We start from the raw sequence: 72,089 nt of genomic DNA, 5'->3' as shown, positions 1-72,089 counted from the left end.
AGTGTTTTAAATTTGCTGTGAGGTATGTCTGAGTTAGTTTTTGTATTCTTTGCCTTCTAATATTAATACATGTTAAATGATGTTGTGTAGCATAATCATATGTCATTTAATGCAGCTATGAATAAAACAGGTTGTCAAGTGTTTTATATTATTTATTTAACAGTCCATTACGGCTCCAGACCTTATTTTAATATAAAAATAACATGCACACACCTAAAAGCTACTGACTGAATAGCGATCAGGGCAGATCTTGATCAAACTACACTGGTCGTAAAGGCAGAATCAGTCGTGTTTGGCATGATAAGGGTTAATCTTTGGAAATTAACTAAACATTATGTTTCAACAGAAATATGAAATCAGCTCTAAAGTGTAAACACTTTGCAAAAGTATTTGAATTTTATGAATAGGTACCTTTTTAATAAAACAATATTTTATGATGAACAATTCTGAAAGGTCAACATGCCAGTGTAATGTCAAAGAAGTATGAATCGAAGTAAGCGGAACTGTTAATTCCTTCCTAATGGAATAACAAGAGGGCCAAGATGGCCCTAGGTCGCTCACCTGAGAAACACACAATAACAGTGTAAGCTTGTTTGACCTAGTGATTTTATGGAAACAAATATTTTTGCCAATTTTCATTAAGAATGGACCAAAAATGTGGTCTCTTGAATTTAAATCAGTATTTGCTTAAATATATCCTGGTGACCTACTTTTTGACTCCAGATGACCTAAATTCAAACTCGACCTAGATTTCATCAAGGCAATCATTCTCACAAAATTTCACGAACATCAATTGAAAAATACCGTCTCCTATTGCATACACACGATTTTTCTATAAGCTGACCTAGTGACATAGTTTTTGACCCTAGATGACCCATATTCAAAGTTGACTTAGACTTCATCAAGGCAATCATTCTGACTAAATTTCATGAAAATCAATTGAAATATACAGTCTCTATCGCATACACAAGATTTTTCTATAATTTGACCTATTGACCTAGATTTTGATCTCAGATGGCCCATATTCAAACTCAATCTAGATTTTATCAAGGCAATCCTTCTGACAAAATTTCATGAAGATCAGTTGAAAAATACAGCCTCTATCGCATACACAATGTTTTTCTACAATTTGACCTAGTGACCTAGTTTTTAACTCCAGATGATCCATTTTCAAACTTGGCCTAGATTTCATCAAGATTATCATTCTGACCAAAATTCATGAAGATCAGTTGAAAAATACAGCCTCTATCGCATACACAAGCCAAATGTTGACAGACAGACAGACAGACAGACATACAGACGACAGACAGACAGACAGACGCCGGACATCGAGCGATCACAAAATCACTAAAAACAACATTGTTTTAATATCTGGCTTTTTTTTTCAAATTTTCGAAACTTATTATTTGTAAGAAAACTTTGGATAGTTCATGTCCAGGAGCATTATTACATAATGCCCTGTATTAAGTAACGTCGTGTTCCGAAGAGACAGGGCGTCTTAGAGCAACAAAAATAGCATATCACTGGCGTTGTCGGGGACTAATAAAGCAAAAGAATTTAAAGATAATTCAGTCTAGTACAAGATTTGCATTTTATTCTAGCAGTTTTTCCATACATTTGATGGTTTTAGAATGTTTTATAGATTACATTGTTACCGTTTTAAATTGTTTGAATTGTACTGTTTTAAAAAAAAATGATTTCATTGGATTCATGCACAATGGTATGTCACCCGAATGCATCTAATCATATTAAACAATTAATATTTTAAACATATAGAAAATTCTTTTACAATGCTTGATATGAGAATTTAGAAACTCTGAATATATGTCTTAAGAAGTCTCATTTAAAGACCTGTTGTGCGTTTATGGTTTCTATTAAATATAGTTTAAAGATTTTGAAAATACTAAAATATTTCACGTGCTATCCGTGACTTCTCATTTATTTTGCAAATAGAAAAGAAAATGAGATACACCACTATATATATAGACAATTAGGTTACTTCCTTATAAATTTGGAGTTTTCAAAGGGTCGAAGAAAACATATAGAGATCGAGTCTTAGTAGTAGTAACTTAATGTTCTATTCATGTTACATTCAGATTTAAAATCCGACCTTTTCACATCTTTAGAGGGATGCAAATTTCTCAGTTTATTGGATTGCTTGAGTCATGAGGACTTACTGAACGTAACCAATTTATTTCTAATAAACCCATTTTATCATAGCTATTCAAACTGATTATACATTTGTATTATATATATGTGTGTGTTTTAGCAAGGAGATACTCCTGAATTATGAACACATGAATTTAAAAGGTGCATAAATTATGCTAATTTTTATCGTTGTTCTATTTGTAAGGATTTCGAAGACAAAAATTCAAATAATTTGGAAGATACATAGAAAAGGCACATACATTTTATAATTATTGCTCGTCGCTTCATTTGTGTCAGATTGTTTCTACCCTTTTGCTGAAAACTTTGTGCAGCCGCATCGTTTTATCTAACTGAATTTAGCGGGTTTTTTTGGCAGTCAGCTCTTAATTTTCAGTCTGCTGTTCAAGCTTGAATCTTGTTTCATTCAGGCCTGCTGTTTTTTTTTCTTTGCCTTCCTTTTTTAAAATAGATTGTTTTTGTTTTCCCTATTTTTCTATTTAATATTTTATTTTTACTTCAGTTATTGTACTGAAAAAGAAAAATACTTTTGTAGTTTGTTTAGTTAGCTTTACATTCATTTCCAAAGAAAAAAATTTAAAACAGACCTAACATTAAAAATTGTTTTAAAAAAAAACTGTACCATAAACTTTAAAATCTTTAAAATTGTTTTTTCCAAATGGGGCAAATAATTTACGTTTAGGGTATTAAAGATTTTTTTGCTGGCTTAATTTTGTTTTTCGTACAAATGTGCGGGGATGGGGTAATTTAAATTTTTGGCTTTTTTTCCCCAAAATTATAAAAAATTCGCAATTACAAAAATTGCCCTTTTAAACGATAAAAAAATTTTTAAAACCAAAAAATTTTCCCTTGACACACCCTTTGAATTTTAATCAATATAAAAACCGCAAGTCCCCAAATACTGTAATGAATATATGAAAAAAAAAAATTGTTTTCGAAAAAATTTTTCTTTGATTTTCTTCAACTTGGGTGACCTTACAAACTAAAAAAAATAAAAACGGGTAAAAACAATATAAATGTCTTTTTTTTTAAAAATTTATTTGTCCTTTCCCCGTTTCTAGGAAAAGGTAAAAGTCGAAATTTAAAACTGTTTGCTATTTTTCTTTGTTTTAAATTTTCGGTTTAACCCCGGGTTTTTCAACAATTTAAATTTTAAGTAAGACAGCAAAATATTGTAAATGGTCAGTGTCATCAGAGACGGTGCACTGGGGACACTTTTCGGCGGGAAGCAAACGGTTTAACCCCCTTGATCAATTACTGCCCTAAAAAATCCAAAACCTGCTTAGGGAGCGGCAAAATTATGAAGGGGGGGGCGGGCTAATTTTACGAGAAACAAATAACACTTTAGTCATGGGTTTGAAATTTATACAGAATTCCGGGGGGTCATGGGCCTTTTAAATTGTTTTTAAATTTGAAACGCGATACCCGTTTAGACATGATGAAAACGCGAAATAACGAAACTACGAAAAACGAAAACGCGACAAAAACGATTTTTAAATACGCGATACAACGGTACAAAAACTTTGAAAATTTACGATAAAAAGATGATGAAATGTGAAATAATGTCAGCGCTTTTTTAAAACCTTTGCACATCCGTTTTTGTTAAATTTTTTCGTTTTTTTTCGCTTTATATCACGTACAACGCGTTATCATCATCGAACTGTCGCGTTTTTACCTTCGTACTGTTGGTTAACACCTTTCGTACTGTCGCTTTAATCTTTTGGGCATCATGCCTTCCGGGCGCATGTGCATGCTAAAAATTTTAAAAATTTAGAATTATGCTTTTAGAACTCCACTCTCGCCCTAAAAGATATGCAGTTTCAAAACCGGGGTCCTCAGTATGAAAAAAAAGATTTTTTTTTGAGATCTCCACTAGCTCAGGTCCCATTTAGCCAAAAGCAACATAATACTATTCTTTTTTGTTTTGGGCCCAACTAAATAGACATTTACAGAGAATGAATTTAAGGAGGCGAACCCCCTTAAAAAGGCTTTAAAAATATAATTCGACGAAATTTCTCTTTCCCTTAAAATAAATGAATAAAATTTCGTTTTAAAGGATATTAACTTGCCCACTTTTGTTTTTTAAAACCGTTTACTTCTTATTTTGACAGGGGAAAAACAAAAATAAAATGCTAGGGTTTTTTTTTTTGAAAAAAACCCCCAACGTTGATGCTTTAAAATGAAAATATGGGCCATGCAAACTGCAAAAAAAAAAAATTCTTCGAATTTTTGGCGATGTTCCGATTTCGGGGGGGGTTATCGTTTTTATGGAATTCAACATCGAAAACTTGAGTTTTACAAAAAAAGCATCCGCTTGAATTTTATTTCAGTGTAAAAATAAAAGCCACCCTTTTTGGGCCGAAAACATTATCGACAAAATTTGGGAAAAATTTTTCGGGTTAACCCCCCAAAAAAAACTGTCTTTTAATTTACAATTTTGACATTCTCTTTTTTTTGTTATTAATCTTTTTAAAAATAGAAAAACTATAGCGATTGACCTGCAGTGTTTTTTCAAAATAACATTTTTGGGTTTTTAAACCTAAAAAACGTTTTTACAACCGTGAAAAAAAAGCAACAAAATCTTTTTAAATTTTTAAAGTACTAAAATTTGCATGACAAATAAAAACCCAAATTCTGCTGGGGAATTCCCCCTATGACATAGGCCCAGGGAGGGGCGATATGATGAAGATAAACGTGAATTTCGAGGGTAATAAGCGACGTACGATGATGATGATGGACTTTCGATGTGATAACGCGACAAGTGGGGTTTGGGTGTAGCGCGAAGTATGTGGGAAAACGCGTTAGTACGATGATGATAACGCAACGTACGATAGTGACGATTGTGATAAGGGAAACAGTACGATGATGATGACGCGAAATACGAGGATGTTTAACGAAACATTGCGAGGGGTGATAGCGTAAACAGTACGATGGTGAAAATTCAAAAAGTACGATGAGAAAAAACGCGGGAATATGATAGTTTTAACGCGACGTACGAGGGGTGAAAAACGGGATAGTACGGTAATAAATTGCGAAACCCACGATACTACGGTAACAAAAACCGATGTTTACATTTTTCGGGGTGAAAACGCAAATGTACGATCGGGGCTACTATGCATGATCCGTTTTCGTATCGTGTTGTGGGGTTTTTTCTTTATCTTTTAGTTTGGTGTTTTCCGCTTTTTCCGTTTTCGTACCACGGGTATCTTTTTTCAGTTTGGAAAAAAATTAAAAGGGTGGCCATAAGGGAAATTTCCCGTACATTTAACGTTTAAACGGCTAACCCAATTTGTGTTCGAAATTTTTTTCATTTATTTATTTTTTTTTTTTTTCAAAAAAAAAAAAACCCCAATGGTTTTGTGGGGCTCATTGTTTGTGTCCTTTTTTTTTAAAAAATTATGAAAAAAAAAAAAAAAAAAAAGATTTTGAAAAATATTGAAATGATTCAGATAAACCCTTTATTGTACTATTTTTGGATTAATCCCCCCAAAAAATGCTGTGGGAATTTTAATGTTTATATTTTATTTTTTATTTTTGATATTTATTTTGGGAAGTGAATAATGTTATTTTAAGCGAGAGAAAGAAAAAATCCTTTAGTTTTTTTGGAGGAAGTTTGAAATATACCCTAGCTCCATGTTCTATGTTACTGCCTTTCGTTTCCCATCAAAACAGAATATTTGTGCAGAAACAAAAAACGGGGACAAGTCAACCCGCAAAAACAGTTTATTTACATTTTAAAAAATGGGACCGGGTATAAGAAGAGCAAAAATTATTTACTATTAAATTTAATATAATCTTTTTTCTTTTAAACCCTAATTTATTTCCTTTTCAATCACGCGTAATTAGTTTTTTGAAAAAATATAGCCGAAATTTTTAAATACGTAAAAAATCTTTTTTTTCCCTTTTTTAAAATTAGAAAACCTATCTTTCACTTGCGCAATGCCCTGGGGGATATTACGTAATGAGCTTTTCCTTCCTAGTGATCATACGCCCTCAGGCCGACTTTTAAGCCCCGGACCAATATACGCCCTAAAAAAATTATAACATCAGGGGCAAATGGGAATATTTCGCTTTCAAATTTAATGTCTTTTTTACAAAAACCCTTTCGTTTTTTTTTTCCAACGTTTTCAGAATTTTTTTAAAAACAAAACCAATAAACTAAATTTAATTTTCCTTTACCCCGATAACAAGAAAAACTACATATCATATATTTTAACCTATAAAAAGCGGGACACGGCGATTCTGTTTTTTTTGTGCCCAATTTGGGGACACGACCCACCCCTGAACACCAGTGCAGTTTGATCTTTTTTCTGCACGTTCCCCAAATTCAGTCAGGTTCCCTTTTTTACAGTGAATATACCGCCCAAAAATTAAAATTGGGACAATTTTTTATTTGGGCATTTTTAGAAAAAGTAAGGGAAAAAACGTAACTTCCCCTTTTTGAAAAAACTTAAAATTGAGTTGACCTTTTTTTAATATTGTTACCCTTTTTTGATAAAAAATTAAGTTCACGGAGAATTTAGGGAGGGAAAAGGCAGGGGGTCGGGGGTAGGTAGAGAAGAAAAAATCAGTTACATCGAGTTCCCTGAAAAAAATGCCTGCAGAATGTTTGTTTGCTTTTCTTGCATTCACATTTACAAAAAAGAAACTGACTTTTTGGGGTCAGCATGTTTTATATATTTTGGGGAATATGTGTTTCATTCTGCAAACGTTTCCTTGAATTTGGGAAAAATTATTTTTAAAAATTTCAGGATACACAGTGAGTAAATAAATCATAAAAACGGAAACCCTTCCTTTTTATATTTACTAAAGAAATTATCCCCAAAGCTTTTGGGACGCCGTAAAAAATTCCAGTGTTTTAAAACCCGGGGGTTATTTTGCGAATCCCTTAAAATGTAATTTTTACAGCTGTTCATCAAAAATTTGGGAAGTAAAAAACCCAAAATTTTAAACCCATATTGTTCCCAACGCCAATAAAAACAAGCTTGCCCCGTTATTTTAATACCACCCCCCATTAAATTTGCCAAAGGTAAAAGGGTCCTCTATTTCAGCCAATCGGGATACAAGGTGAAAGTTTAAGGGTCACACCTACGGGCATGAGGGAATATGAAAAATGGGACCCTCTTAAAAAATTTTTTTTTGGGGTGCATTTTTTTCAACAATAATAGAATATTTTTTTTGGGGGAAACAAAATTTTTTGGGAAATAAAACCTTTTTTTATTGTCTAGGTTATGTTGTCGGTAAGAAAATTTTTTAATATAAAATTTAATGCGGAAAATTTATAAATTTATGAATAAACATTAACGCTGATAGAGAATTATTAAAATATTTGAGGAAATTTTTGGTATACCAACGAAATTGTCATATTGTGCAAAATTTGGGAAAAAATTAAAAAAATTTAAATTTTTTATTCCCCAAAAAACCCGGGGTTAAAATTTTGTTGCTCCCTGTTATGTTGGTATTATTTTTAAACCAGCTTTCCTTTAAAGGAAAAAAAAAGGGAAAAAAAAGAAACAGTTATTTCTTTTTTAAAAAACAAATACTGCGGTCAGATTATTTAAAGATATATAAAGTGTGTCAGAAGTTTTTGCTTTTTAAAATTTTTTGGGTTTTCCTTTTCTTAATTTTTTTAAAGTCCGTCTGGTTTTAGAAGTCCTTTTTTGCGAACATACTTAAAAAAAAAAAAAAGGGGAGCGTCGTTTTTTAATTTCCGCAAAAAAGGTTTTTTAAAATTGTGTTTGGTGTCTTTTCATTTCGTTCCTTGAATTTTTTAAAAAGAAACATAAAATTTAAAGGGAGTTATAACCCAAAATTTCAAGATGTAAAAAAATGATTCGTTTTAAAATTTTTAAAAAAATTTCCCCTTTTTTTTTTTTTTCAAAGACCACCAGATTATACATTGCTAAAAATTTTTTCCGGGGAAACTTTGCTAAGAGGGGCGTTAATATAAGCTCTAAAAGTGCGTTGGGGGTGCATTTATTATTATTATTATTATTATTTTTTATTATCAATTTTTATTTTCTCAGTTTAATTTTTTCAAGACCCAAAGTACAAAAATCGGGGATTTTTCTAGGGAAGTTATATTTACTCTTTTGAAGCTTATCTCATTTTTCATTCCTATGAGAAAACTTTTTGAAACTTTCTCAATATCTATCCCTTCTTCAAAATAAATGCTATAATATGAGCAAAAAAAAATTAAAAGACATAAATACAATTTAAAAAACAAGAGGGGGTAAGAGAGTTCTATCGGGGTTTGATAAGTGAAATTTAAAATTTTTTAACATAACATTATTGTATTTAATTTATTTTTATTTTTGTAATTTACTTTATATACAACGGTGACTTTTTAAAATCAGGCATATAACGTTTACTGTTTTAAAAAGAAAAGATTTTCGTCTTACCCGCCACAGGGCCCCAAAATTGAATTCGAAAAGGAAAAGAATTAAAAAAAAAAAATGGAAATTTTCCCTAAAAGTATTAATCATAAAGGGCTGCAAAAGCAAAAAAGAATTTGAATTTTTCTCCATGGTTTCAAAAATAAAGAAAATATTAAAAAAAAAATATAATCCCAAAGGGACTGCCTCAACGGGGTTTAAAAGGGAGATTTTTAAAAAAAAACTGCCCTGCAGTACTGGGTTTTGCAAAACAGGCGGGTTTGGGCAAGTTTTGTGGGCTTATTACGCACAAGGAAAAAGCGAATTCTTTTAAAAAATCCCAACAGACGCCTTTGTACGTGTCCCGGGAAAAACACATTTTTTTAAATTTTTTCGATAGATAACTCATTCGGTAATATCGTTAATTTTCGAGAGGGTTCGATCCCGGCCACGTCAAACCCAAGTTGGGTTTTAAAACCAGTATTTCCCCTTGCTTTTCGCCCCAGCATTTGGGAAAAAATGGGCCCCCAAACTAAAATACCCTCTTTGCGGTGGATTCAATCAGGAAAGAGGTGTCAAGAGTGATTAAAATAAGTTGTTTGTTTTTTTTGTTTGGGGTTTTAAACCCCTTTTTTAACAGTATTTCAGTCCCTATAAAGGCGGGGAGTTTAAACCCAACAAGTAATTTCCCGGTTCGTACCCTACAAACCCGTTCCCGCAAAAAAACTGCCAACTTCCCCACATTAACAGAGGTGGAGGGGCAATTATTTCAGACACAATGTCGTTAATCAAATAGGGTGGGGGGGAAAATTTTCGCCCCCCCGAGGGTCGAAAACCCCACCCCGCGGTCCCCTAGACCGACGCTCTTACCCCACTGAAACTAAGCGGGGGGTAATGGAATTGTAGAAAATTCTTTACAATCGACCAAAAATAAATGTATAAACTAAATGCGTATCACGCTGTGTAATCAAAAAAAAAAAAAAAAAAAAAAAAAAAAAAATTTAAAAAAACATGAAAAGAAATTTAAATGCGATCGAATTTTCTTCTTTTCAAATTTTTCAAGCTTTTGCGAAAAAATTGCATCTGATTTCAACCCCCTATGAGAAATGTCCCTAAACTGATTTAAAAAACAAACAAACATTCCCCTTTTTCCGTAACACTTAATTTGAAAGAGTCTAAAAAGACTTTAAAAAAACCCAATTTTATCATGTACATAACAAAGTAATAAAAAAATTTATATTATAGGCTTTATCTAACACCATCCCGAAATTTCCCAAAGGATCCGTCCCCAAATTTGGGGAATTCCCCCTCATAAACCCCCCCTTTCCCCGAGTAGGACCCTTTAAATTTGGGTTGGGCGAGAGAACAACAGGCTTGATTAAGGACTCTATTCAGGGTTTTTATTTTTAACCGTTTTTTGATATTTTTTAAAACTTTTAAAACTTTAAAAAAGGGGGCAGAACGGAGAAAAAAGGGGTTTTAAAAAATACGGGAAAAGACATTGATTATATTTAACTTTACCCTTTAAAAGTTTATCGTCTTTGTATTTTTTTAACCCGTTTAAATGTGATTGCGTTCGTTTCTTAATATTCGGGCCCCAAATTCGGTTTTTCCAATTTACGGAATAAATTTTAGTTAAATGTTAAAATCATAATAAGTATTTCAAGTGAAACCGGGTACCTCGTTCGTATTTTGGCTCAGTGGGTTTAAAAGGGGGGAAATTGCTGCTTCGGCCTATTCGAGAACTTTTTTTAAATTTTAATTTTTTTTTTTTTTATTTATTTTTGTTTTTAAAAATTTCAAAGGGGCACAGGGAAAAATTTAAACCACGGGCTTCCAAAGGGAAAATGTGTTTGTACTACTTTATAACGATCGAAATAAATCAATGAATATAGCTTTTTTTTGGGAATAAAATTTTTGTTTAAAAAAAGTAAAGTCAAAACTATTTTCCCCAGCACCTTTTTATCAGAAGAAAAAATTCAAATTTTTTAAAGTTGAACTATAGACGGTCAAAAAACACAAACTATCAACCGGGCGTTTTTTGCAAAAAATTTATGTTGTAAACTATTTGGTGGGAAGTGTAATACAAAAAAAAGGGCTTTAGCAAAAAATACTACCCCCACATATTTAAAGTGAAAATAATTTTTCTCAAAAAACAGTAAAAAGTGGGGCCTTTTGAAAATGCATATTACAAATAACCCAAAAAAATTTTTGTGGGGAAAAGGGAGGTTTTCCGGTTTCAGCTCTTAAATAATGCAAAATTTTTCAAATAAATTCTATTATTTTCACAAACATGTTTGAATGAAAAATTTTTGAAAAACATTCACCCAAATGGTTTTGGGGGGTTTTAATACTTTTTAAACTTTTATTTTTTTTGCCGGGGCCCCCATGTTTAGTTTATTCGTTATTGGGTTTAAATTTGTTTTTTTGTTTTGGGTTTAAAAGGGCCCTTTTTCCCAAACAGTATTTCAGTCATTAAAAGGCGGGCAGTTTTAAAATAACCAGTGTTCCTGGATTCTGTACCAGTACCCAAAATGTTCTCCCAAGTAAATGCCCCAAATTTTCCCCCCCCATGAATTATCCCGAGGTGGAGGAAAAAAAATGGGGGGGGTTTTTAGACAACAAACCCCCCTTTTTTCAAATAGTCACGGAGAAAAATACGCCCCCCCCCGAGGGTCGAACTCGCGACCCAGCGGTTTCCCTGACCAACGCTCTTACCCCACTGAGCTAAGCGGGGGGCTATTTTCTTTAAAAAAATAAATTTTTAAATAACACTGAAAAATTTCATAATTTTTTACATGGATATGTATTTTTTAAAAAAATAAATGTATTTTTTCAAAATGGTAATTCATAATAATGAATTTATAGCAATTTTTTGTTCTTCGTGTTTTAAATGTTTTAAACTGTTTTAAAATTTCAGTTTTTTTTCTTTTTTTTTTCCTCTTCAAGTTTAAAAACTTTTTCCAGGTTGAAATAAAAAACCCCCTAAAGGGTTTTTTTAATGAAAGAAGAAAAAAAAGAAAAAAAAATTTTAAAAAAAATTTTCCCCCAAATACCTGGGGTAACCCCTTTTATCTGTCTTATGTTTGACACTCCGAAGTCTGCGAATTTGATAAATTCTATTACCTGAAGGCCCTGGTTGGGGTTTCCCATTGTAACCCCATTTTCTTTCATTTTAAACACTACATTTTTATATAAAATTTGGTAACGGGTTTTCGACGGCTTTTTGTCCTTTTCTTTATAAGTTTAAAAAGAAGTATTTTTCCGTTTAAAATGTTAAAATTGCTTATGAAATTTTAAAAAAAGTCAATGCCAAACCCCATGGGTTTTAAGATGAAATTTATAAATTCTGCTTAAAATTTTTTTTGGTTATAAAAATAATAACGTGGGTGCGTCGTGGCCCGGGATTGTAACCCCAACAATGTCTTTTTGGCTTTTTCCCCGGGGGCATTTATTCATTATTTCGGGGGTATCAAACAAGAGAATCCACAAAAAAAAAAAAAACAAAAACCCTTTTGGTTTTCGGAAATTTTTAATTTGTTCTGGTTTTGGGCATGCGCACATTAACTTACGACTTACTACTACAGGTTTTTTCGGGGTTTTTCAGTCAGATGACTGTGTGTGTGTATTTGTTTAATTTCTTTTTATTTTTTTTTTTTATTTATTTTTTTGTCTTTCTTTTTGACAAAATTTATCAATTTATTGCATTCCAACAGTGAGTAAATGATTTTAAGTTCATGATAAAATGTGATAATTTCAGGTATGTCGGTTCATAAAGACGCCTGATGTCGGGACGGTGAAGGCACGTCTACAAGATAATGTGGTGTAAACAGATGGTAAACGTAATTTCCGGACACAGATGCGACTTGCAAGGGTCAAAATCTTTAAATTATGGTAAGTACCATAAACGTGTGGTACGATGGTCTAGAGTGAATAATATGAAATAAGACAAAAGTCTCAAAGCGAGCTCAAAGAAATCAGATTTAGCTAAAAAAATAATAAACATGTCATTTATATGTAACACAGAAACTATTCACTACTCAAAAGAATTCGCGAGAAGGTTACCGTATTCACATATTTTCTTCCATTTTATCTATTTTATCAACAACTTCTTGTTGTATATATTTTTCTCCGACTTGAATGACATCTACATACATAGCGGTTGCGGCTTCATGTCACTAAAGTTACTGTTTTAAGTAATATACCGGAAATCATTAAGTAACAGTTATGCAATTGACATGATAAAGCATAGGTCACTTCGGTAATCAAGACCCTAACTTTATTTCGAGAATGTCCCCTAATTAGAGCGGATCATAAAATTTACTGAAGCATATAAGATTACTTTGATGTGACAATGTCATAAAAACGCACTGGGACTAATAATATTGAGTCGCGCCATGGGAAAACCAACATCCAGACCAGCCTGCGCATCTGCGTGGTCTGGAGCCATGCTGGTCGGAAAGCCACTATGTTGTTTTTTCATTGTACGGCTTACATATCACGTGGCGGAGCTGTAATAAACATTTCACGCGATATCTAGTATTCAAAAATCTATCAGAATTTATATACATGTACTTTGGAACTTTGTGGATATTTACATTTATCATATCCGTGCAGTCTGATCATGATCAGCACTATTCGCCATTCGGTCAGTACCTTTTTGGTAAGCACCACTTTTAATAGTTAATGGTACTGTCCAAATTGAAAGATGGAAAAGATCATTATAGAAATTTAGCAGGGCAAGGGTTAACAACAGATAAAGAATGTAAGTGTAGAACACCCCTCACCGCTACCCGCCCCCTCTCTATTAAATCTAACCGCTGCATTCACCGCCCGAACTACTTTGATATTGTCAAATAAAACTTTCGAATTCAAAGAATCAATAGAAATAAAAAAAAATAACAATTATAAGATGATTAAAATTTTTTGAATACGGAATTAAGTGATCCCGATTTGAGTATAATTGGATACAAAATCAAAGACTGGACTTTGTTAATTGAACATTTCGTTTTTAGCTTCATCTTTAAATTATATTGCAAGTATCATGTAAGCTTATTACCATAGGTGGTAAGTTCTGTGAGATCATGTTAGGAAATGAAATAAAAACTTCAGAATTACTTTATAAATTCATGGAAAATATCATTTTTTTTTTCTTCACCTAAATTTGTCTAGATCAAAATTACTGCAAAAAATAGTTTATTAATCCAAAATCATCAATGGTAATACGCATTAAAGTATACCAGGTGTGGTTTTGTAAAGATATTTTTCTTTATCTTGTGGTGGATATTTACTATAAAATAAATTCATTACTGATCGAATAGATTGAAATATAATATAACTCTAACGCAATTTATATTGTGCGGTCAAGTCTTTTTGCCCTACATAGATTGCGCATGCGCGAAAATTGTCTCCCGTTGCTAGGGCAATAGCTCTCTGTACAAAGATTTATACTTGCGTTTCCGTAAAGCTCGATTCTTTGAGCTCGCTATAAGTAAAACTTCTGAAAAAAATTCAAATGACATTATGTAGCGGCTCAAAATTTGAGTCAAATTCAAAACAGAAACTATCGGCTGCTAGCTCTACTTGAATAGTCAGTAAGATTGACTGAAGTATCTAATACATGGTACATATTTATATAAAATGGAACAGAACAGCCATATTTAGCAAATTAACAAAACGATACATTTTTTATTTATCCTTCATTTACTTTCAGATCTCTGTGTGCATGCGAATATCTTCAGCCGACTTGTGAAATGTCCAAACAGCTCCAACTGCTACCTAAGATAACACGGACGATAAAGGAATGAAGGGTTAGTTGACTTTTAAATTAAATTTTGTTTTGTGGTTTGACACTTTTATTGATTAGGTGTGAAATGCTACAGAACACCTATATTAAGCATAACCGATAGACTATATTTTTTTTGAGTTAGAACTTATGTATAGTTGCCTTTTAAAAAAAATGTAATCAGATGCAGACACCTTACCGACAATTATCATCGTGTACATAAATGCACGTTTTCTTAAAATGTCGTCAGATGACGTACTAATTATATTCATTACTTCCGCTCTAGACTTCCCTAGTATTCTCAAAATTGTATTTTAATGACGTTTTTCGCACTTGTATCAATGCAGACTTGTGGCATTTGCGTGTTTTCAGCCAAATGTCCCCATAATTTGTAAATTTTCCAAAGAACCGATGTCATGGTGAAGTTATTTCTTTTTCCTATTCGCCACGTTATACTGACTTTTGGAATATTAATGCCAGTATTTCCAGTATCTTTCTAAAGTTTATCTATCGGAAGAATATGATCATTTAGAAACTTGAGTGATAATTTAGAGCAATAGAATGACGTCCTCTCTTCCGACTGTGCAGAGAAAAAAGTTCTCGCCGATAGGTTTGCCTTGTTAGCTTCCGGTGGATATTTTCAAATCCATCACCATGTGCGTTACCGCAAAGCTCGGTACTCGAAAAGGCCTGCTCTTAAAGTTCTGTACAACGCATGCATTTATACTTCATCTTTGTTACATTAGTTAACACATTCTCTTTCTGATGTTGCCACGTTTTCAGTTTCTGTAATTATCTTGCTGATAATGTTTCGGAAGTGTAGATTTTGAAATGATAAACGATTAGACAGTCTGTTTGTGCGACAATTTCATACATCTGTTAAGATCAGTTTTTGCTTAAATTTTATAAAGAAATTACCGATTTAATGGGTCGAAACTATAAGCGATTAGTATTGATAAATAATGAATTGTGATTGTTTCAGGTATGTCTGCTTCACTACGATTGACAAAACTTGCACATCTACTTTCAAGCTGGTGAAAGCACGACTTCAAGATGTAAGCTAAAAAAGAAGATGGTAATTTCCGGCCACAAGTGTCAAAATCTTAAAATTAGGGTAAGTCTTAATTTTTATCGGTAGGCTTAATTTTTTTCGCGTGTAGGACATGGAGCAAGTCACGTGACAGGTTTTCGATACTGTACAGATTTTTTTTATTCGCAGATGTGTGATAAACTAATACTTTATTTGAATGATAAAATATTATATTTTTGTATATATATTTTATCTTCTTTTTTAAAAAAAAATAAGAAAAAAATTTGGGTCACGTGACACGTTTAGTCCATCTTCGTAACACACAGTAAGTTTCGACCATCTTCAACTTTCGCTTTCGGATGGATGTGACCTAGTTTACACGAATTTTTTGTCCACGATTGGAGACGCGCAAACTTCATACTGATTTTAAAACATTTTTCGGAATGACATAACGTGTAAGAAAAATAGAAACGTTGCTCTTATAATAAATTTACTCATCGATTACGTTTAATTCATAAGGTTGTTTTCATCCAGGCTTTACACTAGCGGATCCAGAGGGGGGCGCACCCGGCGCGCACCCCTTCTAAAATCGCCGGAGCATACGTAATTTGTAATTTGTTTGGGTACAATTACTGCAAAAAATATACACGTTTCTCGCTCGCTACGCTCACGTACATTATTTATCTTTTGTTCTGACTGAAAATGAAAAAAAATGTTGTTTTTTTTCACGCTCGCTTTGCTCGCATGGGTGAAAAATATTGGTCCGAGAGCTCACGGACTTTTATTGCAACAATTGAGGCCAAAAGAAGTTTATACATTTTTGGAAACAATATTTCATATCCTCCATGAAAACTCATTTCTTAAGTGTCAAAGCCGTGCCTATCTATATTTTGTTCACTTATTTTTGTGATAGGGGAGTTAAAATTCACTTGTATAATATTAGGGGGTAGGGTAAAGTTTACGTCTGCCAGTTTTTTTCACTGTTTAATTACAGTAACTATTAGAGTGTCAGTAAATGATTGTATGTCAAACAATGACAGCAATAAGAAATTTATCAAAATGGAATGAAGGGCAAACTTGATATTCAAGGTAAAAGGTCAAATTCGTGCAAAGATCACAAAATTTGGCATATTTGAAATTTATTTTTATTCTTAGAAAATAGTTTGTTATCTTAAGACACTCATCTTCATCTATGTAATGTGTATATATTAGCAAAAAACAGAAATACAAATATTATTGCAAAAAGTCAAGGTCAGCCCTTATAATATAAGGTCAAAGTTTATTTCCATGCACAAATGTGAAAACTGTTGCCTGTACTTTTTCTAATCTGTGCAATATGTCTTCACATAATTAGTCGCTGAAGTTAATTCATTTTCATGTTTGTATGTCAGACAAAGTCAGCAGTGAAAATGTAACCCAAAAACCGTAAAGGGTAAAGCTGATATCAGAGGTCAAAGGTCAAATTTGGGGGAAAAGCATAAATAGCCTCCTTTTTGAAAAATAACAGATACCTTTCTAATTATTAGTAATTACTCGTTAGTTAGTTTAATGTATATATGTCCCACAATGTCAGTGATAAAATATAGTCTGGAATGGGTCAAGTTCAGATATGATATTAAGGGTCAAAGTTCATTTTAAATAAAGGGATGAAAAATTAGCTCTTTACCATTTCTCTTTGTTGATAATATCTGTTCATTTTTATGTTGAAATGTTAGGAAATGTCTGCCATGCACATACAATTTCAAAACATTTAAGATTAACCATAATATCAAAGGTCAAAGGTCAAAAGAGTGAGAAAAATGTTGCAATAATATCACCTGCTTTTAATAATCATTATTGTTTAAGGTATCTGTTTTGTCATGTTAGCAATAGATCTATGATCATTTTACTGTATATTTGTCAGACGATAACATGAAAGAGAAAATAAGTCAAGGTCAAACCTGACTTAAAGGTCAGAGGTCATTTTTGCATAAAAGAGCAAAGTAGTTGTAATCTAACTCATTACTATGTTTAAAATCAGCTTATTGTCACAATTCACTGTTAGAAATTTATTTTAATATATACATGTCAAGCAAGGGCAGCAATGTAGGTCTTAAGTCAAAGCCAAACCTATCTTCAAAGGTCAAGGGTCAAATTTGTGTGAAAATAAGCAAACACAGCATTTGTACAATGATTTTTCTTAATTTTTAGGGTATTTTTTGTCAAAACTAGTGACGAATCATTATTCGTTTAAAGGTATATATAACAGATGATATCATTCTTTCTTAATTACGAAAAATTAGTCAAGGTCTAAACTAGTGAGGGTCTTCAAGGAACTCACAGTATAAAGAACTGACTGAAACAAGTTGGGGAGCCAACGGAAAGATCCTACGGGAAGCGTACACAGACACCGTTCGGCCAACTACAGAGTACGCGTCCACCTCATGGGTAACAGCTTCCTAAACCAGTAAAGATAAACAGGACAAGGTTCGAAATTCAGGCCTGAGGATAATTCTCTTACAAATGAGAACAACTCTATTAAAGAAATGGAAAAGACCTTGAGCCATTAGAGACAAGACGAGAGTACAAAAGCCCTTCTCAATCATATCGTCAAATAACTACAAAAAGGGAAATCAACAGCAATGGACGCAGAAGCAGAGTCGCTTGTACCCGATCAATGGGTTCCTAGACATTGTGCTTCGAAGACCAGATTGGAGTTGGGAAAACAGCATCAGGCATACAGCACACTCTTTGATCCAAGCATATACCTGTGGATCGGTGGAAAAAGCATTTCAGAATGCTGGGAATGGTGCCTACATCACATAACCAGACAGCTCCACTCGCACTCTCTCTTATTCAGTCGGCAAGAGATGCTCCAACTTCTGAGCCGATAAGCAAGCCCTCACATTGGCCATACTCCAGTTGTATAAGCGAAGAGAAAAGGGACAGAATATTGTTTTCTTAACAGACTCCGAGTCAACTCTTCAGGCTCTCGCAGCAGGTCAATCAGACATCTTAACGAGACAGCTGCTAAAACATACATCTCCTGTCTGAGAGCATAAATGTAGCATTTCAATGGATTCCTGCACATGTGAGCAAAGCCGGGTATGACAAGCTGCAGACAAACTTGCAAAGGAAGCATCCATGCAAATACAGCCCCAACCTCCATACAGAGATGCTCAGACTCTACTGAAGAACAGCTTTGCGTCAGACCGGAAGAACATAAATGGAGGCTACCTACCCCATCATGACAGTCCACACAAGCTAATCAGGCACATCCAAACAACTATCCTCCTGCTGTGCACTGGACACTGTGGCCTGAGAAAACACATGAAGAAGATGGGTGCTGCAGAGACAGCTAAATAACAGTGTGGATTAGAGGAACAAACAAACACCATTCCTCATTCTTCAGACCTATTCCTATTTGGAAGAAGCACGCCAGAATGTTTGGCCCACAGACATCTCATTTGAGGCCAAGCTGTGGGGAGATGCCAGCGACCTGCAGAATACGGTACAATTCATTGCCACATCTGACCTTAAAATATAAAACGGCCATAAGAAGCTGAAACACAGTAAGTAAGGAAGCAAGTAAAGGCCAACATTAAAATGAATTAACATCAAGTTATAACGACAAGATATCTTATTAACAAAGAAATAAAATTACAGTGCTAACTTTTGAATTTTTACCCGAAAATGTTATTTAGCCATTAACATCAGTGTTGATCTATGGACTCATGTCTGATGATATCATCATGACAAAACGTTTATATAGCCCGCCCGCTTAGCTCAGTAGGTAAGAGCGTTGGTCTACGGATCGCGGGGTCGCGAGTTCGATCCTCGGGCGGGGGTATGTTCTCCGTGACTATTTGATAAACGACATTGTGTCTGAAATCATTAGTCCACCACCTGTGTTTCATGTGGGGAAGTTGGCAGTTACTTGCGGAGAACAGGTTTGTACTGGTACAGAAACCAGGAACACCGGTTAGGTTAACTGCCCGCTGTTACATGACTGAAATACTGTTGGAAAACGGCGTTAAACCCAAAACAAACAAACAAACAAAACGTTTATAAACAATGTAAAGTATTGCAAATATGCTATTTTTGCGATCTTTTACACAAAGTTGACCTTTAACCTTTGATCTAAGCTTTACAAGTCACTGTTTTTTGGAATTAGATCTGCATTGCTGATATTGCCATACAGTTATATATAAGAAAAACCATTTTCAATGAAAGAAATGACAAGTGAAATTTTAACGAAGAAAAAATAAATAAATATGCTGTATTTTGAATTTTTACATGAAAATGACCTTTGACCTTTAATGTCGGGTTTCACCCGGAACAATTTTTTTGTTATCATCTCAACAGTGATATTGTCTGTTTTAGATATTTTAAGATGAATAATGATTAGTTTTACTAGTGACAAAAATACCCTAAACCAATAAAGAAAAATCATAACAAAAATAGTGCTTTTTGCGAAATTGTTAAACAAATTTAACCTTTGACCTTAAATAATAGGCTTGATTCTGACTTATTCGGATAAGAACTGAATTGCTGACCTTGCTATACATCAAAGTAAATTGGTAACAATGAATAATAACAAGCTATTTTTGAACAATAAAATGAGTAAGTATGTTGCATTTTGTGCTTTTTATACAAAAATGACTCCTAACCTTCAATACCACGGTTGACCTTGACCTTCGATAACATCGCCTGACAAATATACAATAAAATGAACAAAGATCAGTTACAAAAATTACAAAACAAATACTGTTACACAATAATAATTATTACAAAAAGGTGATAATATTGCAACATTTTACACACTTTTTTGACCTTTGATATTATGGTTGATCTTAAATGTTTTGAAATTGTATGTGCATACCAGACATTGCCTAACATTTATACATTAAACTGAACTGATATCATTGACTTATATCGACGAGATTTTATCAACAAAGAGAAAAGGTAAAGAGCTATCTTTTTTTTTTTTTACTTGAAAATGACCTTTGACCGACCCTTAATATCACATTTGAATTTGACTCATTCAATACTTAAGACCTAAACTGCTGCCCTTGCTTGACATGTATACATTAAAATAAACTGCTAACAGTGAATTGTAAGAACAAGCTATTTTTGAATGAGTAAGATTACTACTACTTTGATCTTTTATGTAAAAATGACCCCTGACCTTTAAACCCGGTTTGACCTTGACTTATTTTCTCTTTCATGACATCGTCTGACAAATATACAGTAACGTAACATAGATCTGTTGCTAACATGACAAAACTAATACTTTTAGACATTATTATTATTTAAAACAGGTGATATTACTGTATAATTTTACCCACTCTTTTAACCTTTGACCTTTGATATTATGGTTAACCTTGAATGTTTCGAAAGTGTATGTGCATACCAGACATTGCCAAACAGTTATACAATAAAATGAACAGATATCATTGACTAATATCAACAAGGTCATATCAACAAAGAGAAAAGTTAAAGAGCTATTTTTTCATCCCTTTACTTGAAAATGACCTTTGACCCTTAATATCACATTGAACTTGACTCATTGCAGACTATATTTCATTGCTGATATTGTGGGACATATATACATCAAACTAAATCACGAGCAATTGCTAATGATGTAAATAGGTAGCTGTTATTTTTCAAAAAGGAGGCTATTAATGCTTTTTTCACACAAATTTCACCTTTGACCTTTAATATTAGCTTTACCCTTGGTAGTTTTGGGGTTACGTTTGCACTGCTGACTTTGCCTGGCATACAAACATTAAAATGAATTAAATTCAGTGACTAATAATGTGAAGACGTATTAAACAGATTACAAAAGTTAATGGTAACAGTTGTAACATTTGTGCATGAAAATGACTTTTGACCTTCAATCATCAGGGCCGACCTTGACCTTTTGCAATGATATTTGCATTTCTGAGTTTTACTGATATATGCACATTATATAGATAAAAATGAGTGGTTTATGATAACAAACTATTTTCTGACAATAAAATTAAGTTTCAAATATGCCAAATTTTGTGATTTTCACATAAATTTGACCTTTGACCTTGAATATCATGTTTGCCCTTCATTCCATTTTGATAAATTTCTTATTGCTGTAATTTTTTGACATGTATACATTTACTGACAATCCAATTGTTACTGTAATTAAACTGTGGAAAAACTGGCAGACGTTAACTTTACCCTACCCCCTAATATTTTTATAAGTGAATTTTAACTCCCCTATCACAAACATAAGTGAACAAAATATAGATAGGCACGTCTTTGACACTTAAGAAATGGGTTTTCATGGAGGATATGAAGTATTGTTTCCAAAAATGTATAAACTTCTTTTGGCCTCAATTGTTGCAATAAAAGTCCGTGAGCTCTCGGACCATATGCATTTTTCTTGCTCGCTAGACTCGAATACGTAATTTGTCTTCTGTTCTGGGTTAGAAATATAAAATATGAGCCGTGAGAAAATCAACATAGTGCGTTTCCGACCATCATTGATCCAGACCAGCCTGTGCATTTGCAGTCTGGTCAGGATCCATGATGTTCGCTAACAGTTTCTGTTATTCTAATAGGCTTTGAAAGCGAACAGCTTGGATCCTTACCAGACTGTAGGGTTGCGCAGGCTGGTCTTGATTCATGCAGGTCGCAAACGCACTAGGTTGGTTTTCTCATGGTGCGGCTCATATTTTTTTTCTCTGTCGCATAGGTAATTTTTTTGTTCTGGGTGAAAAAAATGCATTGTTTTCGCTCGCTTTGCTTGCACATTTAAAACAGAATTAGTCCTAGGTAAACCCTCCCCACAAAAATCCTCAGCTAAGAAATCCCGAGATACGAAAGAATTAGTTTGAAAATTCATAAAACATTATTTTAATTAATATGTTACTTGTATTGATTTTGTCACAAAACCTGTGATTTGTGAATACCAGATAAAGTACCTAAGAACACACAGAATGCACCAAATGGAACAATTGTTTTCAAAATTTTCAGGGGCAGCATGACCCCAGACCCCCAAGTTGCTCTACACTACGACTTATTTACGTCCCCTCTAACACCAAATCCTATATCCGACACTGCTTTATTCCACGTTTTCCTGATTAATCACCTTTTAAACATTACTTCCGGTTTATCAAACGTGTAGAACTACCTGCTTGTAAAAGACCCACCCACCAGCTCAGTAGGTAGAGCGTCGGTCTACGGATCGCGGTGTCGCAAAGTTCGATCCTCGGGCGTGGCGTATGTTCCCCGTGACTATTTGATAAACGACATTGTGTCTGAAATCATTAGTCCTCCACCTCTGATTCATGTGGGGAAATTGGCAGTTACTTGCGGAGAACAGGTTTGTACTGGTACAAAATCCAGGAACACTGGTTAGGTTAACTGTCCGACGTTACATGACTGAAATACTGTTGAAAAATGGCGTAAAACCCAAAAACAAAACAAACAAAAACCTGCTTGTAGAATGAGAACTTCATGAGTCTTCATCATGTTTCAGATGTTTTTAAAGAATGCACTGTTACAAATAAACATTGTATTTGTTTGCATACAAATATCATATTTAATATTAATCCTACTTATTGATAAATACTATTGGAACACAAAAAGGTACATGTCTGTGTCATAACATCACCTGATGAATAATAATTGTATTCAACAAAATAATCATTTATATGTATGTGCTTTGCACGTGTGTGCGACAGTGCGTGTGCGCACAAAATGTGTGTTTTTGTGTGTTTTAATAGAGATGTTTTGCTAGATGATTTCATTAGTATTTGTATACGTGTTCGAATTAAATAATTTATAGTTCAGGTCGAAGAGAAATATACGTCTCCTTGCGGTAAACCAGAATACAGCACGGCATTTCGCTTCATATACGTGTTATTCAAAAGACAACAACAGTTTAAAGCCAAAGGAACTCAATCTAACAAATTGTGTCAGTCGTTAGACATTCAAAATCATGATCTAATATATCGTTTGGAAATTCTCCCCTTTGCTGATGAAATACCATCTATTATTTAATGGATATTTAACTAGAACAGAACGGAACAGAACAGAACAGAACAGAATGGACCAGAACAGAACTTTCACAATTTTACATCTCTGTAAACGGCATCGATATTGCCATTTAATTTATCATATATTTATCGATTTATAACTGGTATTCTGCAGACTCCGTAATTGATACATTGACAAAATATGGATAAATCAGTTGATAAACCGATATCGAAGTTGGATTTTGCTGTTATCCGAATTCAGAAAGCAGCATAATACAATAAGTACAATGATTGTCAGGATTTATAAAAAATGTTTCACCTAGAGTTATTTTGACATAGGAAATTCTACACGTCTGACAAACCGGAAGTAAAGGCATGACGTCATTTAACCGGAAATATAACACAAAACCTGGACTCGGCATATGGATTCTCCTTTTCATTTGCCTTATTTTCTTAAAATATCTATGGGTTTGAAAACTTAAGATTTTCTCAATTCGAGCAAACAACAACAACAACTACAAAACCACCAATATGTAAATTCTGTATGTTTTGTGCAAATTTGTCAAGAGGATACATGTATATAAATGTGTACATGATATTATAAATTCATTGTCAAGAATATTATTTACATTTATGGTATAATAGATGAATCTAATATAATGAAGTTATACATATCTGTGTTTTATTTGATAACTGCAACTTTTTGCTACCTCGGACAGTGTCTTGGATACCTTAACATCATTAAGCTCGTTTTGTGCAAGTACCTGACGTAACAGGAACATTTTTAGGATGAATTTTTTTCAGAATTTTCCTGGAGACATAATTTATGCTTCATTATGAATTAGAGTTTTGAAGTATTTTTTAAATACTTCATGACAGGTCCATTCCACCACATTTTAGACCCTCACCGTCCAGTTGCGTCAATTAAGTGTCGTGAACATTGCATGCCCCTTATTTGACAGCGATAGATCGGTGGCCATAAATCTATCTTATTATTGCCTTCCTGTCGGACATGCTTAAAAAAGGGAAGAAAAGAAGAAGAAAAAACCATATTGTATTAACTACGGAGGGTTATGGTATTTCCTTTGTTACGCAGAAAATACACAGGAAGCGTGAGAGCATTAGGTGCACGCAGCAGTTCGATGACTCGATAGTGATTTCGTGTACACCTGACTGGACTAAACTCGAAACCGTTTCTATAACATAAATATGAATTATTAAAAACACATGCACGTTTGTTAAATTATTATGAAATGACTGACAAGAAAGGCGCGTTCAGTTTTTTCCACAAAAAATGCTTGTATGAAATACAGTTTGTTTTCAGACCCTGTGTTTTGTTCACAGGAGATAACTCCTGAGTTTGCTCAGAATTTTTATAATTATGTCCCTTTTATTCTCAAAAACGCTAGATAATCAGAGACAAGACTGATGAAGTCAGAATATTCAACATAATCTTTTCTAAAAAGATGGTTATCTAGCCGGTAGCCAGACTAGCATGAAACTTAAATGCTCCCTATTTCCTGCAGGTTATAAAGAAGTAATTCAATCAAAATATACTTCTGTTGTGTAGTTCGAAAGTAGACCCTTATGATAAGATAGATCCTATTTGTTCCATTTTTAGCGCATTGGTGCGTAAACCGGGAGTCAAATGGGTATTATTTCACACGTGGAAATTCAATGTATTTTAAATAAAGTAAGACACTTTGCATGCGTTCCGGTTGTTTGTTTTGAAAACAAAAAGGTTTTTATTCTGCGGACAGCGGCAACATAAAGATATCTGACTTCTTCACTGCGTATTACTCACTACCCTTTTCTTGTAGCAAATGCTTTGATCGATATTTTGTTGAAAATAGGTCTTTCTAGAAACTGTATCAAATTGGATCTGAAGTCGCCATATGACCTATGATGTGTTGGTGCAACGTTAAATAAAAAAAAAAACTGGATCTGAAGTAGCAGAATTCTATATGAAACAAAGAGCAATTTCATTTATTGGTATTTTCTTGCAAAGAATCTAACTATTTATAAACATAACAATTTGATTTCATCCCATTTTGTTATATTTCAGTTTCAGCGGTTGCATATTTTTGATAAAATCAGATAACAGTTTTTAATAAGTTTGGTGTATAAAAGGCCACATTCAGTGTTTTGAGATTTTTAATTATTTGACTTTTGGAGGTTATTGTTGTAAACAAGTTTTAACAACAGTATAATGTTACAATACAACCTCCTCCAATATTCACGGCTTTTATCCCTAGGACGATCGACATAATTTTATTTTAAAACAATCTCGCCAGGTATACATGTATACGTCTTTGTCAACACAAGAAATGACGTCAGACGACCTTCAGCTTTTCGCGGAAGCAGTGAAAATGAAAGTACATAGGTAAAACTCGGAAAAGAAAGTCGCATTTGTCTTGCGCAGGGGCTACTACGCCGTCTAAATGTATCAGCGTGGACTTCTTTTTTATTTGCTAATATGGGGTCAATGTTCATTTTCTTCTAACGATTTGAAAACACCCGGGCTTTAGTAAGACTTGCCAGCTTTTCATCTACGAAAAAATGTTTGCACTCGGAAATAACACAAATTTCATCAAATCATTCAAAAGATCTTTTCTGATATTGTCTAAAAGTGTTAGCATATACACTTTATATTTTGAGCGCTGCATACCTACATATTTCAGAAATATCCTAAAATAAATGAGCCGTACCATGAGAAAACCAACACAGTGGCTTTTCGACCAGCATGGAGCATTCGCGCAGTCTGGTCAGGATCCGTGCTGTTCACTAATGGTTTCTCTCATTGCAATAGGCTTTAAAATCGAACAGCGTGGATCCTGACCAGACTGCCCGGATGTGCAGGCTGGTCCGGATCCATGCTGCTCGCAAAGCCACTATGTTGATTTTCTCTTGGCACGGCTCATATATCACGTGGCGGAGCTGATCTTTTTAAATAAAAAATAAACATTTCACGCGATATCTAGTACTTTGAAATCAGTAAGAATTAATATACATGCACTTGGAACTTATATTAAGGGAAATTTCCTGTTGATTCTATGAAAGCGTTAAATAGCCTTCAGACGGTAATACGTTTTATAAGGCCGCCTGGGATATACTAAAGTAATGATATTTTCATACGCACAAGACGATAGATCACTTTATGTTCTTAAAATTATATAGACTAGGCACTAGACTGATGATAGATATATTTCTACATTCCCCTTTTTTCGAATTTAATTCCATAAAGACAAAAGCCAATCTGTTTGAGATATTTTACAGAGGATATTGAACATAGGATATATTCACTACATTGTCAAAAAATGCAAAAAGATATCATAGTCTATGAGCCTGTCTAAAAATGATACTGAATATTACATTCAGCGGGACGGAATTGATAAATTGTTTGTATGATAAATAAAGGCCAAGGTTTCATAATGAAAAGCAGACGACCGCTTAGCACTTGACTAGAATCCACTTTTCCATACTCAAAAGTCAAGTTAAACATTCTACACAGATTGAGAAGGTACAGCTACAGTAAACAACAATTATAAATATTTTTTAAGGTTCTTTGCTGGAGGATTAACTTAAAAGGTTGCATAAAACAAAACCTATGTGAACATATACACTGCGAGGCTAGTACTACCTACGGTAGCACAGATGTGGCATAGATGTTTTATTACCTGTTTATGTTTTTATTTGTTCCGTGCTCACATGCCTTCTAATACCTGCGCGTATTGATATAAAGATAGCATCTTCTCACGTATTAAGCAATATGTTCGCAGGTAATAGCTGGTAAGTGCTTACACAATAGTAAGCCAAAACACCGGTACTTTCCAACATGGCGAGTGATACATTTTTACATATGCGAGGATATATTAGCCGCGTCATGAGAAAACCAACTTAGTGGCTTTGCGAACAGCATGGATCCAGACCAGCTTGCGCATACTCGCAGTCTGGTCAGGATCCATGTTGTTCGCTTACGGTTTCTCTTATTGCTATAGGGTTTGAAACCGAACAGCATAGACTCTGGCACAGACTGTATGGATGCGCAAGCTGGTCTGGATCCATACTGGTCGCAAAGCCACTATGTTGGTATTCCCATGGCGCGGCTCATTTATTTTATATTAATATGTGCGCAGCTATTTCAATACAAGTATGTGCGCGTTTAAGATCTAATACGTCCGCCCGAAATAATTTTTATGTGCTCACGTATTTGTATGAAATACAATAATCTTTATTTCTCCTCGGGTAACATTCTGCCCTCGGGTTGACAATATCAATGTCAAACACGTACGCTGCCATATGATATTTATATTATGTGACCTCTGTGCCACCGTAACAAACACTATATTCCCCGATATTTAAGATTAGTACTGTTATTTTAGGAAACGAAAAACGGCATAACACCTCTAAATTTTATCACCTCCATTTTCGGATTGATGAATATTTATTTCAAAAAAGTATTCACTTACAGAGCAGACAGCCTAAACCGCACCCACTTCTTATATGTGAGGTCTTGAGTTCAATCTCCGACCGCTTATTTATGAAACTTCATACTAAAAAAATATTTTAAACGGTCTAGTAAAACATGGCATTTATTCTACAATTAATGAAAAAGCACTTATCGAATGGTACGTTAAGTACATACAGATTGTAGGCTTTCTGCATCATTTGTACAAAACACATTTTATAACATGTAACGGACATATAGTAGATGAAAGAAAATAGCCTAGATAAATGGTTCGGAATATTTAAACTCGATATTAAAATACAAAATATGGTACGAAAGTCTAGTGTTTTTAATCATCAAAGTAGTATGATTGTTCGTAATTGACAGAATAACGCCTGTAGGATTTTGACCTCAAATACCACTGAGCTTCCGAGCGTACCGATCGCGTCAAAGCAGAAAATAATTCTTACATAAACAAATTATTAATTTTTAGTAGTTGCGTTGCTGAGAGGTGTCTTTCATGCCTTTTTAACATTTGAGGAACCAACCATTTTTTTTTTTTTTTTTTTTTGAAAATGCCTCTTAAACACTGTCAACTTGAAAATAACGCCGAAATGCAGTTGATTCTTTGGTAAAACATTCAATGTGTTACTTTCAATTTCACTTTACAGCAAACTCGTAGCTATTAAAATTTCTTATACCCCCACACACCCAGTATGTATCTTTTTATGTACGGTTGCTTAAGAAGAGATAAGTGCGTTATCCTGTTTACTTCAAGTAAGCTGAAACATTCTCTTAAAATGTTTATTTAAGTAACTACATTCTGACTTGATTTAAGTTTATTAATCCTAGTATGAAAACAGTTATGATCTCGTTAGTTTTTAACAGTTAAAGTTACAGCATTATTTTTTCAAATTCTTATCAAAACTGGGTGGGGCATTTCTCAGGTCTTATAATTATATCGTCCCTCCTGTTGATTTAATTTCTATAATGGTTCTTGACTGGTCAAATAACGGAGGAGAATTTTTTCAGGAGGTGCGGTATGTTTAGGTTGTTGGAGGATGGTCATTATGTTTTGAATTCGAGTTTATTTTGTTAATAATGTCATTATATTGAAAATTATTGATTTCTTCGCATCGTATTTTTAACAATTATATGAAGAATACTAGTACATTTGATGGAGATATATTAGGCATTTCAAATAAGAAAGGAAGTACTTAATACTGATTTAAGTCTTTGACACTAGCATTATGACAGAGGCAGATCGGGTTAGACTTGGATATGTTTTTCTTTGTGAACTTCAATTTAAAAGGAGAGTTTCCTCTAATCTCCTGCATTTTTTTTTTTTAATTTTTGGATTAAAAAAGTCCCGCGTTGCATATTTGTCAGGTCAAATATATCGTATATGCTTCAGTAAGTTTTATGACCCCGTCTTATTATGTGACATCGTTGAGATCGCAATGCTACGGTCATAATCAGCAAAGCGGCCTGTGTTTAATCGTGTCGGTGGCATTGTAATTATACAATGTATAATATTTTCACTGAGTAGAAACCCGGATGTTACTTTATGATGGAATATTAGTATTAAAATAAAAAAACTGATGTTTTGTTCTGTCAAAATGTCACAATATTTATTTTTTATTTTTTTTCTAACCTCCCACGGGATTGTGCTCCCATTTAAAACAATGGGAGGTTTTCACCCGTGGGGTTTACGATTATTTTTTATTTCGCACAGTAATACATCTTTAAGTTAAATTTGAGTTGATATTGATAAAATTAAAATTAATTAGCAAAAAGTGAAACATTAAATGCAATTTCAAAAATTTCATCGAGTCGCCAGTAGGGGGGGGGGGGGGGGGGGGGGGGGGGGTGGGGGGGTTCCTCCCATAACGAAAATGGGAGTTTTTTTCAGAAGTCGTTTTTCAACGCTAAATCATGTCACAACATTTTTTTATTGTATAAATTATTAATCTGAGTTAAAATATTTTGATTTGAAAATTTTAGAAAAAACCCACGTTTTTTTTTCTCCCGTAATTGGTAAAGTGGGAGAAATCCACCCGTGAGACCTCCCATGGGTTAGCAAAATCCCCATGAGAAGAAAAAATACTCCCATGGGAGGACCAACTTTGAAAACCTCCCATGAATTCATTCTTTAACATATAAAGAAGAAAACGACCAATTATTCCTCTGTGGGATTAGAACTATCGTTTAATGTAAAAAAAAAATCAGAGAAATGTCAAAGGCAAAAGGTAGCTGAGTTTGCGAAAATTCCGGATTTGCAAACTAAATCCGGAGACTCTATTTGTATACAATAATTACGCGCTTAACATAATTATTTTTTGCAGTAATATCAGCAGCGAATGAAATGCAGATTTCAAGCAATTGCAAATTTAAGGACAACTCAAAGTTGAAAGTAAAAAAAAAAATATCTTTCAATGACAGAAAATTTGTCTACTCTTAGTAGATGACATTTCCTATCTACGCTGGACATGATATTATCACAAAATAGTGCATATTCTACGTAGTAATCCACGGACAGTTTAAGAAGCTGTACATTATAAAAGGCAAAAAGTACATTTTCTCATTAGGATTTTTTTATGATGTACACACTGTATATGATGTACATAAGTCTAATATATAGAAATATGAATAAAAAGGGGCGGATGCCAAGTATTGTAGAACTTAAACACATAATATAATTATAACCCGAGTCTTTTTCTGTCACGATTCTGATTATCAGGAATATGCTTATACCTCGTCTGGGGCACAGAACTGCAGTGTTCGACACGAGTCTTTTTCTCCCCGATGGTTACAGTCAAAGCACATTGGACCCCGATTTTGAATGTCATGTATACCTTGAATGAACAAGCTTTGACAAAACATAAAAGAAATCATACTCATGCATATGCAATGTTATGGACATAACTGCAAACATCATATTCAATAAAAAAAGAATTTACTATAATACGGTAGCCTTAAAATAGAATTGTTTTGGTAAACAATATTATAAACAGAGTACCATTATCTCCACATCCTTGTGTATTGCAGAAACTATCGTTACAACATGTTACGCAACTTGATTGTCCATAAGAATTACAGCCCTGAAAATGTATATATTAAATCCGTAAGTTACACGTCCGGTATTGTATTCAAATGCAAAAATGTGTATTTATCCAATACAAATATCTTTAATCAAACATCACTAAATCAACTGATAACAGAAAAGCTTGTTTATTTTAATGCCGACCTTGGGAATAATTCATCAAGTTTTAATTACATTTTGTATGTTTTCAAGACATGAAAAATAAAAATTAGATTAAATGTTGTTAGTTTAATGCCGATATTTGTAATTTCAAGCAAAACAAAACTTCATCTGCCACTGTAATATTGCCTTATCACAGTAAAAATGCAAAAAGAACAACAACAAAGGAATCGCTATTATCAAAACACCAAGTTTTATCTGCAAATTCCGTCTTTTAGGAAACCAATACTTGAAATCAAAGAATGGGAGCGCTTTGCAGTCTTAAACCTTCGTATTAACGTTTTACTTTTACTTTACATACATGTAGGTCATATGTAATGTTCATTACACTTTATGCCATCCTTGAATCAAATTAGTGTCTGGAATTATAAAAAGTAAACACTCCACCTTCTTGTCGATGCATCCCGATCTGTATAGTTTTACATCTAGACTTCTCATGTAACTCTGAACAAAACAAACCTGAAATAATTATTTCTAATTAATTGCAACAGAGGTCGACATCCTTAGAAGAAGCAAATCTGATAAGCCTGTATTTTATGCACGTCCAAGACGTCAATGTTAGCGTAAAATCAGTCTGTTGCACCAAATACGGGTAGTATATTCTCAAATAATGTGTATTTGACTTTATAAAACAATTGGCTAACTTTTAAAATAACCTAAGATACGGAATGTTAGTTTAAATCTTCAAATGTTGAATAAATAGCAAAATATGCTTTTCTTATTGCCAAAAATAAAGACATACTGGGGGAAAATTTGAGATTACGTTTGTCAATAACAGGGGCATATGAAGATAATCTGTGCCTTTTGTTTTAATTTGCTGACATTAACATCATGTAAAGTTGTGTATAATACTTTCTTCATTAATTTGTATATTGTTGTTTTTTGCAATTAATGGGGTCCATTTGCATCTACTGTCAGTAGCACATACTCCTTTGTAAAATCAAACTCATGCAAGCTGGCGGTATAAATAAACCTTCAAGTTTGTGACGACGAATAGATGTCTCAATTTCCTCGTCATATTGTTATACTAAGAAAATATTCATTTGGCCAGTAATGGAAGGCTCTGAGTCAAAGAAGTTGAAGTTCAGTAACCTGGTCTCTGGATGAGCACTTTGTTACTTTGTCGCAATATTTCAAATGGCTCATGTCAATGCAGTCAAAACACCATATATCATCAACTGAAGTATCTACTGAAATGAAAAGAAATTAACATCAACGATACATTGTATGTATGTCATAAAGGAAAACCAAAACATTTTAGTTACATAGCCAGACACACATTGTTAGTTTTGTAATTAAATAAGGTCTGGAGCCTTAATTGGTATCAAATACTTCAATCCTGTTGGAAATATTGTAATATTGCAATCTTTATCACCAGGAACAAAATTTTTAAGTGTCTTTAGTTGACTTTTTCATTTAGTCGGGAACTAATTTGATTGTCAAATCCATCTCGTAGAAATTTACGAAGAAGTATACGTCAATTACGAAACGCGGAAAAATAATATTGCAAAGAGTTTAACCCTTACCCTGCTAGATTTCTATAATGGACTTGTCCATCTTTCAATTTTGACAGTACTATTAACTGTTAAAAGGGGTGCTTACCAAAACGATACTGACTGAATAGCGAACAATGCAGTTCTTGATCAGACTGCACGGATGTGCAGGTTGATCATGATCTACAATGGTCGAAAAGACAGAATTAATCGATCTTGTACAGCATGATCAGAGTTAATATATCTTTAACAGCATCTACACCATATATAAATATTTAATCCATATTATGAATAATTGTTCCGAAAAAAAATTGTTTGTAGAGTCAAATGCTGTTATTTTTATCATGTTAACATTTAACAAATTGTATACTATTTGGAACTCTCATTAAATTTCTAAACTTCAAGTATGTATTACGTCTTTTTACAGTTGATATTTCAACAATTAGTACAATCTGATGAAAATGTAATTGTATAATTCATACAAAGGAGTTTTTAAGTCGAAAGAAAATGATCTAGCATATTCGTTTGTCACTGAACAAAACGGGACAACCTTACTAAACCTTCATTATAAGCTTTGAAGATAATAACCTTATTACAGTTCAGTAAAAACAAAGGATATTGTTCTTGAAAACTGGACACGATTTCACGCTAAGTGCTAATAAATCGTTAGTAAAATGTAAAATTACTCTCGTAGTACTGTAAATGACGTCTTAGTAACTTACAATTGGAAATGAACGCAAAATTTCATACGGTACATTAAAAACATGTGTTTAAAATGAAATCCTCCGTTTTCCACTATTTCTTCTATTATATCTTACGTGGAATACGAGGTACAATGATTGAACTTGATAAATCACTTGTTATAGATAGGGACTGGAATACCCGGCTTCAGGGTGACAGCTTTGACGGTTACTCGGTAGAGCTTCGTTTAACTGTTACTTGAGAGTCGCTGGATTTCATCCTCCAACAAGTAAATAAAAATTTCAGAAAAGCAGCCGGGACATTGTGTCTTTTCCTTGACGACTGCAATTGGTCAACAAACACAGGGTCGAATACATTGATCAAGTCACATATATTGAAAGGGAAATATTTTCGTTTCTCTGCCCATATATTCTTGTTAAAGTATAATATATAAATGTACATGTACAACAAACATTTAGGATGTACATGTACATGTGCAACAAACATATTTAGGAATATAAGAAATTAACACAAAACAGTTTGACGGTGGTAGAAATATTACTGTATTACCTAGTGTGTTGAAGGTATCACAGGTACATCACTTTAACATAGTTTAAAATAACGAAAATAAAAATATATAAACGTGTTAACTAAATGAATTGTTTAGATGTTGAATTATTAGATTTGCTGTTGGGTTTATCGTCGCACCGACACAATCATAGGTCATATGGCGACTTTCCAGCTATTTCATCACGGGTGGGCGCCTTTGTAGAACCACCGACCTTCCGTGTCAGCTGGATGGTTTTCTCACATGAATAATTCAACGCCCCGAGTAAGGTTTGAGCCCACATCGGTGAAGGGCTAGTGATTTGGAGTCAGTGACCTTAACCACTCGGCCACGGAGTCCCCTAGTTAGATTTGATAGTGGTATCAAAATCGAAGATTAAGTGTACGAAAACGTCTGCGAAATTGTTGACTGGCAAGGGATAATATTATAAAACAATATTATGTTCTTGTATCATGCAAAGAACGAAATTAACTTACCACTCTTACTGAAGCTCATTGCTACGGGGTAACCGTATCCAATATATTCATGTGGAAGTCCATAGATCAGAAGCCCAAACTCTTTATTATCAGGATGTCTTATTGTATAGAACTCGTCGTAGCTAATATTCATAACCAATAGCTGATAGTCTTCAACTTGTTTGGTATTAATTACGACTGTCTTTACAATCTGTCCTCCTTTGTTATGTATCAACAATTGATTGGTGTAAGTTTTCTTTAATGTGATAACAATTGTCACATTTCTGTTAATGAAATTTCCATTTATTGTCCCTGTCATAAAGCTGTATGAGTTTCTGAACTGTGTGACACTTTGGACAGTTGTCATAAATGGGTCTCCATATGGGTCTCCATCCTCTTCGTAAAAGTATTCGATCACACTTACCAGTTCATTAGAGGTGACAACTACCGGGTCAGTTCCAAATATAAATTCAAGCATATTGCTGCTGTCCAGTGTTTATGATGTATTATTCGTCCGGTTATGCAGATGAATCATGGTGTTGTCTGATGAGGACAAAATTCTGATAAGAGTGTGCAGTTGTGGGTATAATGGAGGCACAACGAACTTGTTACTCCAAAGGTCAACTGGAAGCATTTGCTCGACGAGATATTGGTGATCACCGACACCATTTGGAATCTGGCTATTGGAACTGCCTGCAAATACTGCTACGGGTTTATCACTAGTTATAAATGACCCACTTATATCTGTTGATAACAACCATTGTACAGTTTCGAATCTTTGAACACGAAGATTTTTCAGATCCAATTTACTGCCCAAAGAAATGTTATAGATCGTATCATTGTAGATTCCTACGACCATTACTTCATCAAATCCCGCTGGGGAGGCACGGTAGGGCTTGTAGGAGGCAGCTATATACTTTGTAGACAAAATATTGACAGGTAAGGCCATAAAGCCCTCAAAAACATCGTAATATCCATGCGGCATCACATGAACCGATATCGGAACATCAGAACGAATATATATACCGCGGAAATCAGATCCGTTCGAACGGAAAGAAAAACTACCACTGATGTTGATCCGAGAAAAATTCGTAACTATATAGTTTTTGTCAACATTCTCATGCGGAGACGTAATATGAACATGTGCAACAGATTCAGATACAATATTTAACTGTTTACTTTCTGGCCGTCTGGGTGTTCCAAGAATTCCAATCATAAACTCCGTTCCAAGGGATGCTACAGGAAATGATTAAAGTAAAAAATACAAAAGGAAAATACTTCATTGAATCTGTAACATTATAATGTCTAATGAAAACAAATTATTCTGATACGTTTTCATAATGTCTTATGTTTTGACAGATTGTAGGAAACTTCATGAAAGAGCACTTTCGCTTATCTTTTGTAAAGATATTTCTAAAGTTTGCTCTTCCTTTGTAGATTAATTGCTACAATTAGTTTTTAAATAAACTATACGACAGTACAGCAAAATATACATACTCTTAGACCACGTAGACTACGGATCAGCTAATTTCATAAAGCTCGTTATTTGTTGTTGTTGCTTTTTTTTGTCAAAATTGGACTATAAAACATTTAATGCGACATGAGAAGTACAATAAAATAGCTTAATTAGCAAGATGCATTCTGCTGTTTGCTCAAATGTATACAATGTAATGTGAACAAATTATGTTTACAATTTTAACAATACCTAACGTATATTTTAGACATATCTGTATGTATGATGCATGAACATATAAATGAAATTTCAAGCATATAGTTCAATGTTTACTCACAAAGATGCTGGTTATTCATTCCCGTGCTCACAATTTCGTAGCGGGAGATTAAAATTAGGATCCATTCCTTTGGAGAAAAACTTGAGAAATTATACATGATTTTAAATATTTAACCATATTATCATTGATTGTTATAAATTATGTAGGTATATGTATGGGTCTAACATTAGTCTTAAAACAAATATTGTATATAAGTTGATACTACTTTTTCAATATTAACAATAGGTATGAGAAATAACTCTGCAATAACATCATGGTCGAGATTTGAAATGTCTATCATGTGAACGGTTTGAATAAAATATATTGAAAATTATATATTTTAAATGGCAAAATATATTGGAAGATCATTTTATAGGAAATACATGTAAGCAGTAGTTCAAAATATAATGAAATACTGTTTTACATTACATTCTATCGTTTGTTAAAATACATTTTTAATTTGTTATGTGTCATGATAAGACGGTTTTTGTTTTAAATTACAAAATCATGACGTTTATCTAAATATGTTGTCAATTTCCACTGCTTTTTTGGAGAATAACAGATAATAGAAACTTAGATATTTGAATTATGTTTTGAGATTCGTATTCACGAAATCATACAGATTTATTTAAAATAACAAAATGTACTGTGACTTACGGCCGTGTGGTGGCCGCAAAAGGTCTACAGGTCCTGTACTTGGACTAAGAGTTGTTATATTTTTTGTCCCTCGGGATCAAGGAGTCCATTCAATATCTATGTAACAAGAGACTTCTATGGGGCGTAAGGAGTGTTGCTCTTTTTATTACCGCTCATGAACAGACTCAATCAAATCGGGTCTGGAATTTTTTTGCTTGATTGCATTCTACGCTTCCAAAGGATCTTCTTATAGCTTTTATTGCTTTAGTAAATTTGATATTATAGCAATTGTGTACAGTTGCATGTATGTTATAATATTTTTGCTAAATATGGAAGAACTTTGAAAGAAATAGAGAATAAAAGTTCAACAATTGTAGTCTCAAGCAAACAAACAATTTGTAATACTATAAAGTTCAAATACATTTAATAGTATTATATATATCTAGTCCTATGTTTTTCTAATCTAAAAGTTTTTTAATCTTGTTATAATCAAATGAAATGAAATACTAGTAACACGATGGTAAACAAATTCACTCTTTTACGTACCAACAATACATTTTTATCGAAACGGTAAGACAAATTTATATCAGATATTTCAACAATGGAGGCAATTTAACTCTTATATGTTGCAACGCTTTATTAGCTTAGGGTGCAGTAAATTGAATAAATCGATATGTGTGAAAGCTTTTATAAAATTACATATCATATAAAACAATGTAAGAAATTGTTATTTACGCTATTACGATCCATAAATGATTTCCTTATAAAAAAAGCTTAAAGGGTGGCATATGTAAGTCATGACACCACCCTGACCAACAAAAATAGAAAAGCTGAAGTAAAAGTAAACATAAAAATAAAATCTATTTCGGAAAAAAATGTCAGTATTAACGGCGGTTAGTAGCCATGCAGTGATAACGAAACGTTAGATTTTCCAACCTTGGTTTTTTAAAAACTAGCTAAAAGGGGTGTTCAAAGAATACTATAGAATCATTTCTCGTACCGAAGATTAGAAATTAAGTTCCTTGTTCTTTAATTTTTATTGGATATAATTTAAGCATTGTATCAAATTAAATATGTCAGTCTTTATATGTAAATAAACACCTTAAAACAAAAGATACTACTTTAATCTTTAGATTTAAAGAAATAATTGATATGATCTTTTGTAGATTATGATTAAATAATAAATGAAATGCCCTATTTCACAAAAAGTAAATTTCTTACGAGCAAACGCCGTATTTGGTGAAATTTCATGTTTAAATTGCAAATCCAAAGGTAACAACGGTTCAGGTAACATCCAAATGATAAGCATGATAAGTGACATAGTAAGTGTAGAATTATTTTATTATCTTAAATGGCATGACATTCTTATCTTGCAACGAATGAGTGTTCATTTTGTAAATGAGTGGTTGAACCATAATTAATGCACTAATTTCCTTATGATAAGGCACGATTTATACATTTAGATGAAATGTTTGATGTCCTCTTATATAGGAAATATAGAGATGGTACCTAAGGCTACGTATACAACGACAACAATAAATCAAGTGCAAAATTGAAGCGCATATCGCTTATCTTACACTAGCAATATTTTAACATAGCACCGTACAGTAAATACGCCGGGAACTTTTGACAGCGGAACCAGCTTCGTTATTTTGATGGATTAGCTAAAGAAAGGTGATTGTCATTTCTTTTTAACTAACACAACCATTTTATTTATACTAAAGAACGTCTTCGTTATATTAACAGAAGTTTCTGTAACGGCAGATTCCGCAAGGTAAATGCGATTCCGCACGCCTCGGTCAATATGCAAATTAGGTACATTTGTAAAAACAAGTTGCGTGTCATAAAGAGTGAAATAACTTCTTTCGGCACAGTTTTTGGTATGGTTTTGGTGTGACCATCAGATAGAATATACATTTTTATATCGCTCTGTTTTTAAGTCATACGTTTTGAGGACTTGATAATTCTTGGCAAACGAGTTTTGTAAAATGTTGAGGGATTCGATGTCGTAAAATTCTTATAGTTTATTTATATCTTTCTCACGAATAATGTTTTCTTTCCTATGATCATACAGTACCTGTAAATTATCGGCAGTAGTGAATAAAAATAATTGTCTTTGAATTATTTCGTTCGAAAATGAAAGATAATGATCAACTTTTTTGTTTGAAGTATTATTCATAGATCTTGAAGTAAACTATATTTTTAGGAAACACATCCGAATCTATGCGTACTTTGTTCACATAACTAAATAGTCCTAGAAGAGTTATCTGTCAATGGCTTCACTTTCCCAAGTAGGACCAAATTTTTCGGATTAGATATTGCCTTTCAGCATGTAAAATGAAGTATGAAAGTTAAACCATTATATAATTGAGGTACTCCGGTATTAAGTTTTCAACAGAAAACAATATCAGATGCAATTTGAAATTTTAGGTACCATCTCTAGGGAATATGTTAGTAAATTTGTTTTGCTACAATCAATTCTTCATTTTGATTTTATGTTGAAAACATATAAAACAACTGTCCATTTATATGTTATGCATACTTCTATGATTAGAAAAACACTATTTGTAATATTGCCCATGAACTTATACAAAAAGTCATTTGGAACGATAAAAGGATGTAATCATAAACAATGGATTCAATAATAATTTCTGCTGTGTAATTAATATTGAAACTTTTGGAAAATGTATGCGTAATCCATTATCAAAGAAGGATGTAACAATAATAGGCATATTTTATGCACATCACGAAAAACAAATTTGGCAGCCACATCATAAACAAGGTATTATGAGCCTTTAAATCATATGCATTATACCACATACTAAAAATATTGTTTACTTTAAACGTTGACCTAGAGTGTGTGCTGTCCAAAAACACCCCAACTAATCACTACCCAATTATATATTATATCACATTAACTAACATTCTTTAGGCCTCACCAAATTAAAAAGTTGTTCATCGGATTTGCCGCTCGTATATTCAGAAACTCAAAACAAATATTTTTTTGTTTGTTTTTGGTTTGCGCTCGCCCCATTGAAAAAAAATCAAGCCAAAATTTGTTGGTGCGCTACCATTTACGGACGTAACAGTGTACAAATGCTTATAATTCCGGTCCCAGATAGTTCTAAAATGGACTTTAATCACAATAAATACATACTACGCACAACGTCTATAATATATCATAATACTCATATTTAGTTGCATTAAAGTTATTTCCCCTTTATGCAGTCACGCCATTTTCTTCAAAAGTTTACCGAATTGAATTGCTACAAAAATCTGATTTATTTCATTGAAAATTGTATGAAAAAAAATTACCACTTTATTTGATGACATCAATCTACATTATTTATGTAAGAGTAAATACGTATTGAAGCATGTCTCTTTTCTGGTTTCTGTTTTTCCTGTCCAAATGATCAGCATTTGTATACGAAAGTGGGTGGGGTAAGGAATTTACCTTATGAGTTGTGTTCAGACCTGTTTATATTTTCACATTTTCCAATCCTCGAGTAGAATAATGTTAATGCACGTTAATCTCCAATTCAGACCTTAATTGAGACTTTGTTTCAACAAATTTAATCCGTTAAGAAAGTTTAAAGTTAGAACAAGAGCTGTCTGTAAGACAGCATGCTCAACTATTCTACGTGCTTGACTCTGAATTAGAGCTTTGCCACTAATAGGGGCATAATAGTCAAAAGCTTTGAAAGTAACAGAGCTATTGGACATTATATAAAACTTTAACAAAATATTCTAAGTTTAAAAGGAGCATAACTCTGTCAAAATTCAATCAGAGTTATGGGGATTGTTTCTCTCTTGGTGTAGACTTTGACAGTAAATAACTATTTTAAGTTTCAAGTCAAAAGCTTTAATAGTAACAGAGATATTTGGCCGAAAAGTCAAACTAAAATGCTACATTTTCATAGCAGTAAATATTCAAGTGACATATCTCTGTTATGATTATGGTTTAATGTTATAAATGCATTGTTGTATATTACATAATTTTCTAATAGCATTTTCAAAAGCATACATTATTTGATTACACTGTACTGTATGCCAATATTATTACTTTTTTCACGTGTTGTGAGTCGGCAGGTCAAATTTTGTCAATCCCTGGTGAATTATTTTTAATGTAAAAGAGCTGTACATTCTATTTTAAGGTTTTTATTAGTCAATCGAGAGCCAAAATCAAGACAAATATATTTCTTCGCTCCACGCTCGCTCCTGCTTTTTTCAAAAACCCCAAAAAATATCTAAATTATTTTTTCGCTCGCCGCCTCAAATTTTTCAGAAAAAAATCCTATGAACAACTTTTTAATTTGGTGTGGCCTTAATACATATCAACAAGTAAATCTTAGTACTTTAGAGCAGTTCAAGATATTAAAACCATATCTAGCCAGTCACTATAACATGTTTTCTTATCAGAAATGAAATATGATATTGAAGTGTTATAATTTTACAAGTGATACAAAACAACATCCATTGAAAATGCGCCCATGAAAACTTGTTGGCCAGTTACGCTTATATTGACATTTACTCCTGGAATGAAACTAAAATGTGGAAATTTACAATGATAGCGGTAACGAAAAAAACTAAACCAAAACGGCATTGATAACATCTTTACACGAGTCTTTAACATGCATTGTCATGAGTTGTTATTTTTCTTTGGAATATATAAATCATTTAATAGCCTCCTGGGTTAACACAGCAAAAAACTTAACTTTCACAACAATTCAGTCCAAAGCCAAAGTTTGGAAGTCATCTAACAAAAGGATTATAATAAAAATATATAGCAGAACCATGTTTTAACATATCGAAAACAACACGAAGAGGTTTGCTGAATAATTTCTCGGGAGAGTAGCCCGAGTGAATTATACATGCGGCGTATAACCAATGTGTATTGTAGAGATATGTTAAAACATGGGTCTGCTATATATTATTTCGATTCTAATATGCCTGTAGAAGAAATAGGGACACACTATTTTCTGTCGCGGAATAACTAAGAAGAGCATAGACGTTTATACTACGCGCCTAATAATCGAGTCAGTGTGTGTGAATTAATTGTATTGCCGTTCTGTTATACGTTTCGATTTTGAAACGTCTTTTGTTTATGTAAAAAAGGTAAAACTCTTTCTCGGCGCTTGAATAGTGCCAAATAATATGTCAATGTGACGTAAAATTTCCATGTTTTATCTGACATGTGTACAATTTTCCATATTAGAATGAGTAACATTTTTTTTTAAATGCACAAACCATGGAAAAGCAATGGCCTTAAATAGCATATAAAACATGTATATTACTCTACAAAATCATAATTTACATTGTATATAAATTGATTTATGTTTTACTATAACACTAATCCCTTCTTACAACCAAGGTACAGGTGGCCAGTCTGAATATTTCTTTCTTGTATCGTTAATTGGATTAAGATGTGCAGACATCATTTCTTTTTCCCTTTGTTTCTACCTGTGGTCAAACACGCATTCATCACGGACAGGATGCATGCAGTCTGCACAACACACTAGCAGCAACCAATGAAATAGCTCGATTAAATTCTGATGAGACGGAACCGCTCCGTCAGCGTGGGTAGCCATTTCAATCAAGGAAGCGCTTGTGAATACATGAAACGGATATTTTCTTTTTGATCAGGATTTAGATTTGTATTTGTATCTTTTACTCTTTTAAAAAACTGTTTCCCTTTCCGCCCCTCCACCCACCTGGCTACTTGTACCTTTAGACTTGCTTCTTTTGTACGTTCTCTGTAAAAATTTGGGTTTTTATGTTAGAACATAATGTTTATCTTGATATCTTTGTTACTTTTCTGTCATATGTATCTGTTAATTTCCGTTTATATCCTGTATTACTTAAGTCGGTGGTATTGTTGTCAAACTTTGTGTCATCTTTTCGATACTATGACTAAGTAATTATGTTTTCTGTCTAATCAAGTATTGGGTATTTTCATGTTTATTAATTGAACACATGTTTTAGTTATGAAAAAATGTTTAAAAATAAACACGTATGGCATTGCCAGACATTTTCAATCAACTTGATGCTTTTGTGTTCAATTTAACACTAGCTCATTTGCTCCTCGTATGACACAAATAAACAAAGAGGTTACTCTTCATCAGGGCAATAGAAAAATATAAAATAATTGTCAGAATTCTTATATATATGCTGAATTCCGGAAAAGGACTGCACAAAGAGGCAACGCTTTCAGGCTGTTCAGCGCCCATAAAAACTCACCATTTTCAAAGAACTGTAACAGTTACATATCTTTGTTTTGATGCAATTTCACATCACTAGGTAGAACGTAGTTTTCAGCAATTGTTTATCTTTATTTCATTTTTTGGAGGGGGTGGGGGCGAGGGGCAACTGTTTCGGAATATTTTAAGTATCCTTCGTAAGAACAGTGTGGCAAAATATGTAATGGACAGGTTGATTGTTGGTAAAGATGTTGTTTGTTCATGATATACTCCTAAACTTCAATGGGCTTACACAGAAACATATTTGTCCAGACGGGCAATAGCAAAGCATTTCAGTCTAAAGACAAAGTTTTGTTACAATTCAGTAAATGGATTTTATCAAGCAATCTTATCTTTGCCCCATGTGGTTCTGGAACGATCTGTGTAAGAAAAGAATTGGAACCACTGCCTTACCCTTGCATGATCGTAATAGGCGACTAATAGAGTCTTAACACTTGGTTTTGCAGTAACTTTGTGATTCCAGCAGGTATGCAAAGTTTGATTCCATACCTCATTTATTTCGATGTAAATGAGATGTGGAACCACAATTTGTAGTCCTGTTTGGCGCCATATAACCTGTACTGTATTGGTGCGCCGTAAAATCCAAATAAATAAACCAATCAGTCATTTAAACGTAGGAAACATAGCCAAAGGATTTATATATACTTCATTTGCCACCTGGGAAAATCACAATTTACATGTAATTTCTCCTTTTGATATGAAGCGGTATCATGCCATCCAAAACAAAATGGGTGGTTTTTGGAGTCTTTATCCCTAATTTTCTTTTTATGCAATGTATAAACCATGAAATATCCAAATTGCCTTACTGGGTGCCGATCACTCACAAGACAGGAATCGGTGTTTTTTCCTTTGCCATTTTATGAAAAATGGTCACTGAAACATGAAATATGCAGCTCATTTGTCATTCGAAAATGTAAGAAACTCAAACAATCGGACGTAAAACATTGGATATTTTGATGCTCAAAAAGGGTAATGAAACGCACTTCATTAATCAACATGGTGGAACAGTCACCGGGCACATATTTGGAAGACTGATAATTACTTTTACGATGACAATTGTACCGAAAAAAAAAACGTTGATTATGTCCATCTGTCCTTTGCGCCTCCAAAAAGCATGATTTCATACATATTCAAAGGGTTAAATTAAAACTCGGGGTTGAACTACATAACATCACTGTTTTACCCGCGTTACCATTTAAAACGAAATTCTATCTGCAGAAAATATCTTAGTCGATATTTGGTAACGGTCATCTTTCATAACCTGCACTTGTCATTTCGGTCTTGACAAAGTTAAACTTCTTTACATTACTGCAATAACCCATTGCTCTATGCAGTCCGCAGCCACTGATATTTATTCTCAATGAATCATTTGACGCCACGTATCTGTCGAGCTGTACGCATTTTCTTTTTTAGTTCCAGACACGTGATCAAGATTATGAAAACAATCATACATTTTGTCTTTGTTAATCTTAACCTTTACCGTGCTAAATTTCTGAAATGGAGTGCTCCATTAATCAATTTTGGTAGTACCACTTATTATTGAAAGGGGTGTTCACTGAAAATTAACGATCGAACCCACGACCCCGAGATCCGTACATCTGCGCTCTCCCTGAGCTAAGCGGACGGGCTTTCACAATATGTTTAATCTTATTTTTTAAAATTGTTAAAAATGCAGGTCACTAGAAACTCAAAAAGGTTGTTCCTTTAAAATATTTTTATCTATTCAATCATAAAATGTGGTGTGTGACTTGCCGTCAGTATGATATCTATATAGGGCAACAAACTGAATGGTATTCTGACAGGCGGATTGTTCAAAAATGTAATGTCAGCGAATTGAAATTAAGTATATCAAAGGTATACTCAAATGTACTCCGTAGGTTATTTTGGGCCAGATCATCAAAATACCAAAATACGGGCATGACTAGGCGTCAGGCAATACATAATAATAACAATAATAACACCATCCGTTATGTCAAGCTTTTAGAAGTAGGCATCACAGGATCACATTAGTAAGCTCTTTTAAAGCGTCTGTTGTGGTATAGATTTATTTGCGATATAAATGTATATGACTGAAACATTTTTATCTTTTCACACATCTTTATCTTTTCGTAATTTCGTATTTCCATAGTTACATATATAAAGTTATCGCTTTATCAAGGATATTTTTGTCATTTGTAACTTGTCGGTTATCGTTAATATGATATGATCTTGTTTCGCGCACATACTACTGAAACTTACTCTTTTGATTTTAAGATCCCCTTTTTCTTCCTTCTTCCTTGCAGTTTCAGGCCTGATCCTTTACTTTTTAAAGTGTTTTTTTAACTTTGAAACATATACGAGCATACATAGTTTTCGTGAATATGGCTCAAGGCTTAGTGTAATTTCGTTGAATGATATGCAAATAATATTTTTCATCAGTGGCGTAACCATAGAGTAAACTATGTTGGTTTTTTTATACCATTGGGTGAAAACAAAATAAGAAAAATATTCATTTTCATCATAAACTTGAAATGTCTGTTAATTATTACATATTTGAAACGGTTCGAATTTTATTATACAAGCATTATAAACGTGAGACAACAAAAATAATACGATTTCTTCAAAAATGAAATTTAGTCCAGCATTTAGACAACTTTTTCCCGACGATTACTTAAAATAATCGGAAAAAGTTGTCTCCCTTTGAAAATGAATGCCATTTGTACTTAAAATAATCGGGAAAAGTTGTCTCCCTTTGAAAATGAATGCCATTTGTAAAGAAATAGAGATAAACCATTGCTGAAAACTATGTTCCACCTTGTTATGTGAAATTTCACCACTCGCACGCTATTGCAAATGCATCAAAACGATCATGCGTAACTGTTCTTTGAAAATGGTGAGTTTTTAAAGGCGTTTACCTGTCCGCAAGTGGAGCTCCTTTAGGCAGTCATTTTCCAGAATTCAATGTTTATATCAGTATACTGACACTTGCTTCGTAAAGTAATATACATGTTTTACATGCTGTTCCATTTTCATGTCAAACAACTCTTTCTTTCTATGATTTGGTGTTGTTTGATTTTTGTTTCTCAAGGCCTACTTCGGAACCTGAAATTAACACAATGTAGCATTGACAAGTTTAAGTTGCTTTGCGTCCCAATGTAATTTATCCTAAGATTTCTCAATTTGATTTATGAATACAATTACAACGCAATATTGGGTGAGCTGTAGGTTCTATTCAGAGTCACAGACACTTGGGGTCAGGAACCCCGACCCCACCCTCTTCCGCCCCTGCCAACTTACAGCATTATAACACGTACTGAGCATAGGTAACGGTCATAAAATAGGTTTTCTTACAATTTCAGCAAGTTTTTGAAATAGCTTTTTAGAAGAAAAGATCGGAATCTGTGAGATTGACGCTGGGAACACATGCTTGCACTGGACCTTTACCCATCTCCCCTCCCACTACCGCTTCTTAGGTAGATATTTCACAGATACCGATCTTTACTTTTAAAGAGCATTGGTGATAACAAGATGCATGTTCAGAACATGCTGAAATGGTAACAAAACCACAACATCCATTTTATTGTACTTTCTACAAACAGTTGACAGGGGCGGAGGAGGGTATGTGTAAGGGGGAGAAACGGTTCTGACCCCAAGTGTCTGTGTTCAGAATGAACTCTTGTCCCGGAAGATACATAACAACCTCGCTATCTAATGACATTAAGGTGTAAATTGTCATTTTGTCATCACTCTGTATTAAACTCTGCTTAAAGTCCACATCTGTCTATTACCCACTATGGCCAGGATTATCTGAAAATATAGCTTAACTTTATTGTATTGCGTAATTACAGAGAAACATCTACAATAGCAGATTAGGAATCGGACAGAAAGTAATATTAGCGTTCAGGCGTCCTCTGAGTGAATGTCATGTAGTTTTATACTATATTGAACAAACCACACAGGCCAGTTCTCTTCCTTGGACATACGGAGGACAAGGGAGAGAACCACAATGTGATTCAACAAGCATTAGAGTATGCTCGTTGTCGCTGCCATTATTTTTAGGCAGAAACTCCGGACGGCTATCCACACATATAAAAATATTATGATTGTGAGAACCCACATGTTCGTGATCATTTGCCATAAGGTAGCCACTGTACTCAAGTTTCCATCCAGCGTAACAACTTTCTCTCGCAGGAATCATTAGAGTGATAGACTTAAGGGTCTTGCAAACGGCACATGGCATGTCTTGTTGTTCAACAGCGTACGGAAATATTCCTACGTCATCTGACACTGGGTTAATCTCCGTTCCGTATATACGTCCTCTGAAAGGATCATTTCCATCACTGTAATTAGACTATGTCGGGTCCGAAGGCAGACATACGGAATCGCTACCACTGCCCTGGTTCTGCCAAAGTTTGCCTCCGATATAACCTGTGAATTGAATCACAAACTTCAATAATCATTTCATTTAAAGATGTACAGATATTTTTTGTGGAAGCAAGCCATTACCCTGTAAAAATAGAACAATGCATAATTACTTGTTTTTACCATATCCTTCATTGTTTTTGTAAATAATAAAATGGCGATGTAATTAATCTTTTCTATGTTAGATGCGAAGAAACAATGAGTTAGAATTTAAATGTGACCTACATGTTTTGTCTAAAAACACCTGTTGGTATATTGAATTACTACCAACAGTAAATCGAAATAACGGACTACTTGTAGTTCTAAAATTAGACAATAAGTAGTAAACGTCAATACCATTATATTTCAACTCAGCATCAGGGTGGCACGAATTTCTTCCCCATCTTACATACACAGATCAGTGGCCTGTGATAAGAAGGACACGTGTATCAATTTCAAAACGGCATCATATTAATAACTATTAAAATATGTACAGCGAAGTTATATGTGTTTACAGGAAGAACATCTCTTGTACTTTTCCGCAACTATTACAACAAAAGTGAATGTGATATTCCAATCACTATTTCCGAGCTGTAATACATGGTAAGTGTTGACAGATATTGGTTTAAATGTGCATTAAAGAAAACCTTTATGAAGACATCAAACAATGGCATGGGTGTGATAACAAATATCATACGCTTCTTCTGCTCAAAATATAATATTTTACAGGTAAACTATTTGTTTATTTACCTTTCAGCTGATGTCTTGCTAAATATAACTGACAATTAGTTCCTCCGAGCAAGTATGAATTAATGTAGGACTTACGTAAGTGTTCAAATCAGTATATAAATGAATCACTGTGAATATTGTTTATTTCTCTGCTAGGGATTTATTGCGTGACAGTGTCACGTCAGGGCGTTATTCAATTGATGCAGATGTGACATAACTGCAACTGTTTGTGATGTGTTTAACGCAGTTTTTCAACAGCATTTCAGTTAGGAAACGGCGGGCCGTTAACCTTACCAGTGTTTCTTGATTCTGTACAAGTACAAACCTGTCAACTTCCCTACATGAATGAGAGGTGGAGGACGAGTGATTTCAGACAAATGCCTTTTATCAAATCGTCACGGAGAACCAACGCCTCGCCCGAGGATCGAACTCACGACCCCGCGATCCGTAAATCTAAGCTCTCCCTATTGAGCTACGCGGCTATTTTCACTAACATATCGAACTTTCTGTACTAAACGCGACTGCTGATAGGCCTTATTTGAAAAATCGATAATCTTGTAGCTTTGATCGTTATCTTCCGTAAATTTACGTCCATCTCCGAAATTTAGCCTGGGCCCATAAACCATGTTTTCAATAAAATCGATATTTAAATTGCCTTAAAATTTAATTATTGGGTCGACTTACTGAAGCCAAGTTAATTTGTTTGCTATAACTAAAGTAACTAGATATTAACTTTTCTTCTTCATAATGCTTGTTTAAAACACGTTATCTACCTCCCTCTTTTTCTTTATTTGTAAAAAACGCATTCTCTTCTGTCAAAACTGAACTTGAATAATTCTTCTTTTTCTGTTTTTAATTGATAAAAGCACATAAACTGTATGTGTGCAAAAATGAAGATTTATCACGTTCTAGTTTTTGTTTACAATAATAGGTTTAAAACACGCTTTTTCATGTTTAATTAAAGTGTCCTAACTCTTATTAAAAACTACGAAAGCAATATTTATATGCCGATATATTTATTCTTTTCTTTCACCTTTATTTCTATAACATAATAAGCGACGGTATAATTATGAGATCAATAAAACAGGCACTGACCTCAAGATCGTCCGACAACATAAAAAGAGAAACTTTTAAGATATCAGAAAATTACAAATTTTCTTGCTTACTTGCTTTCGGTCATGCTGCAATGTGACAAGCATCATTCGGTGTACTGTGAAATCATTTAATTTCGTCGGCACGAAATTTCGTGGTTTAGCCCAAAACGGCTGTTTCGTGGGGACGTAAATTCGTGGATTTTCAATTTTTGTAAAAATATATATATATATATATATATATATATATATATATATATATATATATAATTTCCATGGGAATAGATCTACTAGAACTTCTGTCCTGACATGTGCAACCTACACGTGTCAAACAGCGCTTCCATGGTTACCGAAGTTGCAATTTATGCCGCGGGAGATTAGCAAGTGATCATGTGCCAATTAGCAACCGCGTTATCTATGATTATACGACCCCTATTTTGCAAAACTTTTTAGAACTGTGAAATATTCAATAAGAAAAGTCGGCGCTAATTAAAAAGTGTCAAAACCGTAGCACCTTGCGCAATTAGCATTCATAATCGAAACAAATATACAATAGTTACATAAACTATTTTAAACTGGTCCGGTTTTTATTTTATTTTTTGTTTGTTTTTGCAAAGTGAACGTCTGCATCTACTCGATAAAATTACATGCTGTTGAACTTGTACATGTGTTATTTCCTGCCGAGAAACGTATAACGTGAATTAAGTATTAATGCATCGGACTTAATTCTAGCAATTAGATTCTCTAATTTAATAGTTCCAAAGTCGTAGTATTTTACTACAAAAATAAAGGCTAGCGGGGCCGAAAAAAATCAAATAACAGCCGTATTATAGTGCGGTTGGCACGTGACGCTACGTCAAACTGCTATTTTTAGTATCTACTTTTACTTTGACAAGCATGTCATAAACAAACCACGGGTACATTTCTAAATGAAATAGTCGGTTTTGTTTCCACGCATGCCTATGTTTATCGTTGATGGAGCCTCCATAAGCTACACGAAAGCTGCAGGTTAGTACTGCCGCATGCATACAACTACGGATAAGGTCTTTTTTGACGATTTTGCGTACAATTAAAATATCGTGGGCACAATTTATTCGTTGGGACTTAAATTCGTGGTTGAGCTCAACCACGAAATCCACGAAAATTAATCTCCCACGAATAATAATGATTTCACAGTATTAGCTTGTGGTTAACATAGACACTTCTTCCCCATGTGTTTATGTTGTCTATTTGCTGACGATATGGACAACAGTGGCTCCTTGATGGGTTGAATGTGCTTACTCGACTAATACTCGTACGCATGAACAGCTAACAAAGTGTAAGACATGCGAGCACACACAATCTCCCTTGTCACTATGTAGAATGCAGCATAGCACTAAGTATAATGAGGTTACCATAATGTACATCTCTCATTATGATACCACAGGGCGCTTTTATCTTCGTGCACGGAAGCTTCCACGGGAAAAAATACACTGCGCATTTTGGCTATTTGTCCTGTGACCGGACCTAACCTGTTTGATTTGGTAAGTTCGAAAAGCCTGTGTATCATCAAACATGTACGCATGTTATTTAAATTGCATTAAGTCGATTGAGATTCCATATGTTTCTAAAAGAAGCATTAAAAAGCTATAACATTCATCAACTTTTTGACAGGCCGCCACGTTAACTATCCATTGAAAATCTCCCTTTTAATTGTTAATTATGTTATATAAGAGTATTTAACTTAAAAAGTTTCGGTGCTGCGGGTGATACAGCGTTGACCGAGTAACCTTTTAGTCGTAAGTTCAAACCCAGCTCTTTTTGTTTTCGGTTTCTTTTTAGTTTTAAAGCTTGATTTCTGTTGGTTTGCTGAAAAATGTATTTATTTTATTCAGTTGTACGGAAAATGATCATAAAGATGAGACATCTGGTAATGACCAAGTGAACTTTTGATTTTTACTTAAATGGGTTCTTCGTAGCCTAAACATATTTCCTACTACAATTTTATCAAACAATTTTAATGGTATTCTTGTCAGATGCTTTTAGACGAAAAATGTTGTTAAAACCAGCGCCAACAGGGTTGTGAGTTTAGATCACATTATAAGGTATACATACGTAAACATAAATATAAATATATATTGTATATTGCCTCGATTTTCTGATTTTTAAAACTGATGTATCTTGATGATTAATGGGCTATATATTTAATTTAGCGGACTGACAATTACTCGTTTAATGCGAATGTTTGTGTCTACATACATTTCTCTCTATACATGTAAATCTGTTTTGAGTACTTTAAAATTTAAATATTGCAAATGATTGGTCTATACTATAACCATGTAATTCTTCAGCCAACCCCAAAACACGCACACGCACACGCGCACACACATTTGGTCATGTTTTCTAAAAAAAACTCAGACTAAGATCATAAACATTCTTGAGGAACTAATTTAAAGGCCATTTCACATATACGGAACCGGAAATTAGAATGCATTATACGTCGAAACGGATACGAATGGTGAACCGGAAACATGCACGAATTTAAATTTTAGCTCTATTACCAAAGTCGGGCCGTAAATGTAAAAAAGTCATGTTTTTTCTACAAGTTATTTTATTATGCTTCCCGAATGGGAAAGCATATAGCCACCATTTCGTCTGTCCGTCTGTCCTGCAATTCTTGTTCGGGACATTACTCAGCAACCACTGGCTGGAATTCAGCGAATCTTCATAGGATGCTTCACTTCGAAGAGGAAATGCGCACTTTTTCGTCATGTTCTGGTCGGATGATTTTTTCACTGAGTTATTGCCCTTTGATTATACAACATCAGTATGTTATTTAGTACCATTTCTTATCCGAAGTATTCGTCAGCAACCACTGGCTGGAATTCAATAAAACTTCATTGGAAGCTACAGTTTTTAGAGGAGATATGCGTATTGTCTTCATGTACCGGTCGGATGATTTTACACAGAGTTATTGCTCTTTGATTATTCAACATTAGTAAACTATAGCGCCATCCTTGTCCAGAGACTTCCTCACCAACCGCAGGCTGATATTTAGCGAAACTTCATGGGAAGTTTCACTCAACAAATGCTTATTGGAGTTCCAAGAAATTTCTTTGGAAGCTTTACTACTAAAACGAGGTATGTGCTTAGTCGGTGAATTCCTCTTTTGTACTTTAATATGCAATAATCATACTTTGGGGAACATCAATCGGTTTTACCATTATTATCTTGTTTTTTCCTCTGCTAATGCAAAACAACGCTAAATCTTCCAGGATCATCGTGCAATTCCTAAACTAGATCGCGGTATTCTCCCTTTGTGGATCACAATACCAATTTCATTCTCCGCCGTCTACTTCGGCGTCCTTTTATTAATAATATCCAAGCAGTGAAAACTCCAGCCAATTCCGAAACGAAACAAAAGACCTGTTCGGTGTATGTGTGAAATGACCTTTAATAATGGTTGCATCAATCAACGAAATTAAATCTCAACAAACAAATTCCTTTTCTTTTATCTTGGCAAGTGGAAATCTACTATAATTCATTTCCCAACAAAATAGTCGTTTTGAGCAAAACCATGATGTTTTTACGCTCGAAAGATTTTACAATAGTTGAATTTAAATGATTTACCAAAATATGTCCAGGTCATTATATTTCACCGAAAGATAGATAAATGAGCTTGTGATTAATTCTTATTCCTACTGGTATATCTGTGTGTGGTAACCAGGAGCGGTTCATGGATTTTTGCTTTAATGTTTAACCGCTTAAAGCACTTCAACAATTATAAATACTACTGATACAGATATAGCGCTACATCACATCTCAATTTAAGGCTATCAAAAAAAATATATATACGCTCGTCCGCTCTTTGCAGGGTGCGTATGTAGGGAGACAATTAATTCAATTCCTGAGTTCATGTTGACAAAATTGTGTTGTGTAGGCTATTTAAAGCGCGCTATAAATATCTGCTGACTACACAATATTAAAGTGTTTCGAAAAAAATGCTTATTTCACTTGATATATGTTTTTGTTCGATTACCGGACGTGTAGCCTTAACACTCTCGGTACAGTTCGTGTGTTTCCGTATTCCAGTACAAAGGGGTTATCTCCACTTGAACAAGAATTTGAGAATGTATTAATGTATGTTTTCAAAACGCATCATAACTCACAGCTAAACTTATATGTAAGCATCAAAACTCCTTGCATTTAAACATTTAAGGAACCACTTATGTTCTTTTCATCAATAGGTATAAACCATTGACGCTCCCAAGAAGGCACGATACAAGTAACCACTAGTAAATAAGATGAATGATGAATGTAGTATGTCAGATTACAGAATGTCCGAAAGCAACACGAATATCTTAGAAAAATGAAGCAAGCACAGATCATTTCTCAGAATTAAGCATGACTTTGTATGAATGTCAGAAAGAAACACGCAAACATAAGATGGACGAATGGTCATGTAACAATGCAAAATGGGATGTCAGAAGGAAACATGTGAACATGAGAATCACAAATGCATATAATTATTTTGTAAATCGCAAGATTGGATGAACGAAAGCACAATGAAGTTTTTGCCCTAATTCTGTTCCATAATAAACATATCCGTATGTTATTAAAAACAACATTATGCTAATTAAACGTGTTTTAACTTTTTACCGTTACGTTAGAATACACCAATTGCTTTTAAACTGACTATTCAGTTTGACACAAAAGCAATACCACTTACCTCAGCAGACACTTTCTCCATTTAAGCGTTAAGTGTTGTCAGATCTACTTGGAATGACTTAAGTTTTTCTTCAAGTTTCACGAGTGTTCTCATCATTTCAAGATTATAGTCAAACTTACTGCATCGCGGCTCATCGTTAGTGTTAGTCTACTCGCATAGAAAACAGCTAAATTTACCAGCAACAGCACAAACACATATTCCAAATGCATATTCTCCGAATGTACATCAAGTCTGTGAAACAATGTGCTTTAAAGTTATGTGAAACAACTATGTTATGTACTTCGACGCACAGTTAATTTCTATATATATATATATATATATATATATATATATATATATATATATATATATATAAGCTTACATGTACCGCAAGAGTTAAAATTGCTATCTGTCAATAAGATCAGTCTATTTTAATCAATCGATGCTATACTTCTTTGATAAATGAACGATAAAACAGACCTGTTTCTCTTGGTTTTCAAAAATAGCTTTATCTAGGATTTTTAAAGGATTCAAAAGGAAGAAGCATATACATTGTTTTAGCGTTGAATAACTTAATATGTTGCCTGCTTATTATTACTGTTATTGCTTACTTAAGATATTAAAATCGAATAAGATCCTTTCAGGACAATAGAATATTCGAGCGAGCTATAAACTAGCAGACATGAGAGGTGATGAAATTTGGGCCACACTCTAGTACTGGTGCAAGCAGTTATTTTATACAGATATATCATGATATTGACTTCATGATCCAAAGGAAAATAGGTCCTCCCCTAAGAACAGGTTAACGTAACAGATGGATCTATAATTTAATATAAACATAATTATATTGGTACCCTTAAAAATCGTCATTTCTGCACAAGTCGGGACCTGTGCGAAACTGGAGTTTTGGGATGATTTTGGCGACCCGCATATTTAATTGCTTTTCATGCTTGGACAGTCCTAGAAGCCCAAGCAGTGACCTGCTTTGAAAAATAAGTACCGAAACGGCCAGGCACGGTACCCTTAAAAATCGCTATCGTCGTCATTTCTTCATAGATCGGATCCTGTGCGAAATTCGATTTTTGGGATGATTTTGGCGACCCGCATATTTTGCTTGCAATTTATGCTATTGAGATGTTTTTTAGCAACAATGAGTTCATGGCCACGTATTTATTTGCAGAATACTGTAAAATGACTGCTATACATGTAGGATGGTGATAAGATGATAATCAGTATATGGACAAGTCGAAGTAAGGGTATATATAATTCTAAAATTGAAAAAAAAATCATTTATTCCGCGTTTATTACATATCATCTAGTAGTCACGTTATGGAATATCAAGCCATCCTAACTTTTCTTTTGTTTATAGTATTGGCATTTGTTATGTATACAAGTGTCAATTTGCCACTTCTGATCTATAAAATATAACCAAAGTACTTTCCACTGCATTTTCGATGTTTTTAACAGTATCAACTAATGAAATGAAATTCATCTTAGAATTATTCTTGTTACGTATAGAAAATATTTGAACAAACCGCAACCTTATAATATTCTTTTTGTGATAAAACACAAAGACTATATCTTTTTAGATTAAGAAAGAACTTGTTTTATCACACACAAAATAAAAACAACAACTAATAATAAATTGCCCAAAAATAATGTGAACAAATCTACCTGAATGTAAAAAGCGAAGGAATCAAACGTGTAATGTTCTACATCCATTCACATTCACTTGATGTGAGACGAATACACATTTGCCTTTCTAACAAGGTATTCTACAGCCTTTTAGCTACAATATCATAAATGCGGCTTTTGTGCAATTGTGAATACCAACAGGAATGTATCTTTAAGAATAATTAGAACTATATCACGAGTTGTTCATATATGACTTTAAACGTGTTTAATGCAAAAGTGGACTGTTCGATTCTTTGCCTGTTAAACTATAATGAACAAAGGAGCTACCTCGCCAATTGTTTTTCTGCCAAAGTATTTAAATTTAGCTTACACTCCGAACAATATGTTAATATTTCTTTCAAGATCAAACTATGCAGTCATAAACATTTATTCATTTAACGAGTTCAAATCATTTTTGAAAAGTCACAAAAATGTCTAGAATATACAAACTAGAGAGAAAATTTCTTAGGGGAAGAAATTGATAATGATGAAAATAGAAAAAAAAACGTCGTTATAGTGCACTATCTAAATGAGACTTTCATATCTGTATGATATTTAAACAGTTTCCATATCTACACCTCTGTATTCTTATAAATGGTATCCACTCGTGTTCTAAAAACACATTTTGATCTTTATTTGAATGGGATGGCGTAGAAAATTTAATAAAATATACATTTTGCGAAATTCGTTATAATTGAAATTTAAATATATTATTAACATCATGTTGATCTACATTTTTGTAAATATGTGCTAAATTCCAAGCAATATTCTAAAGTATAGGTCAAGGTCACATATGGGATCAAAATTGATGTTACTTTGACATGTCTGTACAATGTCCATGGGCATTTGCTTCGACGAACCTTGATATTGAGACTGATTTTTTAATTCATGATGAAAAAAACATTGAACATGAAGGCGTTGAATTTCAGACAAAACTGCGTTTTATTGGTAGCGTGTGTTTAGGTACGTCACATTACCAAGTTAATCATACATACTATGGAAAGCAATCGTTTTGATGCGTCAATATAACACTCGCTGATACATCAGCAGCCTTTATTGAACACTTTGCTTCCTACATTGTACCTTTGTATGGAGCTGCTTATCACTGTCTTTACTAATAATAGAAATATTGTTAGACATAAGAAGAAAAGCCAAGCTTATGTCTTAATGTCAAACTAGACGGTAGCTTGAATTAAAGTTAGAAAGTCAAACAGTTTGGCCGTTGAAGTAGGTAGTGTTTACAACTAGCTCTGATATCTAAAGATTGAGTTACACTATAGTAACATTAATTCTCATTTAGGTGTTACTTTATAATATTTCGATACAAATACATTTTGGCACGTGTTGCAAAGTTAAACAAAAATAACAACAACGCTGAAATTTACTCTCGTTGGCAACTACAGAAGACTTTTCTCACGGTCGAAGGTGAATTATACTACTTCCTACTTTAATAAGTTAACCCTTTTTCAGTCTAACAATGTAGTGGAATATTATGTCAATTACATGATGTTGTAGTTAGGCAGAACAGACAACACAGGGAAGCTCTCTTCCTTCAACGTAAGGCGGACAAGGTAGTGAACCACATCGAGCTTCCATGAGATATAAAATATGTTCATTATCATTATTGCTACCGCGAGGTATGAACTCTGGATCACTGTCCACACAGATATGGTTATGAGGTCCGGGGTGAGAACGATAAGCCGACATGAGATATCCACTGTATTCCTCTTTCCAACCAGGATAGCATTTGGCCCTTGCCGGGACCATGACAAGTGCTGACTTTTGGGTTTTGCAGACGACACATGGGACGTCTTGTTGAAGAACCGAGTAACCAAATATATTGACACCCTCCTCGTCAAATTCTGTCCCGTAAATGAATCCCCTGTTTCTGTCATCCCCATCACTATAGTTAGACCAAACTGGATCAGAGGGAAGACACAAGGAATCACTCCCACCACCTTCGTCATCGTATTTCTTTCCAGCGACGTAGCCTGACAGAAATATAGTCTAGCGTCAAATGTAAGTTATCAACACTATTTATGAAACTTATCCACAATATTTTCATGCAGACATACATACTTTTAAAAACCCTAGTTTCATTAAATAATACTTTATTACAGCCTATGTTATACATTTTCTATTTATCTTATTATCCAGATTGTAATGTTAAATTGTCATCGTATATGTATTTTATGTCACAAGTTATTTTGTTTTTGAGGCTGTTGAAAAACGTCTGTTCTATTATACAGCTGCGATTACTACGATAACTTATTGATATATGCACTGAATAAATTGCGCACCAAGGAGAAAAATATCTTAGAGCGATAACTTTAAAACGAGAAAAGGTAAATGCTTAAACTGAATTACTTCTACAATAGTGATACGGTACAAATATATTTATCATATTTTGTTAAAATATAACGAATTTTAATATGATACTTAGATTAGTCAAGAAAATGTTTTTGATTAATAACCTAAGTTAGTAAGTAAAACGAATATTCAGGTTTACGCCCTTTCTGCGTTGAGACGAAAAATAAATAGTTTACCACAAATATCCTGCCATATTTCATATTATATCTAAACATTGAAATATTAATAGTGGTCGGTTATGCTTTCTTTTTACAAATAACAATCATTTATTTTATAACCCGTGTCCCCTTCCTAATTTACCCCAGAAATCGGTGTTTTGTATTGTCGTTTCCATTGTATGAATTGATTATGTTTGTGTGGTATCTCCACATACATAGATTAACGTTATGAGACGTTGTGGCGTCTCAATCAATCAAGTAAGCGGAACGAGTATCCCTCCTACATGCTCTACGAAGCAGGCGCATTACTTTCCTAGTTTTACCTAATATTACTTTGTAGATTCTTCATCTAAATCATTTGACGTTTTATGACGGCGCACCATCTTATCCTATGAAACATAATTTTAAACAAACAAACTCAATATAAATCAACACAGTTTCGAACGACATATGAAACAATTAAATGTCAAATAAAATGATTAAAGTAGACAGATTGTAAAATCAACCATTTCTACCATTCATGTGTAATATTTGACACTGTTGTTGTTACAACAGTTTAAACATAATTATAGAATATACACTTGAATCTTTTGTCATCAATCTACACCTTGGCAAATCCCACAAAGGGCGTAAAATTTAATATTCGTTTTGTTTTAATTAAAACACTTTTTTGTCTAGCCGCAATGACATTTCAAAATGCAGTATATTGTTACAAATAGATGATTTATACTTTACATGTAGAAACTTTTGTAGAAATTTTCCACTTTAAACATTTACTTTCTCTTGTTGTGAAGATATCTGTCTTAGAAAATTGTAGTTGTGTGTAGTTTTTTGTTGTTGTTGTTTTTTTTTTTTTCAGAATATAAATGGAGAATATTAATAAGTTAAGGTAGATGTATAAGCTCATTACAATTCAATGCGTCACTGAGTATTGTAACATAACTTTAAAATGCGTGTGGGTCTATTGAAAAATCAATTTGTGGACCTTAATCTAACACCTGTTTTGTATGGCAGCGTCCTGGTGCCAAGAGAGAGATTTAAATTTGTCTTACGTACGACTTACTATCTCCTACGTAGGACTTAGTATCTCCTACGTAGGACTAAGTATCTCCTACGTAGGACATAGTATCTCCTACGTTGGACTTAGTATCTCCTACGTAGGACTTAGTATCTCCTGCGTAGGACTTAGTATCTCCTACGTAGATCTCAGTATCTCCTACGTAGGACTTAGTATTTCCTACGTAGGACTTAGTATCTCATACGTAGGACTTACTATCTCCTACGTAGGACATAATATCTCTTACCTAGGACTTAATATCTCCTACGTATGACCTAATATCTCCTACGTAGGACTTACTAACTGCTACGTAGGACTTAGGCCATCTCCTATGTAGGACATAGTATCGTATCTCCTACGTAGGACTTACTATCTCCTACGTAGGACTTAGTATCTCCTAGTAGGACTTAGTATCTCCTACGTAGGACTTAGTAACTCCTACGTAGGACTTAGTTTCTCCTACGTAGGACAGACTATCTCCTACGTAGGACTTAGTATCTCCTACGTAGGACTTAGTATCTCCTATGTAGGACATAATAATTCCTACGTAGGAGATACTAAGTCATACGTTGGAGATACTAAGTCCTGCGTAGGAGATACTAAGTCCTACGTAGGAGATAGTAAGTCCTACGTAAGACAAATTTAAATCTCTCTGCTGGCACCGGGACGCTGCCATAGCTTTGCTAAAATGTTAAACAACCTAGTAAAACAAAAATGACAAAGAAGCAAAAAGCAATATTATATTTTACTTGATTGACTCGATTTAACGTAGTTTCTCAAACGAATAGCATTTCAGTTATATACATCAGTCAGTTACTTTAATCAATATTCAGGGATTTATTTTATCAATATTAACCTGTTTTTCGCAGGTGTCTGACAGCTTTAAATATTAATCAAAGTTAGAGGATCAGTGATCTTTGACCTGTCGTTATGTAAACCATACACCACACCCGAACCTATAACTTCCTGATTCTCTAACTGGACATACAAAAGGATCAGTAAATATGATATATACCGTTGTATATAACCGCTGCATGTTCTGGACATATGTTTCGGCCCCATCTAACATACACTGAACCACTCCCTATAAAGATAAAAACCTAAATGAATTACAGCCACTTTGTTCAAAAACATATAATCAAATACGTAATTACAGATACACAAAAGTTAATACTTCACCATCAGTGGAAAATCTGTCAATAAGCTGCCGTTGCCTTCGTATTTCTTCTTCAGCCCTTTTGATTTTCTGATCCATTTCGTAAAATTTTTCAACGATCTTTAGATCATAATCAAATCGTGATGTGCATACAGGTTCCTCTGCCAGTTCAAGATGAAGCATGCTGATAATACATATCCAGAATGCACATACTCTAAACGCGTTTATATACATAACTTTAATGTGATAGGTTTGCTTAAGAGAAATGTGCACAATTTCTACAAAACTTCGCAAGAGATTTTTCTACTCTAACAAATATCTTTACATATTACAATATGTCAATTGTTCTTTTTTTAAGTAACACTTGAAGGCCGGAAAATTATCTATCCTGAGTTACAATGATATGATACATTGATTATTTAGAAGCTTCAATTAAATGTACTAGAACGCAGTAGCTTTGTGTACATCCAATCCAGGATCAATCATAAACTATCCATGTATGTGTAACTGTGTTATGCTGTAGTGGTTAAGAGATTAAGGTTGTACAATAGTAAATAAATTTGCTATAAGTTTTATATAAAATTAACAATCTTTTGAGGTTGCAACACAAAGCCAGGCCCATTTTAAAAAATGAATTACTACCTTTCTGTTCTTAAATGACCTATAAACCAAGTCAAGTCAAGTATAGGTCCGCAATGAAATAAAAACAGGAACTGGCTCACATAAGACATGAAAATGCCACTTTACCTAGGAATAAATTGAGGAATTTTTCTTTCTGCCATTATCCGAGAAGTGCTGCTTGATTACCTATTTAGTACATTGTACTACTCTACCTTAAGACCAGAACCTTCGCATTTTGTTTTCCGCATAGAAGATCTAAAACGGTAACGATTTAAACTTAGTTATAAACGCATGTCTCTTGCATGCATATATGACTTAAATTTAACTTTAATGCTATATTGTTCAATCAACGACAGGAATTAGTTGACCATAATTTGATATCTGTGAAATAAATGATTTCATGTACTGTTGTATCTTTGGTAACGCCCCCACCCCCACCCCCACCACCACCTTCCTCTCCCCAAAAGGAAATATCTGATCAGCAGTGCTTCTTTATAGAGCTACACCAAATATTGTGCTCCAAATATAACCTGTCGGCTGTAATTCCATCATAGAGATTCTTGATTTGAGCATGTCAATATAAATGAAATCTTTAGACTCAAATGTTCAATAATACAAAGTCCGCTGTATAGTAACATTACGGGTGTAGTCTTCCAATACATCCAGTTGCACTGCTTTATAGCGCCCCTTTAACATTACATTTAACGTTCATCGTTGCAGTATCAGTGGCTGTGTTCTGTGAATGTGTTACTATTCATGTAAAGCTTTGCCATTGCATTTTTGTTGTCTCTAGCATTTATAGAATTCCATAAAGCAAAATTATATTCGCAGCTTTTTCTTCTAACTTCACTGCAAATTTGTCATGACTCCCAGAACATTATCATTTATATAAACACGACGCACAGTGATTATATTCAAACGACGTTATCGACTGCAGTGTTCACTGATTGTTTGTTTCCTCCATCGTCCTTTCGTTGACTTACGCAATTTTTTCTGCCATCTGTGTATCGTTCGAAATGCCCGAACATAGCTGTTGCGTCGGCTTTGCAAAGACCTCTACTGAATTATAAAATAGCTCGATTTTCTATTCAGTCTATAAAGCGGCATTATGTGCGTCACAAACAACATTTCTCAGTCAGTCAAAACATTCAGTTTGTTATCTCTGCCTCAAGTAAGACTTACGTCATAGCTGTGGTGCATGTCGCCTGGACTCCTTGCTGCACTTTTTGGCGTAATGTCCGCTAAACTTGTGAACTATCAATGAAGGCCAAATGCTCGGCTCCATTTTGATACCATTTTCATTGTTTTAACACCAAAACTGACCAAGATATGATGAATTGGTCCTGCCAAACATTTTGGTACCAATGAAAAAAAGTCTAGAGGGCGTGCATGGTAGACATTGGTAGCCCCGACCTATTAAGTTTATCACAAAGATCGGTGAAGAAAGATAAATATTATTCTTGAAGACATTCTACAATAAACATAAACTCTGAAGAGCTTTTGCTAACATAAAATATTAAGTGCTTGATCACAAATTGTTTGGTGGCTACAAATAAATAATATTATGAATTGTTCATGTTAACAAGTCTTTACGGAAAGTGCAAATTTTTGAATTGATATGATGCATCAAAATAGGAGTTAAATTAATAACCTAAAAATAAGAAATCATCTGATACTAGAATTTTATATATATTGTATTATTATATAATGGAATTATAACTATAAGTAAATTTATGTTCTCTTATGAAGTAAATTGTTTTAATTTTGGTGGGTATCGTCTTGCCTAACATAACGCCTCACTACTAATCCGCACCTGTATTTGTATTTATAGTCGTATCAGTTCAAATACTAGTCTGACAAGTTTTAATGCCACGGGATTTTCATGGTCAAATTTAGTGCAGTGACAAGTACATTCTTTATCGGAAGTCCGTAGAGGACAGATCGTTTACAAAAATTTATAGAATAATACGACGGAAAACTGCAGGGCTACTGTTTTGAGAATTCAGAATTGAGATGAGTATACATTATATATTTTCTTTAGATGTCTGCGGTTATAATTTTGATTGCTGAACTTTCTGTTTATACGGCATTTGAATATGTCCTTTGAAAAGTAATGGAGACACGTGTTTATCGTACAATCAGCAAGATATTGGTTATTTGGTTTTATTCAATCACTGACTGAATCAGTCTGAAGTGAATTTTAGTTATAAAAAAATGAATAGAATAAACAGACATATAGTGAGCTGACAAACACTCGCAGGTAAAACATGGGTGTGGTCGAGTGTTTTTTCTTTTTTTTTTTGGTTTGTTTGCATGTACATGCGCAAAAATGCAGTACGTTAGTTCCTGTACATTATTCTCGGTCATTATTATTTATGGACTTAAATCATATGTACAATATGCAAGTACTGGTTTCACCCGAGGTGTAATGAGGTTTATGCATTTCTAACGTACATTGTTGCGGAAATATTTTGTAACATGATTTAGTACCGTTGGGATGAATCAAAGAATTTTGCTTTGTAGCCTAGTATAATTTCAAAATAATCTACAAACTATTATGTCATTAAATGAAATAGAAATATACATTTGGTTGTTTCTTACCAATTGTCAAAATTATACTTTAAATATCTGGCTTCAAATGATAAAAAGCATGCTGCATATTCTAGTTACAGCTTAACAGATCCAATGAGAAAGGAGCGACATACAATTAATTGGTTCCATGCCGTTTTCAACAGTATTTCAGTTATGTTATGGCGGTCAGATGGTTGAAGTGTTCGTAGAGACTGCACATAGGTAAACTGGTATGTAATAAGGTAATGTAAGCTTACGCTTTTTACGTGTCCAGGAACGAAATTGGCTATATTAACTTGATTAGCTATACTGGCAAGAGAGCGTTCCAGTTGGGTTCATACCATGGCATGAAACATTAACAGCTGACAAGAAAGATACGTGTATATTGGATGTTTTCATAATGTAACATATTGGTTAGCTGCTATTTGTTAGATATCGAAAGATATATTTTCATTTTATACATCAGCAGTGTAACCTAGATCTCAACTGTTGTAATGTATAACAGTAAATGATAAGTGATGCTTATGAAAATTAATAACATACTGTCACAATTCTAAGTCGTAGAAATATTTCTTAAAGCATGAAAGCGTCATGTTTAAATCAAAATAATTCACGGATTTATAGATATATGATTATTAATTAATTGTAATGAAATTACAAAGCTCTTTCAAAACTGTAAAACAATATAATGCGGACATGTTCGACGTAAGGTAATGTGCTTTTCATACTTAAGTCTGGTTACTGTTTCTGAGAGTATTTTACATAAGGATAAAATCCAGCAAAACAACGAAACTTATGGAGAACGGTGCTATAGAAATAAAAACACAAACATTCTGAGCTGAATGGAATAAGCCACACTATACTTGAGAGTGCGACGAGTGATTTCCCATGAACCAAGTTAATCGAACCGAATCTGCTAATACTTTGCATAGTTCCGTTCTGCAAAAGATTATCATATACAAGGACTTATATAAATTAATACAGATTATTGTTATATTTTGAACAATATTCAGCTATAAATGTATTTCTTAATGACTAAAATATGGATTTGGGTTATCAATTTTGTTACACGCTGATGAAATGCATACACATTAATTTTAGACGCAGTTCTAGCCTGTACGCTTTGATGCGGATAATCCATTACGTCAGCAACTGTAACACCAGCATTAACACGGTCAATCTCTGGTATAAGGGGCTGCAGAAAACTAATGTCGTCAACCGGCTATTCTCCTAATGTCTTTAAACAGTTTAGCTATAGGAACGGCGTGGCATGGTAGGGATCGGCAGCTATTTGGGTACCTTGTGTTGAAAGGTAACTGCTGTACCTGGTTAATTTTATTAGATCCGATTTATCTAGGTCCGTTGCATGCATTACTTAACTGCCTGCATGTAAAAGAATAAGTTATAAAAATGCATTGATATGGAAAACGAAATAATCAAGAAATATCGAAAATAGGTGTAAATCAGAATTGAATCAATTATGAGAATAATGTTAATAATAATAATAATTATAATAACATTAATGATAAGAATAATAATTTCGATAATATGAATGCAAAGAAAACGTCACAGGAAACTGTTCAAGCATATTCTGTTTATGACGTAACAAGTCAGTGGCAGTACGATTCTTCTAATTGGAGGTCTTATGGCTATTGGTTTCCTATTCGTCCGTCCGTCCGTCAGTTCGTCTGATGTTCGCTCAAAATAAATAGATAATACATTTGGACTGAAACCTCAGCAAAAGGTTTCATGATGACCCTGGCTTATAGTAATCGAATTATTGGATAATATGTACATATGTACATGTACCTGAATGACATTGTAACATATACAATATGTAAAATATGCAGCGAGTTTCATAGATATTTATACATCTTAAAAATTAAGGCAAAAGGTAATTTCTAGCTCTAGACTTTAACTGTTTGTCAATGACCTGCTGTACCCATTTCACTGCATACCTCGTTTTGGCGAATTTTATTTTCATAAAATGTTGAGTGGCCCTCAATACACGTAATGTGCATTTCGGTATGGCATATTGTAAATCTTGTTATTATTAAAATCTAAAATGCATTACATTCGTTGAAATCTATAGTTATTATCTTATATCATAGAGATCAGTGAGAGCATCTTTGCCTCGTTTCTCATTAGTGCGAAGTACTAGAACCTACAATTTCCTATTAGGTCTGGTATGTTCTGCGCTTATTTTCATAGTTTTCTGCACCTTCGCGCTGCTATGTTGCTTCCAGGCATTTTAGCTGGAGCTTTGTCTTTCATATTTTCTCATCATTTTCATATATACCATGCTATATATTTACAATATGCAATAATTTTCATTTGAAAATTTTCAATAAAGTCACGGCCTTATCCCACATAATTTTGTTTTGTTTTTGCTATATTACTTGGTACATTCACCTTTGTCTTTGAACCGATGAACTCCCTTATGCAGTCAGACCCGTACTGTAGACAGCCTCCAAAAAATATAACCTGCTTACTATGGTCACACGTCACCTATCTTGAAAAAATACCAGCATTTTCAGTCCCCAGGGGAGGTTTTGCAGCCGGGTTTGACTGTATATATATATATAAATACCCTAGTACCCACCAATAAATTAAGTAAATTTATGTTCTCTTATGAAACAAATTGTTTTAATTTTGGTGGGTATCGTCTTGCCTAACATAACGCCTCACTGCTAATCCGCACCTGTATATGTATTTATAGTCGTATCAGTTCAAATACTAGTCTGATAAGTTTTAATCCCACGGGATTTTCATGGTCAAATTTAGTGCAGTGACAAGTACATTCTTTATCGGAAATCCGTAGAGGACAGATCGTTTACAAAAATTCCCTCCCACCCTTCCCATTACAGTAACTTTGTTGATTTTTAACATATTTCTGCCGTCAAGTTTAATCTATTTCAGGGTCACAATGGTGAATCATACTGCTGAACCCTGCCACAAAATGTACTGCTGCACCAAACATGTCACGCCGCTTCTGTAATCTATGATATTTTAGAGAACAAACTCTTTACAGTGTGTGTGTATAAACTCAATTTTGCTAGTATGCTTCTGTTGGTACATTTAATCATCATGGAACAATACGGTTGAATGAAACCGGCTTGATTTTAAACTGCATGTATTCATTTATAACCATTCCGAATGTTACTATCTTTTTCTTTTTGGTACTTTGTTTGTTGTTTTTTGTTAAATTTGGTTTGAATTTAAGCACGAAGATATCATGAATTAGCGCGGGTTTACTACACAAAGCGATAGCATGCAGGTTCGCCAAATTCTGGCATAGTATTTGCAGAAATATGAGGAGATGGTCTTAATGTCATTTATTCTGTAAAATAAACAACAACAAAAAAAAAAAAAAAAAAAACATAATTGAAATATTTTTGTAGGACATCGTTTTGTACATCGATTTATAATTCGATGACAGCTCATGAACATTACACAGTTTTTCGTGTTGTTTTTGCTCTGTTTGGCACATTTATTTTATCTACTAGAAACATTGATGATAGTAAATACTCGGAAAGCAGGGGGTGGAGAGAGCCTTTTTGCTGGTCAGAGCCTCGGATTCTCCCTACCTCCCCCCTCTTACATAAAAATATCATAAAAAATAGAAAAGAGTTAGGGTTTGGGCAGCCGGCTCGCAGCATACGATTAACCTCTCTTTCTGGGTAGTTTTTAGATGAAATTAAAACAAAAAATAATAATTATAATAATAATAATGCGTAAAGATTAAGATAACATGACAAGTATTTGTCATATTACATATGAATTGTCCATTCTGTATTCTGTCTTACTGCATATGTTCATAAATAGTCCGGTATATTTTATGTTTCTTTCGGCATATTGATTGCTTAAGTACGAGGGGTGTTCAATAAATACCCGGAAAAGTGCTCTCATTCCTTTATTTCTGCTCTCATTTTGCTAAAATTTGAAAATATGACGGATATGAACATACTGAATACAAATACCTAAATTACAGATTTCAGAACATGCACAATATTTATTTGTCGTCTCCTAGGCAACGCCATCACCTCAAAAGCGGCCCAACGTCATTATGATGCTGTCATATCACACTCAATTAATCAATACAACTCGTGATTATCGTTGATTCAATGTTTATCACCATTAAACGCATTTTTACACCTTCCTAAGAATAAATAAATACTGTTCATTTGATGTTCCTGTCATATTGAAGAAACTGGACACTGAACTGATGCCCTATCAAGGAACTCTTTAATTTATTAAATGTGTCTGAGCGTTATTTTCATGTCTGTAACACAAGTCGTCAGCAATATTCTCCTGACCACTTTTAAACATCACGTCCCACTAATAAAATTTTGTTTTCTACAGGGCATTGTCCCTTAAACCTTTTTCAGCATAACATTTGTCTCTTTCCTTGCTTTTCGATTCAGAACACAAAATGTTATCTCACATCTCCGTTCAACAATGATTTTCAAGCGACGACCAACTCAATATGTCTGCCAAATATTTTAATGATGTCACATTTATAATTTGACGTTATTGGCGTAACGCTTACTTTTCATGCCAATATTCACCTAATTTAAGAAAAAGTAGCTTGAAAAATAGGTAAGCGGCAAGTAATGTTTTAGCACATGTAAAATATAAAAAGAGACAAAATTGGGCCGGATGACGTCACATGACGGGACTCGCATTTACTTATTATTTATCCAAAGACAATTTAATTTTGACATATCAACTCAATATTCCCTAGTCTACATTTTGTAGCATTTTCATTTATTTTTGATGATACATGAAGAATTGAGAGCACTTTTCCGGGTATTTATTGAACGTCCCTCGTACATGCATATTTGGAAATAATTATGGTATTTCTGTCTATACATATTTAGAAGGCGTTCTATCGATGCATTGTGTTATTGGGATATTGATTTGTTATATGAACAGTAGTTAACCACCATCTTTGAAACCAGTTTAAGTTGTTTGTTTGGTATTAGTTATATAGTAAAGGAAAGAAATAATTTATTTTCGGACGAACGAAGTGATGCCGAAAATAAGGCGTGTATGCGTATATAAACTTGATTTTATTAGTAAACATACATTACTTGCATTGATCTGATTTCATCAATTTAGAATTATTTTATTGTCGTGACTTAAATGGTGCTTACAAATTGTAATATTTTTTCGGAGTACAGTAAAGAAAGTCTTCTTTATTAAAATGTTTGGCTCAAGTCAATTCTAATTTCATTTTAATTTTTGTCCGTGTTGTGAGCAATATTTAGTGATCCACAAAATATTTTATTCTTGTATACTACGGCAGTATCAAAATAAAAGCTCACTTGTCTAGGTTGACCTTCTCGTATCTGCAACCTCGCGCTCGGTTGGTCATCTCTTATTATTGGTGTTATTGGGCGGGCGCTCTTTAACCGTTAGAGGAGGCCTTGTACCATGTGGTCGGCCATTCACCTGGTCCATGGATTGACTGTGTCTTATATAAACAGGGTTGTTCAGCTTATCGGTCATACGATTATTAGTGACCAGTCGAAAGTTGCATTTGTTATATGTACGTGTAGGTCCGTACATATTATTATAATTTGTGGATCACTTTGCTACAAACCTCTAACACATGGGTTATGTTGAAACAGACATGTAAATCCTCCCTGTTTTCTTACGTTTCCAGTCTGCCGGTTAGCTCAGTCAATCGCTTGGATGGATTATATTATTATTGTAGCACAGTTTGCTATAACCATTCCCTCGCACCGGTCCGTTTGTTCATATATTACACTGAAACAATATTTTCAATATTTTAAAATTTTTGTGCGTTTGTTTGCTGAAGACTTTCTTGACTTACATCAGGTTTTATTTTGATCTTGGTGTTATGTTTCATTTCGTATTTACTTAATCTAGGAAGAATATTTTTGTTGTTATATCACCTCATGTCATAGAGATCTCTGAGAGCATCTTTGCCTCGTTTCTCATTAGTGCGAAGTACTAGAACCTACAATTTCCTATTAGGTCTGGTATGTTCTGCGCTTATTTTCATAGTTTTCTGCACCTTCGCGCTGCTATGTTGCTTCCAGGCATTTTAGCTGGAGCTCTGTCTTTCATATTTTCTCATCATTTTCATATATACCATGCTATATATTTACAATATGCCATAATTTTCATTTGAAAATTTACAATAAAGTCACGGCCTTATCCCACATAATTTTGTTTTGTTTTTGCTATATTACTTGGTACATTCACCTTTGTCTTAGAACCGATGAACTCCCTTATGCAGTCAGACCCGTACTGTAGACAGCCTCCAAAAATATAACCTGCTTACTATGGTCACACGTCACCTGTCTTGAAAAAATATATATTTTCGCAAATACCAGCATTTTCAGTCCCCAAGGGAGGTTCTGCAGCCGGGTTTGACTGTATATATATATAAATACCCTAGCACCCACCGATAAATTAATTCAAGGCTAATCAAAGGATAAATAAACCTAGGTTCAAAGTAATAAAACTGAGTTTGAAGATAAGCCTCAAAATGTGGATCAACCATTGGTCAATTTCATATCAGAAATTAAACATTGTGTCCTTAGGACACGGATGCCCCAACATACTGTGCTGTGCCATCCTCTACATAGCAAAACCTATCAAAGGGCCATAACAGCAGTAAAAATATTTACAGAAAAAAATCCTTCCTATATGGTCATCTGCACATCAAGCTTGTTCATCTGTGAAAGTTTGAAGCAAATCAGGCTAACAGTGTGGGAAAAGTTGGACACACAAAATATTTCTCTATATTCCATATAGCAAAAACTATCAAATGGCAATAACTGAAGTAAAAATAGTCACAGAAAAAATCCTTCCTTTATAGTCATCCGCACATCAAGAATGTTTATCTTTGAAAGTTTGAAACACATCAGGCTAATAGTGTGGGAGGAGTTGGACACACAAAATATTTCTCTATATTCTATATAGCAAAAACTATCAAAGGGCCACACCTGTGGTAAAAATAGTCGCAGAAAAACATCCTTCCTTTATGGTCATCTACATATCAAGCTTGTTCATCAATGAAAGTTTGAAGCAAATCACCTAATGAGAGGAGTTGGACACACAAGATTTTTGGATGAACGGACGGGCGGACGTACGAACAGCAGCAATGCTATATGCACCCCACATGAATGTGCGGGGGCATAACAACCAATCAGATGCTGAAGATTGGTCACCAATCATCTGTTTTATAGCCTTGACCTCAGGAAATTGACGAGTGCTATAGAGCAAACTAAAACTGAATTTAGTATTCAAAATATGTCATGGTATAGGACTGGATTACTATGTGGGGAGAACATGCGCTGATAGCCGGGTAGCTCAGTCTGTGCAGCATCGGAGGCCCCAGTTTGTAATTCCGGTCCGGCAGCATATTTTCATCACCAGAACATACCTCGATAAATTTCGTGCCAGGAGTATGCATGTCTTTTTCTCGCAAAAAAATGCCATTCAAAATTAACCCCTAACGCAAACTAATTTAAAAACTTGTGTTTTTTTCTCGGTGAAGGTAGGCAGCCAAATGTATGGAGGTTCTTCTGCTCAGTCCTTCTCGCCAAGTTTGCTTCTATAGGTCAATTGTGTTCCAAACTCTCATTCTAAGTTGTTCTTCCTATTTCAAACTAGATGCTCAGATACGAATGATGTCAATTTCAGAAGAAGAAAGGAAGATAATAAAATGCTATTTTAGACTTTATTTAAGCGTAGGGAACTGAAACAGGTTCGATTATCTTACATAAATTGTCCATAAGACAGCGCGCTCGACTATTCGATAATATCTAAGTCAAACAAGGGCAATAACTTGGTAAGACTTAGGTAACTGAGTTAATTTATCAAAGTTATTACAACAAAATAATAACAAGCATGTAAAAAAAATTCTAAGTCAAATAAGGCCAATAAGGTGAATTGATTTCAAAAATAAGAGTTATCTTAGTTGGTTATGAATGGACGTTGGATGAGAAAGACGTCTTTAGTGAAGTTCAATTTATGTAGCTATTACTGAGACAGCGATTGATAGTTAGTAGCACGCAAAGTGTTTTGTATGATGACTTTAAAGCGTTGTGTGAAGCTTCAATCAAATACCAAGAGCTTTATAGTTTGTTACGTGCTAAACTTTAACCAAAATTTTCAGTTCCACCATGAGTTATCTCTTTTGTTTGTTTCTCAGTATGTGACTGGGAAGCATTATCCGAAGTTTCAGTCCAATACATATAGAAGTTACTGAGATGCTGCTTCAAACTAAGTTGTACGCAAAACTTCAACTGAATTTTGCAAGTCGAAAAAAGGCCATAATTTGAATTAAATTCAACCAATAGTTAACTTACTTGGTTATTTCCGCCTCGGTAGCCTAGTAGTAGAGCGTCCGCTTCGAGTGCGGGAGGTCGTGGGTTCGATCCTCGGCCGCGTCATACCAAAGACGTGAAAAATGGTACCAGTACTTCCCTTGCTTGGCGCTCAGCATTAAAAAGGGAAACTGGATTCTTCTCTCATACCCTCGTGGCGATGGATTCCATCAGGAATGAGGTGTCGATAGTGATTAATATAAATGGTAGAACTTGCTTCACAATCGACCTAAAATAAATTAGTATAAACTATTTCAGTAGGTTTGATGACTGTTTATTTTAATAAACTTTCAACCCAATACATACAGTGGT

General features: G+C 33.9%; 2 protein-coding genes and 1 long non-coding RNA gene across 7 annotated transcripts; 1 reads left to right on the top strand and 2 right to left on the bottom strand.

Annotated features, from left to right (window-relative positions):
* Nucleotides 1-7,379: 7,379 nt before the first annotated feature.
* LOC123553257 (uncharacterized) lies at nucleotides 7,380-23,315 on the top strand. Its single transcript, XR_008371012.1, has 5 exons — nucleotides 7,380-7,406; nucleotides 12,301-12,434; nucleotides 14,254-14,350; nucleotides 15,308-15,439; nucleotides 23,165-23,315. It is a non-coding gene; the product is annotated as an uncharacterized LOC123553257 (long non-coding RNA).
* Nucleotides 23,316-30,120: 6,805 nt separating this feature from the next.
* Nucleotides 30,121-34,750, bottom strand: LOC123557294 (uncharacterized). 2 transcript variants are annotated; one of them, XM_053543653.1, is made up of 5 exons: nucleotides 34,277-34,750; nucleotides 32,151-32,248; nucleotides 31,446-31,517; nucleotides 30,816-30,897; nucleotides 30,121-30,651 (listed from the first exon to the last, which is right to left on the bottom strand). In XM_053543653.1, the coding sequence occupies exons 1-5, from the start codon at nucleotides 34,731-34,733 to the stop codon at nucleotides 30,545-30,547; spliced, it is 816 nt and encodes a 271-aa protein (XP_053399628.1). In that variant the 5' UTR covers nucleotides 34,734-34,750; the 3' UTR covers nucleotides 30,121-30,544. The 2 variants fall into 2 exon arrangements, with proteins under 2 accessions (XP_053399628.1, XP_053399629.1); XM_053543654.1 differs by having other exon boundaries at nucleotides 32,151-32,245.
* Nucleotides 34,751-55,848: 21,098 nt separating this feature from the next.
* Nucleotides 55,849-60,707, bottom strand: LOC123557293 (short-chain collagen C4-like). 4 transcript variants are annotated; one of them, XM_045348700.2, is made up of 3 exons: nucleotides 60,238-60,707; nucleotides 60,079-60,163; nucleotides 55,849-57,469 (listed from the first exon to the last, which is right to left on the bottom strand). In XM_045348700.2, exons 1-3 carry the CDS (start codon nucleotides 60,451-60,453, stop codon nucleotides 56,994-56,996), a joined length of 777 nt encoding a protein of 258 aa, XP_045204635.2. In that variant the 5' UTR covers nucleotides 60,454-60,707; the 3' UTR covers nucleotides 55,849-56,993. The 4 variants fall into 4 exon arrangements, with proteins under 4 accessions (XP_045204635.2, XP_045204634.2, XP_045204636.2 ...); XM_045348699.2 differs by having other exon boundaries at nucleotides 60,079-60,147; XM_045348701.2 differs by having other exon boundaries at nucleotides 60,079-60,147; nucleotides 60,243-60,703.
* Nucleotides 60,708-72,089: the final 11,382 nt, after the last annotated feature.

Source organism: Mercenaria mercenaria, chromosome 5 (genome assembly GCF_021730395.1).
Source record: "Mercenaria mercenaria strain notata chromosome 5, MADL_Memer_1, whole genome shotgun sequence".
Lineage (NCBI taxonomy): Eukaryota > Metazoa > Mollusca > Bivalvia > Venerida > Veneridae > Mercenaria > Mercenaria mercenaria.
The sequence above is the reverse complement of the archived record's forward strand: the minus strand, read 5'-3'. Positions and strand labels throughout refer to the sequence as shown.

What these genes read in the sequence shown, in the direction of transcription:
- LOC123557294 (XM_053543653.1), bottom strand. Translation starts at nt 34,733, where the DNA reads ATGCTTGAATTTATATTTGGAACTGACCCGGTAGTTGTCACCTCTAAT. An exon ending in AATGAGCTTCAGTAAGAGTG is followed by an intron (nt 32,249 to 34,276) that starts GTAAGTTAATTT and finishes TTTTCATTTCAG; the next exon opens with TAGATACTTCAGTTGATGAT. An exon ending in CGGGATGCATCGACAAGAAG is followed by an intron (nt 30,898 to 31,445) that starts GTGGAGTGTTTA and finishes ATACATTTTCAG; the next exon opens with GGCTGTAATTCTTATGGACA.
- LOC123557293 (XM_045348700.2), bottom strand. Translation starts at nt 60,453, where the DNA reads ATGTATATAAACGCGTTTAGAGTATGTGCATTCTGGATATGTATTATC. An exon ending in GATTTTCCACTGATGGTGAA is followed by an intron (nt 60,164 to 60,237) that starts GTATTAACTTTT and finishes TAATTCATTTAG; the next exon opens with GTTTTTATCTTTATAGGGAG. An exon ending in TGCAGCGGTTATATACAACG is followed by an intron (nt 57,470 to 60,078) that starts GTATATATCATA and finishes TATTTCTGTCAG; the next exon opens with GCTACGTCGCTGGAAAGAAA.